This window comes from Magnolia sinica, chromosome 5, assembly GCF_029962835.1.
Source record: "Magnolia sinica isolate HGM2019 chromosome 5, MsV1, whole genome shotgun sequence".
Classification (NCBI taxonomy): domain Eukaryota; kingdom Viridiplantae; phylum Streptophyta; class Magnoliopsida; order Magnoliales; family Magnoliaceae; genus Magnolia; species Magnolia sinica.
The window spans coordinates 14591495-14663583 of NC_080577.1; the positions used below are offsets into that span (position 1 = coordinate 14591495).

Consider the following 72089-nt stretch of genomic DNA (forward strand, 5'->3'; position numbering starts at 1 on the left):
AGTTGGTCCCATTTCTGAAACCTAGCATCCATAGGAACATTCTTAGGGTTTCTCTCATTGGATTGGTTTTAATTTTCAATGATTCCTTAGTCACTATAGGAGTGTTTGGATCGTAAGTTACTTAAGACAGCAACTTGTGCCTCAATAGCTTATCTTAGTTTCTACTTATTAAGTGGATAAATATGTTTGGTAAACGACATACTTATCCACTCCTCTCTTTCATCTTTCCTAACACCTTTTTTTTAGCAACTTATGAAAAGTAAAAAAGCTAAAAAAATAACTGTAGTGATTAAGTAATTTTAAGGAAAAAGGTTACGTATAACTAATTATAAACTAAACTTATATGAAATAAGTTATTTATCTACCACTGTAAGTAGAAAAAGTAATTTATTTGGTGGTATCTAGGCAAGCCCTAAGGGACAATTTTATTGAGGTTTTGTTGAAACCCTAAGAGTAACTCATTCTCATTTTTAAGTGAGGTTTCCACGTGCTCTCAATCGCCTTGTGTCATCTAGACACTTAAACAATTTATATGAACTACATATCATGTTTAGAACACATTTAATGGGATAATCATGTTAATCAAATGATTCAATCCATGCATGATTTGGCTGTTTTCTTAAGCCATAGATGGGATGGTTAGTAATGACAAACAAAAGTGATCCTTAGCAATCATAGTAATTCATAATAAACCTCATAAATACATGGATCAAATTATTCATTAGGCATTTATGTGAGTTTGGAAGGTAAAAAATCCATTTAAATAGATATCTTTTTATTATCTTAAACACAATTTTTTTTTAAAATTTCAATTATAAAATTAAATTTAAGGTTCTATTGTCTTATTTTATTTAACATGACATACATATCTCATATTATATATTAAACTAATTTATTTAGTCAAAATTTTCATCCAATCAATATACTCATTGCCAACCAGACTCTTTGGATTCCACAATCTTTCAATTTCAGACTACAAAACAAGACTGAAAAATCAAAATAACTGGAATGCAGTGAAAATCAAAATTTCCACAGTATTCCAGAACCACATTGCCAACTGCACCGTAATGTCCAAAGTCAAACTACTTGCTAGAAAGGAGCCTCTTGCGGTTTCACACCGTCTTAAAGTGGTGGTGACCCTTCGTCCGAAAATAGTGTCATAGTTGCATGGCCATGCGTACCTACCACATGTGGATGGAGCATGAACCAAAGATTACACTGATGGGATCATAGCAACCGTTGGATTTCGCACTTGGAATTTGGACCACTCACTATTTTACTTGTGACCATCCCTTTGATGAGCATCATGTGAATGATTATTATTTCTTGATCTGGTTTCAGATCCACGATCCATCCACAGTGTGTCCCTCAATTTCGATGGTCTTGATATGCATGCACGTGTGCCACATGAGGATGAGTTAAATACATGAGATCATGCATTTGAGCTGTGCACAATCCACGAGGGGCTCACGAAGTAAATGTTTCACCTGTCATGCAATGGGAACGGATTAGCTACTCCCCCGGACACCAGCCAATGGCTGGTGGTCGGTGCTGTGTGGGCCCCACCATGATGTATGTGTTTCATCCATGCCGTCCATCTATTTTTACAGATAATTTTACAGTATGAGACCAAAAATGAGATATATCCAGATCTCAAGTGGACCACATTACAGGAAACAGTGTTGAAAGAGTGTCGACCATTAAAAACATTTTGGTGGACATAAAAGTTTTGGATCAAGCTGATTTTTGTTTTTTACCTTCATCTGGGCCTGTATGACCAAATCAACAGATTGGATGTCAAATAAACAGTACATTGGACCTTAGGAGGATTTTAATTGTGGATATCCAATCACTATTGTTTTCATGTGGTGTGTACCACCTGAGATTTATATCCCTCTAAGTTTTGATATAAATAACTAAAATGATATTTAAAAATGGATGAACGGAATGGATGAAACACATACATCATGGTAGGGCCCACAGAGCACCGACCACCAGCCACGGCGCTGGTGGCAGGGGGAGTAGCCAATCCGTTTCCTCATGCAATGTGCTACGTGGATGATTTGGATTTGGTGGGGACTAAAGTTGTAAACACCCAAGTATATATATACTTTATATGGACAGCATGGCACACGTGTGGAAGATCCAGTACGTTCATCTGGTAGGACGTACACTAAACGTCCCCTGAACCAAAATTCAAGGTGGCCCACAGGCTCCACGTGTACGTTGAATATCGACCACTGTGGTTTTTCTTTTTTCAACTGTCCATTTTCGTCATATAGACGACTCAGACAACTGCGCCAGGCTGTCTTACTCGCAACCCACCTGATGAATAGCGGACGCGGCTACTGTGATGTATGGATTTTATCCGTACGGTCCATTCATTTTTCTATACAATTTTAGGTTATCAGACCAAAAATCATATAGATCCAACGCTAAAGTGGACCACACAATAGGCATTAAACATTTACCATTGAAAATTTCTTAGGGGCCACGGAAGTTTTGGATCAAACTGATATTTTTGTTTTACCTTCATTCAAGTCTATATGACGTTTCGAACATGTTGGATGGAAAATAAACATTACAGTGGGCCCTACGTTGTAATCAACGTTGAGCGTCATTAGCACCTCTGCCTCCTATGGTGTGGTTCATTTACGCCTTTGATCTGCCTAGAATTTCGTCTCCCAGTGTAAAATGATATGGAGAAATAGATGGACGGTGTAGATAAATTACATACATCATGGTGGGCCCTCAGAGCCCGATCCTGTCCCGAGCTCGGACAGGCGAGGTTATTACCCAATCCGCGTCCATGAATAGCCGGCATCTCGCACGTGTGTCCTTTTAAGGTAAGATTAAAAGCCGCATGGCCATCTCACGCGAGCATCATTACGATTTAGGAAATAATCTCTGCTCTGGATGGAGGAGATTGACAGACTGGGCCACGTGCGAGAGATAAGAGCCATTAATGATGTGGCCCCCACTTACGATGGCCAAAAAGAAGACCGTCCACCTATCAGGCGAAGACAGAAATCAGAGAGAGATCCATAGTCAACACAACCAATATAATCGTGTTGTCCCACACGGAGAGTGGACCATGGATCTGATTTATGCGGCAAGGCAAGGCAAGGCAAACGGCTACATTCTCTCGCACGTGTACCACCGATCACCTCTTCTATGCCTCCTCGCGCTGATCGAATCGACGTGTTAATTCGGATTTCTGGTCCGAACTTAAACAAGAGTTCATCTTCCCTCTGTCGCGACTCTTGTTGCACTGTGCGTCGCTACCCACTGGGAACAACATGCCGAGATGATCTGATGATCTAAACCGTTAATATTCTCGTCATAACTACCTAAGTAAGGTGCTAACCCATAATAATGCTGCAGTGATGACCAACTGAAAATAGTATTTTCATTTTACTAACTTAATCTACTTGCATTCACTGTCACGATTATCCGATCATCTTAAGTTTCTTAAGATGGCCCGTACAGTATAGAAGCAAAAATGGACAGTTCCGGACATCGGACAATTGGCGTGTGGGACCGGTGAGCGGAGAGATACACGGAGCGGATCCTTCGTCGCGACAGAGGAAAGACGAACTCCTTAAACAGCAACAGTAAAAAATTCCAGCCTCAATAGAGAGAGATAACCGCAAAGAGAGAGAAAGTAAAATCCCCAATGTCAAAGAGAGAGGGATTTGCAGAGAGAGAAGAAAGACAGCAAAAGGTCTCGATTCTCCGCATTCAGAAACCCTAGAATTCGTCCACACCAGAAGGGTGGAGAAAGACGCAAACATCCTCCTTTGATTTCCTACCCCTACTCTCACATAAAAATCCTCTCTTTCAGCAACATTTTAGACATTTCTCTTACTAGATTCCGATCCACGGCTGCGATTTTCACGGCGGGTTTGCTTTCGACAGTCTGCACTCAAATTTGATATCGGGATTTTGGATTCGTAAGATTCGATCTTCCATTGTTTCCATAGGAGGGCAGATTGAGGGCGCTTCTGTAATTTCTGTTTTTCTTCGTTTGTATTTGTTTATTCAAATTCAGATTGAGTTTATTTTAGTTCGATCCGAGGGTGATTATTTTTTCACATTCGAGGAGGGCTTTGATTCGTTTGCGATTTCTCTGGTTTTCCATTTGGCAGTGTTTGTTGTGTAATTTCTCCTTTAGAAGTTGAATTGAGGGTAGATTTTCAGATTTATTCGCATCTGCATTCATTGAATTGGACGGATTACGAATCGGTACTGGTTTGGATTGTGGCCCGTTTGGTTTCTGGTATCGAGTTGTTAGAGAGAATTTTCTGGGATTGTGGATGAGAGGGTGTTTGGGGAGAGGAGGGAGATGAGAGGGAGAGGTTTGGTTTGGGAGGGACTACGATGACTGGAGGGTCATTGGGTCTACGCAGTACAGGGAGTTATGGGTCATTGCAGCAACACCTGCAGAACAGTTTCGTGTTGCCGATTCAGACGACGCCCGTCACGGTTCGCAAGCCGTCGAAGATGCTCCTTCCTGGGGGGTCGAGGGAGAAAGAGAGGCTCTTCCCTTGGATCTTCAAGATGGCCTGCAGGAGGCGGGTCGGGATGCTCCTCTTGGTGGTTGTTTCCGTCGGGGTTTTCATGTCCCTCATGTCTGCCGTTAGTAAAGGTTCGATTTTGTTATACTCCCTTGCAGCCACTTATTTTTTCTTTTCAATTTTTTATTTTTATTTTATTTTTTATAGTGTGAATTCCTTTGATAGTGGGGCATGCCTTTGAATGTTACTGAGCACTGGATGATGCTCGCAGTGGATCACACTGAGCCCCAAGAGCAGCCTGATCTGATGATTGTACCCATCTGATTAAAAGGACCGCAAAATGGATGGTAACGGTCTTACATCAAAAGGTCAGGGCCCATCATCTAGATTCCATTGCTTTGGCATGGATAATGGGAGCCACTTTGAAGTGTCATGGAGCATTGTATAAGCGGTCATTGCAGGTCACACACTAGGCTGAAGATGTCTGATCTCTGCCTGAAAGGGGATGATATTGGGCCTTGGTCATCACAGCTAAGACCTGTGGGCTAGTGTGAAGCTTTATCACTATAGCATTCCCCTCGAAAACCATATAAAAGCAGTTCACATAACTTTAAACATTGACAGACAAGAAACACAAAATGCTAGTTTGGTTGTCCGAGTTCCAAATTGAGGCAGTGGATGATCTTGGATCCATGCTTAAATAGTTCTAATGGGGACATGAAGTGGGTCTGGCTGCTATCTCCATGCTTTAAATATGAAATGTTTGTATTAGCAGACTTCCTTTAAATATCAGGAGGAGCCCTGGGCAAAAAGAAGTGGAGGACTATTCTCTTGGCAGTAATCTGGGCTATTTGAGCAGAACGTAACAATTGCTGCTTCAGGAATGTATCAGCTTCTGCTGTGGGGGTGTTTTCTAGAGTCTTAGTCTTCTTTAGAGATTGGGTGCCGTAGTTGCTGTTTTGGGTTAGGTTTTTGGGCTTTGGCTGCTTTATAGCAGCTCCTTTATTTTTGCTTTCTCACTGCGTTTACCTTTTTTCTCTTTGTTTTCATTGTTTCCATGCCTTGTTTTTCCTCTTCCCTTCAATAAAGGTCATCTTTCAAAAAAAAAAAGAAGAAAGAAGTAGAAGCAGATTTTCTTTGATCCATGCTTAAATAGTTCTAATGGGGATATGAAGTGGGGCTGGCTGCTGTCTCAATGAATCTGAGTGAATTGTTTTTATTAATTTTGAAGTTCTTAATATCTGTTACAATTCTACATTGGTTCATTTAAACAAGTAACCTGGTTGATAACTGTGCATTTTCAGATGAAGATGTACCAGAGGGCCCTGATGCAGACCAAAGATCTTCTCAGCGTTTCACCATTGTGTCCAACAACAACAACATCTCAAGTCAGTACGATTCCCCACTAATATCCGCAGAACAAGATAGTAAGAGGGAAAATAATTCTTCTTTACTGAAGATGCGGTCATTAATTATTGAAAATAAAACCTTGCCTCGTCCTCTTCTCATTCGTGCTGGTGCCCTTCCTCCTCCTCCTCCTCCACCTCCACCTCCACCTCCACCTCCTCCTCCTCCTCCACCTCCACCTCCACCTCCACCTCCTCCTCCTCCTCCTCCTCCTCCTGCCATTCATGCTGGGGCCCTTCCTCCGCCTCGTCCTCCTGCCATTCATGCAGGGGCCCTTCCTCCTGGACATCCTTGTGAAAATTTCGCACTCCCACCTCCACCGGCAGATAGAAAACGGACTGGCCCACGTCGTAAGTTTGAGTCCCACTACAATGCTCAGATTTCGATGTTGAAATTATTGTAGAAGTTGTTATGTTGAAGCTGAATTTTGTTGCTTCTTGTTTTTTCTCTTTCAGCTTGTCCTGTCTGTTACCTTCCTGTTGAGCAGGCCATGGCCCGTATGCCGACTACTCCATCAGTTTCTCCTATACTTGAGAATTTAACATACATTACAGAAGAAACTCCAATTAGTCCTCCACCATTTGGAGGCTCTCCTTTTGGTGGATATCCATCTCTGCAACAGAGGAACGATTCTTTTGATATAAAAGTGTCCATGAGTGTACACTGTGGGTATGGTTTATATCTCCTTATTAAATGTTTTATGAATTTTTTTAAGTGGTCAAGTTTTTCTACTAAAAAATGATATTGTTTAATTGTTTTTTCATCCATATCTTTGATTGTGTTTATAAGTGCGTTGTTAAGTAGGAAAAAAAAAAGAAAAAGAAAAGAAAAGAGAGAAGATTTTGCTTTTAGCTATGAATGTTGGGATTTCTTTCAACTGATTGATTACTCATGTTGTGTTTTAACTGACACATTTTGTCATTAGATTCGTTAAAGGAAATAGACCTGGTCACCAGACTGGATTCGATATTAATGATGTTGATATTCTTGAAATGGAGCAATGCCGTGGAATAGTTGTTGCATCAGCTATATTTGGTACTGATATGAGCATTAGAAGTCTTCTTCTTTATTTATTTATTTTATGCTTGTTAATATGTGTTCCTTGTCTGGTTTGGTTGTCTTCAAGCGAGTGTAAATTTTCTTCTTTCCTCATGAATATGTCATTTACCAGGAAACTATGACATAATACAACAGCCAAGAAATATTAGTGAGGCTGCAAAGAGAAATGCTTGCTTTTATATGTTTGTGGATGAAGAGACAGAAGCATATATAAAGAATTCTAGTGCACTTGACAGCACTAACAGGGTGGGACTATGGAGAGTTGTTGTCGTTCACAACCTTCCTTATGCTGATCCAAGACGTACTGGAAAGGTGAGTTCTTTTGTGTACTCGTTTTATTTCTTTTAGACTCCAGATTAGATTGTGGTCTAGAAGCAGTCCAGTTGCGTACAAAGCATGCAATTGCTGAATATAGTTAATGACTAAATCTTTATAGCATGACTGTATGCAGCAGCAATGTATTTAGTAATCACGCAAGATTGAATAATCATATTGGATGTTGCACAATGTGGTACTAGATTGGCTGGTTATTTATAACCGCTGTAGAAAAGGTGGGTGCAATAAATGGGAAAGTAATAGAATCTTTCAAATAAAAAAAAAAAAAAAGAAGGAAAGTTTTTTGGTTTGTTTGTTTGTACTTATTGCCTCTAAAGAGTAATGGTGCTTCAAATGATTTCTAACACTAGAATGATATAGCTCAAGCATAAACTGAATTGTCCCTGTTCTTATCAGTGGCGTCATCCTCTTGCGACGTGTCTTAGGAAGTCTTTGTTTGGACAGTTTTTTCGTTTTCTGCTCTCATGTAGATCATTGGGCTTACCATGATCCTGAACCTATTTATTTATTTCATTACCATATTTCAACCATATAACGATCTAATCCAAAATTAAGGAGAATTGTTTAGTGAGATTACACGGTCATGTCTCAAGAAAAATGGGTTTTGATTGGTTTCTGATGGATCTCTGTACGTTAATTATCATTGAGGTCAATTTGCATCTCATACAAAATATTTTGTTTGCTTTGAAGCATGAAACTTTTTCACCCTTGACCTACTTTTGTTCTTAAAAAGCAAGCAATGGATACTATTCTTTCAGTAGTGTTGGGAATTGGATCCCATCTATGTTTCTTGATGTGGATTTTGTTGAAGGGCAAGATAGAAGCATGATGACGGAGCCTCTAAGTTTCGGTACTCCATTCAAATTCTGTTGCTGATCCTCTTGCCAAAGATGGCATTTTGGGGCCACCTTTTGTAATAGGCAACAATTTTCCAATGTCTTAATGGATGACTCCCCTTCTTTTTGCTTATAGTAAAACCTTTAGGGTACTCCATGAAATGAAAGTGAGTCTAGAGCATTGTTCTGAGTATTGGTGATATTATCGGTGTTGCCAGCTTGACAATACTGATAACATTGATAGTATTAGAAATTCCAGGTATCGGTGATTATATTGCTAAGTATCGCGTATGTGTCGATATTGCCAATGTATTGCCAATGATTTCGACTTTGTAAATTCTAAGTTTTACTTGTATTGCCGATGTGTTGGCACTATCTTGAATCTTGATAATATTACCAATGTATCAATATCACCAACTCTTTAATAAAAAAAGATCTATTTCAATTTTATTATTATTATTTTTAAATTTTTTTTTATGGGTGGATGGTTGTATGATGAAATGCATGTTTGTATGTATGCATGCATGGATAGATGGATGGGTCGTGGATGTATGGATGGATTGATGGTTGGTTAGATGGATGGATGGTTGGATGTTACATGCATTTAGGCCCCTGTTTCATTAGAAATTCCACCATTTTCCCCATGTTTCACCAATGTTTCCCTTAGTCAGCAATACATTTCCGGGTATCAGTAAATATCGGTGATATCTTGATCCTCAAAACCCTTACTCCTCTTTCTCTCCTACTTATTCTTCTGAAAATCAGTTGCTTCTTTGTTATGTCTACTTCTAGCTCTTTTGCACCGATGGGGAAGGAACTACATGATTATTACCTCACTTTGAACGGGATCGTGGAAATCGGATAGAAAGATTAGGCATAGGCTGAACAAAATCAGCTTAAGGAATTCTGAAACTGCTTGGCCTTCAAAAGTGGATTCAGGTCAATACATATTTCTGTATCCTCAGCCAACATACATTTATTAACGATACCAATACTACTCACACTGGTCTAGGGTCAAGGTAGTACCTTTTTTGTTAACGAATTTTGGGATATTGCCTCTAGGCAAAATAGTTGTCAAACAGGCAAGTGATGTAGCTAATGTTTTTGGTTCGAGCCTGTAACTCATTTGTAGTTGGGGTGTGTTTCAACATTGAAATCTTGGGTTGATGATGCAGGACATGAAAATTAAATATGACATGCAAGATTTCAGGCTTAAGATCACGTTAGTTCAGAAACAATTACACAAATTCTATATCCCACATGAAAGTCCAAACATTCAATTAAGGGGAATCTATGCGGGTCCAGGCCTACACATGATAGGGCTGGATCAATAAAAATTATGAACCAAACGATACTCAAAGATAAGAAATAATCATCCACATATGCATAGTAATCAGTCCCTAATCCAAGGGATTCAGAAATTCCAATTTGGGGAACCCTAGGGTAAGAAAATGGGTATAAAATTGGAGATTTGAGTAATTTAAGGTTAGGTTTAGGGATTTTATTAATCTTCAATGTAATCAAAAGAACTACAAGGGGTGCCTATTTATAGAAAAACCCTATACCCCAAAACTCGCGCCATGTGCGCAACCTATTACTTGGCGATGAAGTAAATTAAAATAAAAACCAAACAAAGAAATCTAAAGCGTTCATGATGTTGTAAACAATAACAATAAGCAAAACCTAAAATATGAAATCAATCTGACTAGTGGGCCACGATCATGAGATCCCATGATGGGCTTTTCTTGACTAACGGGCCAATTCTTTTGAATTAAAACTTCGTCTTCTAGCTAGGAGGCCCTCCCTGAATGCCGTCATCGATCTAGATCGACGATGGGGCCCTTCTTCTGGGGTACGAGCGTAGGGCAGGTGGTGTGCGTGTACGTGTGGACGGTGTGTGTGGGATGTCCCCATCAGTTGAGCCCGATTTACCTAAAAAATGTAGCCGATGTTTTGGCTAAAAAGGGTGTTACTCTTTACTCGTTGTTGAACATTAGAATTTCATGTTGAAAATCCTCAAAGCCTCATCAAGAACAAAAAGATTGTGTGGAGCAAAGGACAAAAGCTTGTTTCATTTTGATTTCTAGCAAGAATACAAACTGTGTGAGACCGTGGCCTATCAATCCTTTAGGCTTTTGAGTTTTGAAGTTGCATGCTTTGTGTGCTTGTTTGGTGTTGCATTATCCAGACATCAACTGTTCGTAAAATCCCTTTTGGCAACACTCATGGTTGTCCCAATATGCAATGTGGGGCCTGACTGTATTGTCATGTAATTCATCTCTGTTCATGTATCCGTGTGTATTTAGCTATTTTATGTAGATGATTGACTAATCATGTATCTGTACCTAACACTCAATGGTTGAGCAAGGGAGTGTGGGGCCCGACTGTGTTGGCATGTAAGTCATACCATTATTATTATTATTATTATTATTATTTGAAGGGTAACAATTTTTTTTTTTTTTTTTTAACTAAGATCGCGCAAAAAACTACAAGCAAAGCAGAAAAGGTAAATCACAATCTTCTAAGGAATTTATACAAGAGACCCATTCCACTACAAAAAGCTTTGCATTCGAGAAAACCTCCGCCTCCTGAGAAGAACTATCGTGAATACACCTCCCATTTCTTTCCCCCCAAATTGCCCACCAGTATATTTCTTTCCCCCCAAATCACCCACCAGTATTCTAATATATAGCCAATCTGTGGGTGCCTTGCTATTTTGTGCAGCTGGCTACTTGAGCATGACCCTTCACGTGTGTGGACTGTGGGTGCTTCGTGTTCATAGGTTTTGTTTGCTGGTAGCTGTCCTTCCATGACCCTACTTTTAGGCTTGTTAAAGGCTACCCTGATATGCGTATACTCAAAATAATTGATCCAGTTTAATTGGATATTGATCTAGATTGCAGGCTCGACTAATAATCAGTTTACAGAACCTGATTTTGGACTTGATTATGGATCCCATGGGTGTGGTCCACATGCTCACATGTGTGAGGCCCACAAACCGGTGGGTCCATGTAACAGATGGATTAGTGTCAGTTGTTTCTTTATTCTTATTGCTTTTAAGTAAGAGGGGAGATGATATAATTACCCTCATTTAGAACCACAATAGGGAAGACAATTTAATTAAGGGAAATTTAGTAATTTGTTATTAGTTTAATTGGATATTGATCTAAATTTCAGGCTTGACTAATAATCAGTTTACAGAACCTGATTTTGGACTTGATTATGGATCCCATGTGCGAGGCCCACAAACCAGTGGGTCGATGTAACAGATGGATTAGTGTCAGTTGTTTCTTTAGTCTTATTGCTTTTAAATAAGAGGGGAGATGATATAATTACCCTTACTTAGAACCAATAGGGAAGACAATTTAGTTAAGGGAAATTTAGTAATTTGTTGTTAGGAATTTAGCGTTTTTGTTAAGCTATTTATAGCCCCACTTGGAAGTGTGATTATATTATGGACTGAAAAGTTTCTATTCTTCTCTTCTTTGAGAATATTTTATTCCTCATGCATGTGTTGCTTTAGATTGGCATGTGTTTCCATTTAGTCCTGGCATAAATGTCTTTATATTCCATTCATATCGGAGGTTTTGCCTTCGTCAATTTGGTATCTGAGTATGTTAGCTCTTGGGATTGGGCTTCCTCTCTCTTTCTTTCTTTTCTTACTTTTTTCTTCTCCTTCTCTCGATACCCTAGCTGTCCCATCCTTGAAAACCAAAAACCTAGCCACGACACAATCCCTATCCCGAAACAACCCCCTTAATCAAACTGATATCTTAGCCATGCAAATCTTAGAACCCTAGATAGAAGTTTAGATGCACCCCTAGCTCATTAGATGATGCAGGACAATTAACCACTTGCTCTAAAAGCTCGAACTATTAGAGCATGGCGAATTAATCCATTTATCTCATATCCCAGGCCCCACATCTCATGAGTTAGGATCTTGGCCGAACCCTCCTCGTGGGCCCCAAATCACATGGGTACCGCCTCACACGGGCCGCCTACTCCGAGTGTGTCCCCGCATCCCACAGGCTACCCTACTGGAGCCCGGTGTAAAATGCCCATTAATCACCCCCGGTGAGGAGTCTCGAACATGAGACCTCCCCCGTGGGCCTCGCCCACCCCGAGTGTGCCCTTGCATCCCACAGGTGACCCCACTCGAGCCTAGTGTGAAAATGCCCCTGCATTATTAGTTCTCCATCGTACAACTTCCTATGGATCTTAAGGTTGAAATATAACCAAACATTTGGATCTTGGCTGTTCAAACATTTAGATCTGCTCCCCATCAAACCCAAACCCAAACCTAAAACCCAACCATTCGCTCTATCCATTATCAAATTTGCACATTATGAGACAATTTGGAAATGATGGTAAACACCTTCACCTTTTAAAATCTTTTATCATCTTTTTGTTGTATTTCAACGTAATTCACTGAATCATGTTTGATTTGTGTTTATTTAGGTTCCATTTGATTGACTTTCAACAAGTCAAGCTGACAGACAACATTCTTATCAAAGAATAGTTTGATGCACCGTTATATGTGTCTAAAAAAAAATTTGACTGATATGGGCCAGCACGGTCTGATACAGGTTGATACTTATTCACGCTGCTCGTATTGAACCGTTTTTCAGCAGACCCATTATGCCTTCCAAAACTAATATTTAGATCCATCTTAACGTCTACTTTTTTGACATTCTAAGGTCCTATAATTCAGGTTGCTACATTGAAACACTAAAATGGTAAGCTTTTGTCCTCGTTTCGCATGCTTGGGCCTACGATGTTCGGTTGAGCTGAATGAGTTGGTGGGGGATCCGCTACGGACACACATTCAGTATGCGAGCTAGAAATTGTTTGGATCCACCATCCAAGGTACGGAGCATTCCGAGCCACGTTTTTGTTCTGATTCCACTACTAACAGTTGGTGGTATGCTGTTGGCTGTATCATCAGAACATCACTACAGGTGGCCCTAAGCCATTGAGATACTGCACAACTCGCTAAGATCATCTTGGATGACTAGGTTAAGTTCTTCTGTGTACCTTTCCACTGATCGATCATCTTGGTGAAGCATGTGCAACCATTGATCCATGATTTGCACATAATCGAACAACAGAAAAGTTTCACGTAGCCTCTTTTTCATTTTATTCCAACTAGTGATCAGGCTCACCTCTTCGTTCGTGCATAACTTTCATTTGTTCCCACCAAAGCAGGTGCTCAAATCTTAAGCCTGATGGTGACTGGCTTGACGTTCTTATCACTAGGCATGCCTTCTTAGTCAAAAAAATGTTCGGCCATGCTTAGCTGGTCAATGAATTCCTCAATTTTTAAGCCTCCATAGGATTTTGGTATCTCCACCTTGACATTAAAATTGTACGCTGATCCGTAGACTAGGCACTGATCTTTTGTTCGTTGCTCCAGAATTACATCACTATTGTGAAATGGGTTCACCCCCTCATCCTGGGAATAGAAATGCCTCAATGGGTTAACATATGTCAGAGACTTGAGACATCGTACTTTTCGTGAAGCCTTGTAGGAGTAGTTGAGGCACCATTAAATAACGGTCCATGCCTTTTCAACCGCTTTCCCAATTACTCAATCTCCTTAACAGACCCCAATCTTGAAAGAGCCTTAACCTTGGGCATCCAAACCGAAGGTTTTGATATGCTACCAGGATCTGAAAATGTGGCAGTCGTTTATAGGGTCTATTATAAACTGATGAAATCAGTTCAACCCATTATTGCCTGTGGTGACATCGCTGAAGGAGTTACAACCTTGTTTCTCACCAACATGGGTAACAAAGTTAATATTCCTAGAATGCTTCAAAATTGGCATGATATCCTCCACTCCAGAAGATGTGTCATACCCGGTGCTCAGCAACCTCTTCCTCCTCCACAGGAAGAAGCTGAAATAGATCAAATCCAAGAAAATGATGATGGATCTGTTGTCTTAACCTTTAGACAACCTCAAAAGCGTCCAACGCCACCCATCAAATTTCAAGAACCTCGGCCTTCCATTCCAACCCCTAAACCTTCGGGAATATCTTATCCCGTTTATCCATCTCAAGAAGATGACACTAGATCTAATAATAGATATTATAATATCTCTGAGCGAGACATGAACATCTGTATGATAAGAGCTAAAGAACCTTTCAAAATTAACAAAGAGTTGTTAAGAAAATATTTTAACTCTCATCTGCTAAAGGAATTATTTCTACAACATTTTTCTCAAGAAGAAAAGTATCTTATTAGAACAGAATGGTTTTCTGATATGAATATTCACAAGAATAATATTTTCTTCTTTGAATGGCTCACTACTGATCATCCATCACTTTCAGTCATCACTGCTAACTTCTTCTTACAACCACTCTAGTCGAGGAATGCCACGTAGGGTTTTTACTGCAAGCCTTTTCACTCTAAAGAAAAAGAAAATTACAAGTCTCCCAAGCTTGCTTAAAACAAGAAGAAGAGGAGCTTATTTAGGGAATGGGAAGATCAAACGAGGGACCCTCATGAGGGTTATCTTCTTCTGGTTCTGCAGGCACGTCAGGGAGGCTGAGAGAACCGTCTTCAAAAGAGATACACATTGCTGAAAGATGGCGGTTAATGGTTTCATTAGGAATTGGGACTCCTTTAGCAAACTCTTTTAGGAGTTTAATGTTTATTTGCTAAAAATGGCTTTGTCTCGAGGGAGCTCTTTTTCTTTAAATGAAGCCGCTTTTGGAGAGAAGATGAATTTATCCCACCATCTAATGGAGATGGCTCTTCCGATGGAGGGCGAAAGGTTTGCGCAGATTTCATAATGCCAATTTATAATCCAAGGGACTCCATGATGCAAGATGATGGAACTATCCTAGGATGCAACATGAGAAATCAATTACACATTAATTTCAGCAATCAACATGTAAAATCATCCTCATAATAGATTCAAAAATTCAGATTTATAACATGAAGATCCTTAGGTTTTCATATACACGGTGTACGAAAATATAAAATAGTTCAAGTGTAGTCCACTTGAAAGTAGGGACTTCCAATCTAGCGTAGGCATGTTCCACACTCAAGGGAATGACTAGTAGGTTTTATGATTAGGGTTAGGAAAAGGAAAATCTGAAATATGGAGAATTAAGGTTCATGTGAATTGGGGATTTTGGAATTAGGGTTTTTAGAAATTGAAAAAAATAGGAAATTGAAAATCTAGGGTTTAGAAGGTTGTAATGGAAGGGAAAAAAGGAAGACAAGAGAAGAAGAATAATACCTTTTGAAGAAAAGAGAGGAAGGATGTAAGACGAAAAATACCTTTCGAAGAAGAGGAAGATGAATGATGTATCTTAGAATCCACCACCAAACATGCTTCTACCCTTCCACAATTTAATTGGAAGGGAGGGTTTTTTTTTTTTTTCAAAAAAGCCTTAGAAAATAAAGAGGAAAATTCCTTCACACAAGAGAGCTTCTCTCTTTTTTCTTTCTTCTCAATAACACCATTAGGGTTGGAACTCCACCCACCTTGTGCTTTTATAATTAAAAATTCAGAATTAAAAATTTAGCGTAATTACAACTATGCCACTCACTTAAGCAAAGTGACCCATCATCCAAAATAAGAAAACTAAAACATATATTATCAATCTTAATCATCAAATAACTCTTAAAAATAACAAAAAATGTAAAGAAAACAAAATTAGAGTCTAAGGGGACCAGATCTAAAAGATTTGGTTGCCAGATGGCGTGATCGATAAGATCAAACGGTCGGATCAACACGAAATAGAAACCTTATGACTAAAATGATCTCCCAAGAAGCCCACATGCATCATCACAAGGTGGGGTCTTCTTGATGCACGTCCAATGCATGCGGGAGCTTCAAAATGGGGCCCCATCTGAAATTCATCTCCCATCCACAAAGAAAGTTGCGCTGATGTGGGTGGTCGTCTCCGTCTCTGGTACACCCGAGTAGGTCTTCTGATGTCCCTATCACTCCATGAGTGTAGCAAAGCCTCATCATAGAGAACTCAGTTCCATTTCAATTTTGGAGTATTAGAACTGAAGAAAATGTTTTTCAATTGAAGTGGATAAGATATAATTTGCTGCACCGAATGATTTCCACCATTTATGATAGAACCAACAAGGAATTTGATACGGGTTCTGATGAGCAAACCAGAGAAACCAAGAATGTTTCATTTAGGAATTTTGAATGAGGAAAATGGACCATGCTTCTTGATAGTCCCAAAAAGAGTATCTAAAAGAGGAACTGTTTGAGGTTCTAATGGTTTTTAGGTGTGGCCATGGTTTTTCCCATTCAGAAGAAGAAAGAATGTGGACAATCGAGCATCTCCCCACTCCTAGGCAAGCACCATTGATGAATTTCTATTCCCAGGATGAGGAAGTGAACCCATTTCACAATAGTGATGTAATTCTGGAGCAACAAACAGAAGATCAGTTTGCATGTCCTCTGACTGCACATGTTTGCATGTAATACTGCAGCTCCTAGTCCTTGATGTCCCTGCTACCATGTTTTCTTTCCTTAGTCATGTTGCTACATGACTGACCTGTGCTTGAGTTTGTAGTTTGCAGTTTTTTACTTTTCAGAATTCAGTATAGCAAGGGGTAGACTTTTGGTGTGGCTCCCCTTCACTTGCTGAATCCTTTCCATCCCTTTTTGTGGTCGCTCGGGACCCAAATATTGTGGTTAGTAAATGTTTTGCTTAGGATCATGGAGGGCGTTTTTGGCTTCCACCCTTATGTAGAAACCATTCAGATTCTGAAGCCCAGGAGTTTACACTTCTTCATCTTCGTCTGCAGTTTTTTATGCTCGACGATTTGTTGTGGTAGTCGGTAGTGAGCTCAGGAGCGTTTTCTGTCCTGTCTCTTTATAGATCTTTGGCGGCCCCTGCTGCTTCTGGTGCAGTATCTCACGTGGGCCCTCTGTGGTCTTACATAGTCCCCCCAAAAGTAGCAGCATTTGAATGTCTGGTCGGCCGGAATAGAATTTTGACGAAAGACAATTTGGGAAAGCGAGGCTTTTCTCTCCCGAATGTGCGTTGTCTTCTATGCCTCGGGGCTGAGGATTCAGTGGATCATCTGTTTATCCACTACCCTTTCGTCTCGGATATTTGGTGGAGTGTCTTGCAGTTGGCTGGAGTGCAATGGACCGTGCGTTATTCTGTTGATAACCTTTATTGCTGCTGGCATGCAGAATCAGGAGGAACCATTGGAAAGAGAAAATGGCGTGTCCTTCTAGCAATCTTATGGGCGGTGTGGGCAGAGAGAAATAATTTTTGTTTCAGGAATATTAGTGCTTCTAAGGCTGGGTTTTTTTTTGGAGGGTTTTAGTTTTGTTCAGGGATTGGGCCCCTTGTTTCCTTTTTCTGTTTTTACTTCTTTCTTTTTTCTCTATTTTTGGCGCTGTTCTTTTAATAAAATTCTCATCTTTCAAAAAAAAGAAGAAGACTTTCTCGGTTTGTTGGGTAGGCTCATTTATTTATTTATTTTTTTTCAATTCGCCTGATTCACAGTTTGTGTCCAGCTTGTTCGATAAATCAGTATGATGCTTTAGTTTGACATAGTTTGATCCAATTTGAATGGCCAGTGGTCCAAATTCAGTGAGTGAATGCCCATTAGTTGGAGGTCAATCTGACTCTTGGACGATGATCTATCTATAGTGGTCCCATAATTTGGACAGTTAACTTGAGTTAGTATATGCCACGGGTACCATTTCCATCATGATCATCCCAAGTACAGATTATACACTCTTTTCTTTACATCACATTCTGCCTGACTGTACAGTTTTTGAGCTCATGTGCTGCAACTGCTGCCTATGTACAAAATTTCAAGTGCATTTGCTTACCATATACTCTGCGACAGGATTTTAAAAAAAATCTACCATAGCCTGCAAATTTTAGTGCATGTGCTGCATTTGTACATATTTTTTGGCATATGTGCTGCCGCGTACTTGTCTACAGGATGAAACTCAATATGTTGGCTCGATATAAGTCGTAATTACTGGCGAATGGATAGTTTAGGATATTGATTCACCCTTGATTGGGGAGGGACCTGTGTGTGCGCGATCTCTGTGCGATTTCATGCACCGGAGAAGGCGAGGCAATGCAATCATACATGGGAGCCTGGCCAGAGAATTAGCAGCCATGGAGTACAAGCATCTAGGCCTCCAAGATGCTATTGATTATGTGATAAAGGAATGGTTGGATAAAGGGAAAGCTGATCTGATTGCTGTGTCCATCCAGGGATAGCAAGGTGGGTTGTGGGTTCAACACCACTGGGGGATGTTTAGGGGTTGTGCTACTCAGGATGGGTTTATGGAAGTGGGCATTTGGGAGTAGTTTGAATTCCTCCAAATATAGTGTAGCTTGTTCAAACAAAACTAAGGATTAGGATATGGCTGACTTTGACTAGCTAATATTAGTCATCATGGAGAAGGATATCATCTATTTCAGATAATTTATTTGTTGGGTTTCAGGTGGCTTATGGAAACTCATATGTTGGATGGTTTCTGATCTTAATTGGCAGGTTCCGAAGCTTCTACTACATAGGATTTTCCCAAATGCTCGGTATTCTATATGGATTGATGGAAAGCTTGAGCTTGTTGTGGATCCATATCAAATTTTGGAAAGGTACATTTTGTGAGAAGTTATCTTCTGCCATTAATTTCTGTAGATCTCGTGAATTCTCATTTGTGTCAATTGTCCATTATTCCAGTGGTGTGAAGTTAAGGTAACACATCTCAGTTTGGTATATTCGACAATCGACATAGATGATCTGCTGTGATTTGGTTTTTTCCATTATTATTCTGTTGTGATAGCTGCATCATTTTAATGTGCCTGATCATGAACCCAACACTGCCATGCATTCAACATGCACTTGTTCCAATTCATCCTCACCATCATCATAGCCTTGTCACAGCTATTTGGAGTCTGTGAACTCATGTCAATTCATAAACTGCTTTTTTGTATTGTTAGTGTGTGGATACTGTAAATTGTTGCATCTATTTTTCAGATTCTTGTGGCGGAAGGGCTCCACCTTCGCAATCTCCAGGCATTACAGACGCTTTGATGTTTTTGATGAAGCAGAGGCTAATAAAGCCGCTGGAAAGTATGAAAATGCCTCCATTGATTACCAATTAGAGTTCTATAAGAGGGAGGGCTTGACACATTATTCTTCGGCTAAGCTTCCAATTACGAGTGGTAAGTGCAGGGCCCTCTTCTCTCTCTCTCTCTCTTTTGTTTTCCCTCATCTGTTTCATCACAATTTAAATTGAGTGGCTATGATTCGTGGGTGTTGCAGATGTTCCTGAAGGTTGCGTGATCATTAGGGAACATATCCCCATCACCAACCTCTTCACCTGCCTCTGGTTCAATGAAGTTGATCGTTTTACTTCTAGGGACCAAATCAGTTTCTCCACTGTTAGAGACAAAATAATGTCGAAGGTGGATTGGAGTGTCAACATGTTTCTTGACTGTGAAAGGCGCAACTTTGTTGTTCAGGTACTCATCTTAGTAGTCTTAGGCCATTTTTGGTAGATGCCTAAAAATGTGTTCATCTCATTTTATTTAACGGTATAATTATCGTTAGTATGAACTCATTTTAGGTGTCTACGAACAGAATTTCTGTGGTTGTTGTCATTCTTTTGTAGAGGAAATGCCAATTTATTGACAAGTGAAAAGAAGGGCTCTAATCCATCTAGTTAAAAGAATGGTTATTGTCATTTCTATGGACGGAATTTCATCCTGAACAGTCAGTGAATACTCTTTTCATGTCACATTTTTTTGGTTGTTTATTTGGATTTCTAACTCCTAAGGGCATGTTTGGGTGCATCACTGTATTTGAATTCTAGTAGTTAAGCCGAGAAGAAATGACCAGGTTGTAGCTTAGCTTCATGATGAGAAAGTCACCCTCAAATCTCAGTTACATTACTTACGAAGTCTGATTTGAAAGTAAAAGAACAGCAATTTGGGACCTAGTCTCTCAATGAAAATACTGTGCAATATTGTCATGGTCATATCCATTTTGTTGTCTTATTGTTTCAATTCAATTACACATGCTACTGGGCCCCATCTCTCTGTTTCGATATTGTTGTATGTTTAGTTTTTTACTTGATCTCACAGGCAAAACACCATTTCGATCTTCATTGATTGGCATCCAGCATTCTTTTTAATATGTATGAGACATTCACGATTGGCATTATGCAGGCATACCATAGGGACATGTTAGAGCAAAGGAGACCGGTTGCTGCTGCTATACATCCTCCTCCACTGGCTTGGCCAAATGAAGCAACCAAAAGATCACCGCCAGAGCTTGTTCTTGATACGGTTGCAAGAACGCCGCCGATGAGGAAAACTCCTGGGAGGCGTGGAAGAGAGAAGAGACCAAGGCGTCACCGCATGAGATCTGCTATTGATAGGGATACCAATTCATTCTAAAATTTTGGAACATTTTTTTTTTTTAAAAATTGCTGTTTCAAAATATTATTATTCATTTGCATGAGCAGGAGGATTTGGGGGCAGCTGAGAGTGTTGTAGGGTATGATTTAGAGAGGAGGGAGAAGGACAAAAGCTCTTCTTTTTTTCTTTTTCTTTTTCTTTTTCATTTTTTATGGGACTGTTGATATCTATTCTTTTTGGGTTGTAAGTGTAAATATTTATTTAAAAAATAAATAGCATGAGTTGCTGCCCTTCCCACAAGCAGTGTCTTTTGTAATTTTAGGAGAGCTCTTGATTGTGTATTTTGATTATTTGCTTTCCTACATGAGTGGTAGGGTTTCAACTTTGGAGGGTTGGGTCAGGTTGCGGGTCAACCTGAACCCGATCCGACCTTAGGAGGACTGCCCTGCAACCTTACCCAACCGGATTCAACCCGAGGTGGCCAACCCAAATTCCTCTCTATACCCAACCCGACCTGATCCACCTAACCTGACCTGAGTTTGTTGGTTGACTTGAACCCAAGATGCAGCTCTAATGAGTGGTAGCTCCATGGTCATTTTTAGAGATGGATATTCGCATTTATTTCAGAATTTGAAATGAAATTTTAAATTGTTGATAATCAAGTTGGTGTATCTGAGTATTATAGGTCTCTATATCATGCGAAAAGGACAGATCATCAAAAGTCATTTGGACCCGTGGGCCACCAGTGGTGGAAAATGATTGATAGGACCTGCCAATTTATTTCATGGATCCCCATTGAAAATGGATTGGTCCCACTATATCCACCAGCAGTGTCCAGCGACCAATAATTGTTTGAGGAATTATAGGATCCTCACATCATTCATCATGTGGCCCTGACCGTGGGGCCCACCTCAATGTGTTGTATATCCATTCTGTCCATCGTTTTGCCAGCTCATCTTAGGGCATGGTCCCAAAAATATAAGGCAGATCCAAATCTCATGTTGATCTCATGTCGACCATGCAGTAGGAATTGAATCCCACCATTAAATACTTCCTCGGGACTACAAAAGTTTTAGATCAAGCTGCTAAATGTGATTTCCCTTCATCCAGGTCTGTGTGACCTTATCCACAGGTTGGATTATCAAATAAACATTACATTTGTACCTAGGTAGTTTTTAATGGTGGGCATTCAATCACTGCTGTCTTCCTGTGGTGTATTCCACCTGAGAGTTGAATCTGCTTCATTTTTAGGACCATGCCCTAAAATGAGCTGGCAAAACGGATGTATGGTGAGGATATACAGCATATACATAGATGTGGGCCCCACGGTCAATGCATCACCCACTAAGCTGTTACCCCTGCCTCACCTAATCCGCACCCCTGCCACGGATGGGCCATGCCCTGAAATTCTCGATAAGATGATCATAGCCTTTCGATATGTAGCCTTCAGATATCATGGAGGTTCTGTGTCGGTGTAGTATTGGTGACAGTGCAAATCATCATACCTTTTGGGTCCACAAACGATCAGGCTTTCAGGGCAACACGATATTCAGGTGGGCCACTCGTATACATATAGTTGTACCATTGGTGAATTTCTCTTAATCGCTGCAGCATTACCTGATAATCATAACAACCTGATCTTTGTTACAAACATTTACCTAGGGAGGATGCCAGGACCAGTGGCTCTGATTTTCCACACGCCGGCTTACCTATTTGTGCCGCCATTGTTTACCATCTGAGCTTTCCTTACACCCTGATCTTCCTTTCCTTATACCCTTTAGAGAAGAAGTGATGGGGCTCTAGCTCATTTCGGTGTTGGATTGACGACCCAACCTGTTAATATAGGGTAGAGGGGTGAGGAGTTTGAAACTCATCAAAATTCCTCTCCCCACGAATTAGAAATCCCAGGTCTTTTGAAACATTGTGTGCATATCACAATTGTAAGTTGTAACACTCTACCCCTTACATGAATTTCAAAATGTATCACAACTTAGTGGGGCTCACCGGTACACCTGTTCACACTATTCAAGCTTTAGGCAAATTCTTACACTTACACGCTCCTGATTTATTAGAGGAGATTGCATTAGGATTAACTAGAATTGTGATGCAGGGAAGGACGTTCAAATTGCGCTTCCGTCTGAGTAGTCAACTTGATCGCATCATTTATCATCAAGACGGACTGCATCTGGACCCGATCCTAGATCGTCATACGTAATCCACCGTTGAATCGGGCGACTTGTTGCGATTCAGTCTCGACTAAATCGTTATGTGCCGCCAAGCGGTAAAATTCTTCTACGTATTCTCTCACCAATCGACTACCCTGTCGATAATTTAGGTGTTGTTGGAATAATACCTGATCATAATCGCTAGGGTGGAATCAGACACGTAGTAGCTGTTTTATCCACTACCATGTGCGGATTGGTGCTTTCATCTGTCTGGTTCGTGCGAGTTGCAGTTATTCCCACCAAGTTGAAGCTCCTCCTTTCAACTTGTAACTCGCAAGCTTGACCTTCTTTGCTTCGGGGATATCCATATAGTCAAAAAATCGCTCAACTTTAAAAAGCCAATCGAGGAAATCCTCAATGTGTAGTTGGTCATTGAAGTTAAGAATATCAACTTGCATCTTGAATTCTCGATTTGTTTGATCTACTCGATCGCCGCCTTGTCTGAGTTGTTGGAAGATTATGTCGTCGATCTCCTCCTCACTGGAGCCCCCTTTCTCAGGAATGACCCTTAAATGCACTTCCGGTACTATCATGCGATCAAAGCGATTACGAGTTTCAGCAATTGGCCGTGGAGGATTATCATCAGGAACACGGAGTTGCCCTAGGGTTTTCCCCAAGAGATCCGCTATGCGGTTGATGGAAGCCTGCAACCCTTGCATGGCTTGCCGACTCTCTTGTTGCGCTGCTTCAAAAGCTGCCGCCATTAAAGTTAAATTCCTTGGAGCACTACCCATGAGATTGTTGCTCGACCTGTCATTAGAAGCCATCTATCCGAGAAAAAACCTCGCTCTGATATCAAATTGACGCAGGGAAAGACGTGAGGTCGAGCACCATCTTCCTCAAGAGGATAAGTATTCCGAATCCACGGAACTTCTCTGGACTCCTCACAGAGACTTCTCGAATCCACGAGGAAAGAAAGCAAAAAATAGAAATAAATTCTAATAAATTCGAAATTGATTAATGAATGAATAAAAAACGAGTTCAGAACCCTTTAAATAGGGATACCAAGCATTGGAAAAGAAATCAGAATCAAACTACAACTAAAACTCCTAGAATTTGTGACTTACTATAAATAGTAAACTTACTATTTATAGGCGGTCATAATGTCTACTAGTGCCCAAGGTTTTCAGCCAAAAATAGTAAGTATCCTATTTGGCTTCACCAAACCGTTCTCCTAATTTTTCTAAGCTCTTTTCACATTGGATGCAACTCCTAAAGCCCAACGGATGAAGAGTTATAATCAAACTAAAACTTACTATTTATAGTAAAAATGAAATTAAAATAGGAAAACAACCATCGATCTGACGGTATTTCACAAATCCGGCTTGGGCAACCCGACATAGTAGGGTTGGTTGGCTAAAATAGCTCGTTCTACTTCGAAATCATATATTTTACATCAGATAACTCATTACGGATTGCGGGATATGCCCGATTTAAGGTCCGATGGTCTGAATCACTTATGTCGTCGACCGGGCCTTTCTGATCCATCTTGGCATGTAACTGTCCGTGACCCGCTCTACATCAAATTGCAAAATGAAATAGCCACCAATAGAACTAATAATCATTGAAAGGAAAGAAGCTGTTCTTATGGTCTTCTTTGTTTTCTTTTTATTTTTCCTTCTGTCCTTCCTTACCTTTCAAGGCATATACAGTTGGTTATGCCGACACACTCTCTCTCTCTCTCATGGAGTGGGACATACAAAATCAACTGATTACCTTTTCGGAAATCTTCATATATAATAATCTTGTATTTATTTAACTAATACTGACAAACAAAACCAAGTGTATGACGTTGGGGCTAATTGGCTACCATCTCCTTTATTAATTTAAAACCTATTATAATACTCTCACCAGTTTTTGGTTTGTACAGTTGGAGCCCATGTGTGAGTGATTGAAGCCGTTAATGTAGTCCAAACTCAAATCGTTCAATCTGAACCATCGATTAAGTTCAGAACACATTTTCTGGGCTTGCATGAAAAAAATATCACACTAATCCATGCCATTGATGGGATGGCTAAGATTGCAAAAGAAAAGTGAATATTTAGAAACATAATCAATGCATGATGGTCCCAAACTAATAGATGGATCAAATTGCTGATTGAAACTTATTTTGTGTAAATGATCTTAACTGTCCGTGTTTAAGTGCAGTGATCAAATGGCCGATATTTGTCAGATCAGTGTGATCTTTTCATGGTAGACCATGAAATTTGTGGCAGACCTGATGAACAGTCTAGATCGATGGATCGAGTGGTCAGAATGTCCTAATGCAACTAGGAGCACTATAAAATATAGTGCTTTGAGATCACTGGAGTATTTCTCAATCGTAAAGAACTTTGTGGGCGGAAAATAGATGCCAAAGAAAGAAAGAAAGCAACCATTCAGTTGTAGAAAGGCCAAAGATTTGACGGCTAGGATCTTCTTATCAATTAAAATTTTGGTGTTTGGAGCATCCATGATGAGTCCATCATATCAACAGTTCAGGTCACTGAGCCATGGGCCCAACTTGTACAAACTTCAAAAACCAGATAAATGTATTCTTCACCAGAGAAATGTATGATACCAATAGTTAGGAAATGCCAACAGGGGTGCCTGTAGACCTACTCTCTGTGGACCCCACCGTAATGTATTCATTATATCCACTCTGTTCACCCATTTTGTCAACTCATCATAGGGCATGAACCCAAATACAAGGCAGATCCAAAACTCAAGTAGATCACACCACATGAAATACCAACCATCAAAAACTTTTTAGGGGCAGATAAGTTTTCAATAAAGCTGATATTTGTATTTTCCCTTTCATCTAGGGTCGACTCATCTTATGAAGAGGTTGGATGGAAGATAAACATCACATTGGGCTTTAGGAAGGTTTCAACGGTGGGCATCATCTTCCCTACTATTTTGAGTGGTGTGGTCCACTTGAGACTTGGATCTAATCTAGTGTTTGGGAAATGAAGTGACAAAATACATCGACAGTGTAAATATATCCACGGAGCTTTGGGCCGTAAGGATATTTCTGGAGAGGCCTTTTATGTAGTTTGCACATCTTTTTAAATAGTTAATTTACTAAGCATTAAAACCCTTGACCTCCATGTTGAAACATATTCTGTCTATCACTAAGTCATGTATGGAACCCAAAGGAAATGCAGTGGCAGATGTTTCTGGCTTTGCTTAGAAGCTATTGCACTGATGTTGACGTCCACTCCTTCCTATTGATGATGTTGTTGTTTTTTAGTCATTGGGAACTCTGATACTATTTGTCTAACTTTAATTTTAAAAAATAAATGAAACCTGTTTCAAATTTACTAGAATCGGTCGAGTCTCCCCATTGACTCGTCCGAGTCTTGACTCATTGGTGGACCAAAGCCGGGCGAGTTTTTACTCTTTGAACCATGTGTGTCATTGGATCCTTACACATGCTGACAGACTCTCAAGAGTTTTAACACAGAAGTCACGGGTTCCAATACCCACTGCAGTGAGAGAGCATAAGAACAAACATATCATGTGTGTAACTAAGCGTGCATTGTATATAACACTAACGGGAAAGGTGTAGGGTAAGGTGTACACGCCACCATCTCATGATGGGGATGGGGGAGCCGATTAGGTGAGTCTCCGGACTCACCCAAGATGGTGCGGCCCGTATTGTGGAGCCCACCTTGATGTATGTATTCTTTATCAATGCCGTCCATCTGTTTTTTTAGATAATTTTATGGCATTATAAAAAAAAAATTGAAGGAAAGCTAATTATCAGGTAGACCATATCATAGGAAATAGTGGTGATTGAACTCCCTGCCATTAAAAACTCACTAGGGAGTACCTTAACGTTTCCGTAGTGTTTATTTTCAATCCAATCCGTTGATAAGGTCACATATAATTAGATCACCACTGTTTTCTATGGCTTTTTTTTTTTTTTTTTTGAATAATGCCATAAAATGATCTGGAAAAACGGATGGACGGCGTGGATACATAATACATACATCCAGGTGGGCCCCATGGTAAGGGCCGCACCATCTTGGGTAATTCAATTGTCTCACTTCATCCTCTCCTCTCATGATGATTGCCAGATGATGCCTCTACATATCCGTTGAAATGGTGGGGCCCACCCAAAACTACCTTTTGATTGTACGATTAAACTTTGGAGAATAGCGTGATATATATTGAACGTTGGGTGGTTAGATCTCTCGTATAATCAAAGGGCTTTTAAATTTTCTTTTGGCAGTTAATCAAATGAAAATGATTAGCCATCAGGTACTTCCCTCAGGACCGGAAGCTTTGCCTTGCACACGTTTTCCACCATCATGAAACATGTGTAGGACATCATCAGGGCCATGAAAGGGTGGGCCCTTCAAAATTAGCTCAATCTAATTACTGGGGGGCGTCTGGCCCACCTGACGAGTCTATCAGCATGATTTCACGACATTTGATCTTCATGATGGAAAATTACCTCTAGTTTGGATTTCCTAATTCATATAGGTGGGCCACACTCAGCTCCTGTTTTACCTAGTAGAGATGGCCTGATGTGCTGCTCCATTCCCTCACACGTGTTCCTCACTTCCACGTGTGAGACAAGTACAGTCAGCATTTCTTGCACAACACTTGCCTTCTAAGAATTCAAAGGCCACCTCGTTTTCAGCTGGTTGTGGCACTTATAGGTGAATAATTAAAGGAGGTTTGTTAAGTCCACACGCGTGTCCAATACAGGTCATGTTCATGCCACACGTGTACCATCATGGAAAGAAAATCTGAGATCCAATTCATCCATCAGAAGGAAACCAGTGTACTTAGAGCCTAGTTCAAAAATTAGGTTGTTCCACGGCCATATCGGGCTGTGAAGAACTTAGCTGCGTTTTCTAACCCATTTACCTGTTTTCAGTATTGGGGCCCACCTTAGCTATGTGTTTGTGCAATTCAATCAAACACAAGGTGACAGAGGGCTTGTATTCGTTGTGTGGCGATTACGAGGCGTTGGTGTATTAGAGTCGCACTCAACTCGATGTTTGATTGAGCGCTAGTCACCTGTGCTAGAATGCTTAAGTAAGAATAGATTTGAAAAATCAATTGTTGAGCCAACTACCTGTTGTAATCAACAATGTCAGAACATTTACAATTAATAAAATATCAAAATATCAAAATAAACTAATCCAATTGTACGAAACTCATCACAATCAATAAAATATTAAAATAAACTTAAAAATATAAACAAATGAAAGATAAATATCTGATCCGTCTATAAGAATGGATTTATCGAGGGGGATGGTTAGCAAAATGTGATAAAAAAGATGATCGCCTAAGTAAAAGTTCAGTTGATCAGGATCGAGTAACTTAGGGTTGTGGATGTTTAATCTAATTTTACGGTATTATAGTGGTAGCGTGGGACAAAAACGATCTATGGTAAGATTAGGCTATGTTATGTTAAAATGAACATGAAGATACAAAAAGATATATTGATTGTGTTTGGCGTGGGCCTTGAGTTTTTCATCGCGTGTTCCTTTTATAGATTTTTGAGCTGACAAAAACCCTCATTGGATTTCTTTGCTGATCGAGGATCTTTCATTTTTACCGCATACATTTTGAATAGAGAAGCCTATGTATATATGGCGTTGTGGGTTTTCAGATCTTTACTTTTACATAAATGGTCTCACATCAGGACCTCCAGGACCATGCATCTAGATTTGGGTTCAATAAGATAAACCTTTACCACTGATCTTGAACCTCAAATCGATTATGATCATGCATTTGAATGATCCAATCAAATCAACTCTTGTAGTGCCCTCTTGATCGTGGAACTAGTGGGACTGGATCCATCGATTCAAACTCTCCCTTTAATTTCAATTATGTAAGACTAGGGACACAATCCACTTGGTGTCCATCCTTCCATGATTTGGGTCCGAGATTTACAACCGATTCACTTGGATGTTGATCCTATATTCAAATATTCAGAATCTTAATGATTACCGCAAAACTTCATAATGTCTTTGGAAAAATTTCTCATTTTAAAGCGACTATGAGAAACAATCTTACTAAAAAAATCATAACTAAATTTATGATAAGATTACTACCCTAGTGAGTTTTTATAAACTTGCTAGGCATACTGTCTTATTAAGTGGCTCACTAACATGACCATGTGTCACACAACGTTTTATTCTCTTTCTTTCACCAAAAAGTATGTGGAAAGTATAGTGACAGCACATTAATAACAAAATGTATATTATCGAAAATAGGTTCAACCAAAAATATTTTAGAGTGCGAATATGGCTCCGGTTGGTATCGAACCTGTAGTGTTTATATATGGTAACTTCTTATTGATCCACGAGAGTGCAGAGAAAACTGTGTAAAACCAGATATATTTTGTTGGGAAAACATCTAAAATGTAGCCAACCTTACGGATGGATTGGACCTGGGACCTACATGCCGTTCTAGCATGTGTATACATGAGCTGTTACACACGTGAATGCCGTTAGCAAGCGGGAGCTAAAGAGTCCACGTGGCTTTGATTGAGGGCCCACGTACGTCGCAGTTACCATGAGGGGCCTGGTTAATATCACTGAGGGGTGGTGGCCATGTCAAACATCCGGGCCATCCATCAGGTAGTGTTACGAAAATAGCATTAGTCGGCTCAAACGCCATATCGGATTTGCATGTGATGAAATGGATGTCCGCTAAAAAAGTCCCAATTGTCTACATTTGTGGCTTTGATAAGTGTTCATAGTCCTCATTATTTAAAGAATGGCCTAGATGAATCACAGGTGTGCCATCGGATGGTGGAACTAGGCCCCACGTGGTATTGTGGGGGGGGGGGGGGGGGGGTGGTGAACAAGGCAGCGAGCTGGTTGGATGTTTCACACGTGTGACATGTTCCAAACGGGGCAGCGGATTAGGTGAGACCCGGGCCTCACCCAAGACGGTGCGGCCCTTAGCGTGGGGCCCACCTGAATGTATCTATTCTCTATCCACACCGTCCATCCTTTTTCCCGGATCATTTTAGTACATGATCCAAAAAATGCAGCAGATCCAATTAAAGTATGGCCCACCTAAGATCTGGTTTTTTTTAAATCACACCATAAAATGATTTGGAAAATTGGATGGACGGAATGGATATAAAATAGATATATTGCTGTGAACCCAAGTTAAGGGCCACACCATCTTGGGTGAGGCCGGGGTCTCACCCATTCCGCTCCTAATCCGCTCCCTCGGAATGTAGGAGGAGAGTGGAGAATATGATGTCGTCCATTCACTTGCAGCCCAAGGTACTGTGCGACTCAAATTTTTATCCCTTCGGGAATTGCTGTTTGATAACTGATCCTCCCAGTCCTATTCTGGAATCCATGTATTCCTTAGAGATGTGGATTGGACCCCCACATCGGCTAGGTAGCTGGTGGAAAAGTTCAGTGTGCTCCATCATGAACTATATATGGATTTTTAATTTTTATTTTATGTCGACTCTATAAAAATCTTCCAGATAGATTTAAAATTATTTGATTCTTTAAATTTTATTTTTTATTATTTTTTATTTTTTCTTGTAGTTGATTCTATTGGAATATTTGGTTGAATTAAATAGATTATTAAAAAATCGAGCTGAAAAAGAAAATAAAATTTGAAAAAGAAGACTTATTGAATTGAGTCGAGGCGTGACGTGAGTCACTCGGCTTGAAATTTAATGTACTCCCCTTGGACAACGTCCTAGGTGCAACAGGTTTCCAGAGCAATCGACCTCTAGGATACAACGACTATGACTCAGTCACAGCGGTGCATTCATTGTACGCAGTCTCGAACCATTTACAGTTTAACTTGAAAGTGTTGAGTTAACTCAGCGACGAACTTGGCAACCAAAACTTATAATTCAAAAGAAAGAGAGACTTTTCACAATAAAAGAAAAGATTTTTTCCTTTTGAAAAGGTTTTGTTGAACAGTTATATTTCTTTGATTTAAAATGAAAAGGCACAAGTACGAGTACACTTTCACAAATAAAGTTCCGCGAATACCTATACACACACACCCCCACGCAAGTACACTCGCACCCGCACCCACACTCACGCCTAACTCATCCCGTCGCGGATGAACTTGGCTCGACTCGGCGTGCGCGTGTGTGGTCAATAGTATAGATTAGAGCTATTGGCATAGCCCCCCACAGGACCAAATTCATATGCCCCCTGAATGAGGCTCAAGCCCTATGGCAAAAATCATATCTTATATACAAGAAGATTTTCTTTGGTAAATCTGATGTGGGACAAAACCCACAACTCAAAACATCAGAAATATCAAATGTGGAGAGAAATCAAAATATTTGAAATTCCAATTTTAAAATAAATTTTGAAACAAAATACAACAGATTCTACCATAGAAATCTTCGTGATACATTGAATATTAAGTTTGAGAACTTTAAGATCCCTCTAATGAAGACAATCAGACTAATATTAGAGAACTTCAAGGGTTGATCCCAGACATGAACTTAACTATGGTCGCTCATTTAGTGACCCATCTCTATCACTTCCGATTGAGGTGATGGATGGTCCCGATAGTTTAGAATGTCGGAAGAATTTAACACCCGACACTGATTTGTTATTGAACCAGATCAGATCTAGTTCTCTCTTTCTCTTGGTTCTGATCAGACTATGACTATAAGATCATGTCCTTAACTTTTCTTATTTTTTTTATTCCGATTGATGTATAGTTTGAAAAATGATCCGGTTGATGTGCCTGTCTCTCCTAACTTGAATTCGAATCAAAGCCGAATTTACTTGGATATTAGTTCAATCTTCTTAATATTCAGAACCATTTCAAATACCATAGACTCTTCGAATACTTATAGAAATACCTTTCATTTTGAAATGATCACTAGATGACTACATTGAGTGTATCACATCCAAATACGATGAAATTCATTTTCTCATTGCGCCTTTTATATTGTATTGTTTATGTTACTTCATTAATTATCACAATAAATATAACTATATGACATATATATGTTATTTAGAGCTGGGCAATAGACCAAGTTGGATCGGATTGGGTCTAACTCGAATCGGTCTGAAAATTATATGGCCTGACCCGAACTCGATCCGATCTGGGACCGAGTCTAGGTCATCTGACTCGATCCAATCCGAACCACTGCTTGCCTGATCTGATCCGAGTCCGACTCGGTCAGGGAAACCGAGTCAGATCGGATTGGTTATGGTTCAAATCGGTCCTGATTTTATTTTTTATTTTTTGAAAAATTATAAATAAAAATGGTGGGCCACCGTTCCAAAATAGTCCAAAATACAGGCTAAAATTAAAAAAATGTAAATAAATAAAAATGAAACCTATGTATGTAACATCCCGTACCTTTCAGTAGTGTCGGGTGTTACCATGTCACCTAACATAGTATAAATACTGACTTAACTTTTGTGAACATTCACCCACATCAGTCCCAAGTCTAATCATGGTAAGCAATCTCCATCGATTGGTCAAGCTATCCACCCATTACTCTTCAAGATGAATTATCAATCCATCAGACCCACTGTTCATCGGGGTTTACATCGGTCTATCCTTTGAAAATACGCATCAGATTATTTGGCTTCATATTCAACTCACATATCTCACTTAAACATTCTTAAAATCCCTAGGGTTATTGATAGCTAAATACGGGTCAATCTAACCGTTGGATCATTTAAACGGTTAAGAAGTCAAGATTGGTCATTAGATGTTCTTGTGTTGTGGCCCACTAAATAGTTAAAATACTTTAAGAATTAAGTACACGACTCATAGATGTTGATCTACTACAAGAACAACTCTGTTTAAAAGTAGACTCTACAAATTTAAAATAATAATAATAATAATAATAATGGTAATGATAATGATAATGAGACTTTAATAATGATAAGTAATATAATGAATGGGAATTGGGACATCTAAACCCTAATCCAACAGTTAATTCCTAGCTAAGTGGACCCTTGGATTTTTTAACCATTGATATGAAAATTAAGAATAATCTGGCCATCAGAACGGCAAAAATATAACTAAATAACCGAAATCTAGATTTATGGCCCATTTAACTACTAGATCTATTGGAAAACTAGCATAATGACCTATCAGGAGTAGTAAAACAAAATGAACGGAGTAGATCCCATCATGAACACCAGTGTGGACCCCACCTTGGCTGCATGTACATAGAGTGCACGTGCACTCGCGCAACACTGAAATCGGTCAGTTCGGTCAAATAGAGCTGACCCGATTTCAAAACGAAAAAGGAGGACTTTCCTCTCCTTTCTCCTCTATTCCCGCCAGCGACAAACGGGATTCGTCCGTTTGAATGTGGGCCCACCATCTGAGATCGGATCATTGATCCGAACCGTCCATCATGCTCAGGGCCGAATTCTGACTAAAACCCATAGTTCGCACATGTGGGTACAATATCGAGCCCATGATCAGTTGTGTGAGTGAAATTTCCAAAATAGAAATCAGTTTCGGTTTGCCTTGCTGGCAATCCACGTGCTTCCATCCCTATCCATCCTAACTGTCCATTCAGAGCAATCTTGGCTCTCTAAACAACCCTCGGTTTAGGGTTTTCGTAGCTAATGAAAAAGCGGAAAGAATCCCGCCATTTCAAGTGTTGATGCAATCCCAGCCACATACACTCACTTTCAAAAATCATTGAAGCCTCTCGAGCGTTGGATTTAGGGCTTCTCAAAGCCTCTCATACAACCGTATGAGATCTCGCACAAAATCTCGTTATTTCGAGATAAACCGAGCCGAGAGAAAGAATCTCGCAAACTGTTGCGGTTTTGTGAATCCTTGTTCATTCGGTGGGTCCCATAAGGTCTTTACGACCCATTTGAACCACCCAAAGGCATCAGATCTTAGGATCAACTGACCCTTACGAAAATGCTATGATCAGTTGATCATCTTCTCCAAAATAGCTGTGGAACCCATCTTCTTTAATAAGGACCCTTACATCAATCCTAACTGATCAATGCGTGGCCCACCCTGCCAGAAACATCTTTGGAAAAATGGTCTACATCCATGCAAGCTTGTTCCATTTCCATGGCCATAAAACGCTATAGATTAAGTTAGCTAAAACCGGAACTAATTGGATGATTAAGGGCCGATGTTTCTAGGCTTCTATAAAGCTATAAATAGCATCTTTCCTTTTAGGGCAACATATTCAAAAAGAGAGAAAAGAGAAAGATAGATAGATAGAGAGAGAGAGAGAGAGGGCGCCACTGCACTGATTCGGCTAAATCGAGCCTCGAGTCCTGGTTGAGTCAAGATTCTCCCCTGTCTAAGGAGAGTAGAAAGAAGAAGAAGAAGAAGAAGAAGAAGAAGAAGAAGAAGAAGAAGAGAGAGAGAGAGAGAGAGAGAGAGAGAGAGAGCAGGGCGTGCTGCTGTCGAATCAGGCTTGGGTTTGGTCGGGCGGTTGCCAAAAATTTCAGAGAGAGGGAGAGGCTGCCGCATCAACTAGACTCAGCGAGTCGTGGAGCCGAGTTGGGCCTAACTCAAGTCCAAATCCTATGAATCCAACAGAGAGAGACAGGAGAAAGGAGGATAGAAAGAAAGGAAGAAGGAAGAAGATGGAAGGAGAGATGGGTGTCTGGTTGTCGGGCCTAACTTAGCAGAACCGAGTCAAATTTACTCGACTCGAGACGAGCTGGTTTGAGCAGGAACAGGCTCTTTGAAGTCCAGGGAGAGTGAGAGCATACAAAGAAAGAAAACAAAGAAGAAGGGAGAGAAAGGAAATGGCAAGGGGAGGAAGCAGTCGGACTGAGTCGACTCACCGAGTTTTCGAGTGAGTCGGGTTGTGTTTGGCTGAGTCCAGTTAACTGTTGGATGTTCTGCCAGGGAGAAATAGAGAACTCGGGAAAGGGAAGAAAGGAAGTAGAGAAAGGGAAAGAAAGAAGAAGAAAGAGAGGGTGGGAGAGTTGCGGGTTGACTCGGTTGAGTTTATCGAGTCCGGGGCTGAGTTGTCAACTCGGTGAGGTAACTCTTTGCTTTCATACTTTTTTGAGATAAATTTAGGGCCAGATTAGATTTATTATCTGTTTTTAATATTTTTATTGTAGAAAAAAATCATTTATCCTTATATTGGAGTCCACCTCTTTCAATCAACAAGTGGTCGTCCTGTGAAGGTGAGTTAACCATATATCCGCTGATTCGAACATCAATTATAGTTTAAACGGAATTATTAAGCCGTCTTTGAATTGAATGTAGGATGTCCAAATTCTCAATGCAAATCTGGCCTAAAATCTAATTTGAGTGCATTTTTGGGGTCATCTCAAATTAGATGGGCTAGAATGGGCATTTAGTGATCCTTAGTAATTTCTAATCAAGCAAGGAATGGATTTACATCTTAAGCTGAGGATCATCCTTCAAGCTTTTCTATATCTTGATAGTTAGCATAACTTGTTTATTTCATCTCTTGTCTAATATAATACTAAGTGAAATTGATGATAAATGCTAGTTTCTATTAGAGTAATTCTTTATAATGACTGATGGTTAGATTTATATTCAAATATGAACATGTGATAGGTCTCAAATATTCCACTTTATATGTGTAATTACTTTGACAATGTGCTGACTTGTTTTGCCACTTGCAGTTATTTAATGGTGTTTGTGGAAGTCCATGAAATAGTGGCCTTTTTGCCAAATAGATTAAATGAATTTTTTTTGTCATTGACTTACCATCTTGTGGATTGTTTGTGCCTTTCTGGCTTTTTGGTGACAATCCCTTTCTATCGCATCCTTGAATGGACTGATTGCCTTATATGGCTTTAATTAACTACTTGCCCTTTTGCGGCTTTAATGGATTATTTTATATAACCTTGTGATGGTAAGTTCCACTTGTTAGACTACGATTGGCCACTAGTTGGGTAGGTTACCTTTAAACATTTTATTTGTTAGCCTCATGAACCAGAGATGATGGAATGAGATATTATGCCCGAGCTGTCGTTCTATGCTGGGTGACAAACCCCCCATAGTGACCTTTGACTTTATTAAAATGATTGTTTGAAATTAGAATAATAATAGTTGGGCTAATTATGCATTTTCATGGCATGTGGTCTTTTCCGAGTGGCTAGTTCTCCTTGGACGTACTTTTGAGTATTTTTCCAGGTGGCTAGTTCTCCTTGGGCGATCTCGTTGCATGGTCTTTTCTAGGTAGCTAGTTATCTTTGGGTGTACCTTTGAGTACTTTTCTGGGTGACTAGTTCTCCTTGGGCGACCTCGTTACATAGTCTTTTCCGGGTGGCTAGTTCTCTTTGGGCGTACCTTTGTGTACTTTTCTCGGTGGCTAGTTCTCCTTGAGCATACCTTTGAGTATTTTTCCAGATGACTAATTCTCCTTGGGTGACTTTTTACCAGCTGGATGTGCATCCCTAGATCTGTGAGCATGTGCATACATCCATGCATTTAAACAAGATTACCTTTTGTAATTTATTTAATGAATGCGTATTTGATGAACTTTATCTGATTTCCATGATAATAATTGTGTAATATTTATTATGCATTCTCTGATAATGATGCTTAATTATCTTGATGATACGATAAATCTTGGGGGTTATACCTCACTGGATAGCCATTAATGTTATCGAACTGTATTCAGTGTATGGGAGACGTAGATGATGCGTATCTGGTGTTCATGTGGAATGGGAGGAGCCAGATGATATTGTGACTCTCCATTCCTGATTGCATTTGTATTTAAATTTATATTTTGTTGTAAAAGTTAAGACATTGGTTTGTATAAATTTATGGGCAGCTACTTGAATATTTGATTTTGTATATTTGGACTCCCTCTTATACTTGATTTGCTCATAATCTGCCTATGTTACTAACTCTAATTTTAAAAAAAAGTACGTGATAATTGAGCCACCGTTAAAGGTTAATGCTCGGGTTTTTGGAAAACGAGTAGTGTACTCGGGTTTTGGGAACCGGGGTGTTACAACGTACCTACCTGATGAATGGAGATGATGAACGGTGATGATGAGTGGGCCGGGTTGCTGAGTGGCCAGATCAAGATGGCTAGGTGCAGCGCTCGTTTGGGTAGAGACAAATGAAAGTAGCCGGATTGAGATGACTGCTCGTACGGATAGAGAAAGAGAGAGGGAAAGATTTTAGGAAGGGATTTTAGGGATTTTGGAGATTTGAGGGAGGGATTTCAGGGTTTTGGGGATTTAGGGTTCGGCTGTTTAGGTGTGGTTGTTGCTGAGTAGGGTAAAAGTAAAAGGGATTAAAAAATAAAACTATATATATACTTATGGTAAAAATAGTAAAAATATTTAAAAATATATATGCTTGATAATAGATCTGGTTCGAGTCGAGTCGGATTAGATCGGTCCGGATTGACCACGGTTCGAACTCGACTCGATAAACAATTAGATCTGATTGATCCTACTCGAACCGTACTGATCCAAGCCTTCAGATCGATTTGGATAGATCGGATCCATCGGATAAGTCGGATCTACCAGATCAGGTCGGTTTCTGCCCAACTCTACTGTTAATTAGCTTTTCTAATAGCAGGTACAAGAGTCAGTGCCCCACACTACGAAGGTCAGCTGGCACAAAATCCAAGGTGGCCCACTCATCACTTGGCATAAATAGATATAGACCAGCCTAATTTCTGTGCCTGATACCGCATGTGTGTCGTACACAGGTGTTGCCGTAGCGACAAATCTCGTTCTCGGGAATTTCTGGACCCCATAATTCTCAGGAAATTTTAACTTTCAAGTTTTGTCATAATATTAATTTAAATTAATTAATCAATTAAATTTATATCTATTTATATAACAAATTCATCAATATTTCTACTATTATTTGAGTTAATATCTTGACTGTTATTGCAATTTTATCGCTACAAAAGCACTGTATTAAAATATTTTGAGATTTAGAAAATATCATGATAATGCTGTCCAGCAAATTTCTCGCAATGTCATTACGACATTTTAAGAATATCTGCGATATTTATCACCCTAGCGGATTAGATACTCACAGGTTGAGTAGCGAGTCGGCTCCTGAAGTGACGTCACCAAATTATGTAGGCCCCACTATAATGTATATGTTGTATCCACACCATCTATCCATTTTGAGATATCATTTTAGGGCATGATTTAAAGAATGATGCAGATAAAAATGTTGCAAAAATATTGATTTTAATAAAAATATTTTAATAATATAATATAAAAAGTTGTTTTTTGAAAAACACTTTTCTACGGGTTTTTGGAATAGTCCCACATGGAAAAGAGAAGAGAAAAACCTGTGGTTCATATGAATGAAGTGGAGTATTATAATATTTACTTACCTAGTCCGTGGACTATGGACCTTACGTGTTCCAGTGCGTAGCACTGGAACACCCGCGCGAGTGCTCGCGCTCGGGCTCGGGCTCGGGCACGGGCACGGTCTCGGGCTCGGTCACAGGCACGGGCTCGATGCGAGGGCATGGGCATGTGAGGCAGTGTGGTTGTAGAGGCGCTAGTGGCGCACTTTGCACTTCGCACGTCCGCAGAGGGTCGCTCCTTCGTGACCTTGAGCGAACCGGAGCGAGACGTGTGCGAGTCGCGGTGCGACTAAGTGGCTATGGCGGGTGGCTGGTTAGTAGAGAGACTAAAGGACTGAGAGAGAAATCTCTTAGTATAAATAGAGGGACTGAAAAGAGCTGTTGCAGCAGAAACTGTAACAGCTGAGCCATTAGTGTAGGGTCCAGCTGTAACTGCTGCATGGCTAGCCCAACAGCTAGAAAACGGCTAGCTGTTGTCTCACAACAGTCAGCATGCAGCAACTTGATGGTCCATGCACAACAGTCAAAAAACGGCCATAAAACGGCTAGTTTTCCAACAGCTAGAAATGGCTTAATGGAATTTAAGTCTCTGGACCATAACCCCCTAGCCATCCTAGCCTATAAAAGGAGGACCTGGATGGGTTTCCAATCCATCTCAACTCACTCCAGCAAACCCATACGAACTGAGACAGCCAGCCCCTCTCCACTCAAATATTCTAGTGTTTTCCAGCAACATAGCAAGGCTTAAACCTTAGCTTGAAGAACAGACCAGCGGTGTGGTCTAGAACGGTTCAACTGAACCAGTAGCTGAAGATTTGAACTGACCAGTGCAGAAGTTTTTCTCTTCTTTCTTATTCTTTTGGGATTTTTCCTTTATATTGTAATACTGCCAGAAAGCGTGTAATTGAGTTCCATTTGGTGGGCCTTCGTGTTTGCTGAACGCAGACTCACACCAGGCTCGTCGTATCCTAGAAGTTATTTGCCTATAACCTACCAACATACTCAATTCACTTGAGTAGGGGCAAATAACGCTTTAAGGACAGCGTTTCAGACATGCTTCAGCCTGTCCTGATTTCTGATTAATTTTACTTTTTTCGGTTTCCATATTATACAGAAGTACATTAATCTGTATAATTTTCAACAATATTAAAGCGTTATTTACTGATGGAAGCCGACAGTGTTTCATCCATCAAGTTGATGAATCAGGACTTGATACGTCTTGATCGGTTCGATGGAACCAATTTTACAAGATGGCAAGACAAGCTGAAATTTCTCCTGACGGCGCTGAAGATCTATTACATATTAGATCCAAATTTGCAAGCACTACCTGAAGCATCTGACAACGACACACCTGAACAAGTAGCTGCTCGCATCAAAAGAGCCGAAGACGAACTCTTGTGTCGAGGACACATTCTGAACGCTCTCTCCGACCGCCTGTACGATCTGTACCAACAGACGTCATCAACAAAGGAGATCTGGGCCGCTTTGGAATTCAAATACAAGGCTGAAGAAGAAGGCACCAACAAGTTTCTCATCGCCAGGTATTTTGACTTCAGCATGGTAGATAATAAACCGCTGCTGCCCCAAATCCAAGAATTGCAGCTAATAGTAAACAAAATCAAAGCGATAAAAATCGATCTTCCTGAATCATTCCAAGTCGGGGCTATAATCGCCAAATTGCCACCGATGTGAAAAGACTATAGAAAGAAGTTGCTGCATAAAATCGAGGACTATACATTGAAACAAATCCAGAAACACCTCAAGATTGAGGAAGAATCCCGTAACCGCGATAGAAAAAATGATAACGGGAATACCTCGTCCAAGGTACATGCTGTAGAAAACACTAATAACAAACATCCCGAGAAGGACGATTCCCTGAAACCTAATAAAGGGAAATTCAAGAAGAACACCCAAAAGAAGAACGGAAAGTTCAAGGGCCCATGCCATGTCTGTGGAAAAATCGGGCACTATGCTCGAGTATGCCGCTATCGCAAATCCAAAAAGAAGGCAAGTGCAGTAGAAGAAGGAGATATTGTGGCTATGATCACTGAGGTGAATACCATCCAAGGCAAAGTTCCAGGTTGGTGGTATGATACTGCCGCTACTGTATATGTGTGCTACGATAAATCAGCCTTCAAAACCTATGAGGAATTGACCGATGGTCAAGAAGTCCAAATGGATAATGAAGTCCGATCGAAGGTCGTCGGCAAAGGAACTGTCAAATTGATATTAACCTCTGGAAAGAAAGTGATTCTAACTAATGTACTGCACGTCCCAGACATGAGCCGAAACTTGGTTTCTGGGGATCTTTTGGGAAAACTAGGCATACGGGTGGTGTATGAGTCAGGTAAACTAATTCTGTCCAAAAATGGAAATTTTGTCGGAAAGGGATATGCTTGTAACGGAATGGTTAAGTTTTCTTTGAATGAAAGTAGCACTTCTGCGTATATGGTTGAATCCGCTGGACTGTGGCATGATAGACTAGCTCATATAGGGTATAGTACGTTGAAGTTCATGGCTAAGAATGGTTTAATTTCATACACAGATAATGAAACCGAAAAATGTGAAGTGTGCATAAGATCCAAAATGACAAAGAAACCTTTTCCAAGTGTTAAAAGATCGTCTCTAATATTGGATCTTGTGCACAGTGACATCTGTGAGTTAAACGGCATTTTTACTCGTGGAGGTAAACGGTACTTCATAACCTTTATAGATGATTGCTCTAGGTATGTGTATGTGTACCTATTAAAAAGTAAAGATGAAGCATTAAGCATGTTTAAAATATATAAAGCAGAAGTGGAGAATCAACTGAATAAGAAAATAAAAATTCTCCGTAGTGATAGAGGAGGAGAATACTTCTCCAATGAATTCGATAACTTCTGTGAAGAACATGGACTGATACATCAATGTACAGCGCCATATACACCTCAACAAAACGGAATAGCTGAAAGAAAGAATAAAACATTAGTAGAAATGGTCAACTCAATGCTGATAAGAGCAAAGTTGCCACTAAGTCTATGGGGAGAGGCACTGCTTGCAGCATGCCATATAATAAACAGAATTCCGTCTAAAAAATATAAAATATCTCCATATGAAACATGGAGAGGTAGAAAACCTAACCTAGAATATCTAAAAGTGTAGGGGTGTCTTGCATATTGCAGAACCCCTGATCCAAAAAGAACTAAGTTAGGACCAAGAGCTATTAAGTGCGCCTTCGTAGGGTATGCACAAAATAGTAAAGCTTATAGACTTCTAGACATAGAGTCTAATACAATAATAGAATCAAGAGATGTTGAGTTCTTTGAGAACTCACTATCCTTGGAATCAAAGGATAATGAAATCCAAACTCCTAATAGAGAACCAGATAGCACAGCTCCACAGATAGTGGAAGCTCCTATTGAGCCTCGTAGGAGTCAAAGAACAAGAATAGAGAAGAGTCTTGGAGATGACTATATAGACTCACAACGTGTCATTTTCCATCTTGTAGAAGGAGATAGAAAAAATGTTATAAGAAAAATACCTATAGTAATGACTATAGAAGATGATCCAAAAACATATAAAGAGGCCATATCCTCTAGAGACTCAGCTTTCTGGAAAGAAGCTATAAATGATGAAATGGAATCCATACTATCAAATCAAACATGAGAACTAGTTAACTTACCTCCAGGTTTTAGACCCATAGGTTGTAAATGGGTATTTAGAAAGAAATATCACACAGATGGAACTATCCCAACCTTTAAAGCTCGACTAGTAGCTAAGGGTTTTAGACAAAAAGAAGGGATAGATTACTTTGACACCTACTCTCCTATAGCTAGGATAACATCCATTAGGATATTATTTGCGTTAGCTTCAATACATCATCTTCACATCCACCAAATGGATGTAAAGACTACATTCCTGTATGGTGACATCAACGAGGAGGTATACATGGATCAACCTGAAGGATTCGTTCTACCAGGAAATGAAAACAAAGTATGTAGATTAGTCAAATCATTGTATGGATTAAAACAAGCACCAAAACAGTGGCATGAGAAGTTTGATTCCAAGATACTTTCTCATGGTTTCAAGCATAATGTAGCTGACAAATGCATATATTCTAAAGTAGATGGTAGTGGTATCATTATTATTTGTCTGTATGTTGATGACATGTTAATAATTAGTAATAAAATAGAAGGTGTGACTGAAACAAAGAAGTTTCTATCTTCCGTATTCAAAATGAAGGATCTTGGACAAGTTAATACAATTCTAGGTATCAAAGTTAAAAAATATTGTGGGGGTTATGCCACATTAGCTAGAGCCTATAACGGGACTTATAATGGTAAGTCTAGACATATTAGTCTTCGACATGATTATGTCAGACAATTGATTCGAGATGGAATCATTGCTATTTCTTATGTGAAATCAAGCAATAACCTGACAGATCCTTTCACTAAATCTCTACCGAGAAAGGTAGTAAAGGCTATATCTAGAGGGATGGGGTTGAAACTCTTCAACCAAAGTTCCACCAGTGATGGTAACCCAACCTAAAGTCAGAAAATCTCTGATTTTAAGTTTAATGGATAAGAACAAGTCATTGATATGTGGAAAGTTTTTTAACACTAAAATTATAAAACCTCATCCATAATAGATAAGTGCTGAGCGTTACGATAGAGGGTTGAGTCTTAGAACTCTTAATGAAATCTAGTCTATAAGGACAAGTATCTTATAGTAACGGAGATACTGGAAGAATTTTACCTATATGAACGTAGAGATGGTGCCGTCTCTCATGAGAGTTAGGAGTTTTTCTCTCGGGATCGTTCATGAATTAGGATAAGCACATGGCCATTAATTGTGTTGAGCAAGATTATGGGAACTCTAATAAATACATAGCAAATATGTGTGTGGTATTTTCAATTCTGTTATCTAGGAATAACTGGTTCAAAGCTGCGGCTACCAGTCATTTCGATAGAGTTTTGAAATACTTACACTAAGGAAAGATTAAAATCGAAAGATATCTTTCTTTATGCATATAAGCAAATTATTCTGGCAGTATTGTTTAACCGAGAAAATATTTTAATAAAAAATCAAGTGGGGGATTGTTGCAAAAATATTGATTTTAATAAAAATATTTTAATAATAAAATATAATATAATATAAAAAGTTATTTTTTGAAAAACACTTTTCTACGGGTTTTTGGAATAGTCCCACATGGAAAAGAGAAGAGAAAAACCTGTGGTTTATATGAAGGAAGTGGAGTATTATAATATTTACTTACCTAGTTCGTGGATTATGGACCTTGCGTGTTCCAGCGCGTAGCACTGGAACACCCGCGCGCGGGCTCGGGCTCGGTGCGAGGGCGTGGGCATGTGAGGCAGTGTGGCCGTAGAGGCGCTAGTGGCGCACTTTGCACTTCGTAGGGTCGCTCCTTCTCGACCTTGAGCAAACCGGAGCGAGACGTGTGTGAGTCGCGGTGCGACTAAGTGGCTATGGCGGGTGGCTGGTTAGTAGAGATACTAAAGGACTGAGAGAGAAATCTCTCAGTATAAATAGAGGGACTGAAAAGAGCTGTTGCAGCAGAAACTGTAACAGCTGAGCCATTAGTGCAGGGTCCAGCTGTAACTGCTACATGGCTAGCCCAACAGCTAGAAAACGGCTAGCTGTTGTCTCACAACAGTCAGCATGCAGCAACTTGATGGTCCATGCACAACAGTCAAAAAACGGCCATAAAACGGCTAGTTTTCCAACAGCTAGAAATGACTTAATAGAATTTAAGTCTCTGGACCATAACCCCCTATCCATCCTAGCCTATAAAAGGAGGACCTGAATGGGTTTCCAATCCATCTCAACTCACTCCAGCAAACTCATATGAACTGAGACAGCCAGCCCCTCTCCACTCAAATATTCTAGTGTTTTTCAGCAACATAGCAAGGCTTAAACCTTAGCTTGAAGAACAGACCAGCGGTGTGGTCTAGAACGGTTCAACTGAACCAGTAGCTGAAGATTTAAACTGACCAGTGCAGAAGTTTTTCTCTTCTTTCTTATTCTTTTGGGATTTTTCCTTTATATTGTAATACTGCCAGAAAGCGTGTAATTGAGTTCCATTTGGTGGGACTTCGTGTTTGCTGAACGCAGACCCACACCAGGCTCGTCGTATCCTAGAAGCTATTTGCCTGTAACCTACCAGCATACTCAATTCACTTGAGTAGGGGCAAATAACGCTTTAAGGATAGCGTTTAAGACGTGCTTCAGCCTGTCCTGATTTCTGATTAATTTTGCTCTTTTCGGTTTCCATATTATACAGAAGTACATTAATCTGTATAATTTCCAACAACAAATCTATAGTGGATCCCACCACAGAAAATAGTGGGGAGAGTAAATCCCACTGTTGAAACTATCCTAAGGCCCACCATAATGTTTATTTGAAATCCAACCTGTTCAAAAGTTAAAAGAATACATGAAAGAAGGGAAACCACGAACATCAACTTGATCTAAAACTATTGAAGTTTTTAGTGATGGGTATCACTGTCGCCACTGTTTTCTGTGCTTAGGTCCACTGGAGCTTTGGATTTAACTTATTCTTATATATTACCCTAAAAGTTTCTCGCTAAATGGGTGGTAGGTGTGGATACAAAACATGCCTCATGGTGAGGCCACGAGACTTAGTGACGTCACTTCAGTAGCGAATCTCGCTGTCAGTAGCTAATCCGCGCCCAATGGCCCTGGCAAAGCATCAGAGATGGCTTCCCACGTGATCACCACGTGGGGACCAACAAACGCCCTTCATCGGGGGAAGTGGATGGACGCGGATTTCCTGGGGAAGCCTTTGGTAGGTAGTTCTTGCGCTGGGACTTATGTGGGCCTACCTTGATGTTTTTGAGAAATCTACTACGTCCATACGTTTTGTGAGACCAGTTTAGGACAGGCCAAAAATGAGCCGGGTCCAATACTCAAGTGGGCCGCAAAAGTGAGAATTTAATGTCCACAGTTGAAATATTTGTGGGGCCAAAAAAGTTTTGAATTAGGCTAATATTTGTGTTTTCTGTTTATCCAAGTAGTAATGATGTTATGAAAGGAATGGATGGCATGCATTCAAACATCACCGTCGACCCTAGGGAGATTTCAACGGTAGAAATTTTCTTAACCACCTTTTCCTTTAGTACGGACATCTTGAGTATTGGATCCGGCTCGATTTTCGCCTTAGCTCCTAAAATGATCTCAAAAAACGGATGTACGTGATGGATCTCTCATAAACATCACAGTGAGCCCCACCTAAGTTCCCAGCGCAGGAACTTCCGCGTCCGGAGTGGATTAGCTGTTACCCGGGTAACACCTGATTGCTAAGGGTGTTACTCTGACATTGTGGGGCCCACCTGAGTAATTTTTTTTTCATATCCACACCGTTCATCCGACTTTCCAGATTATTCTAAGGATGTATTCTAAAAATTAATATCATCCAATGTGAGGCAGACCATACCATTGGAAATAGTGGTGAATAACGGTTAAAAAAAATTTGTTGGCCACAAAAGATTTGGATCAAGCTCATCTTTGTATTTTCAATTCATCCTTGTCTTAATGACATTATCAACGGGTAAATAAAAATTAGGTAAATATTACGGTGGGCCTTAGGAAGTTTTTAATGGTAGGACATTCAATCACCACTGTTTCCTGTGGTGTGGTCCATCTCAGATTTAGATTTACTTAATTTTTTGTACCACGTTCTAAAATGGGATGAAAAAACGGATGGACGACGTGGATGCATAGAACATCATCAAGGTGGGCCCCACGATAAGGGTGCCACTCACAAAGGTATTGCTCGGATAACACCTAATCCACTTCCTTTTTCGGTACCCGTGCTCGAGGCTGGTTAATATCTCCCGAGTTGGAAGTTTCTGTAGAGAGTCTCCGCCCTCCGAACGTGATTTTACAATTTGGATGGAGAGTATATTTAAAAATTGTACTGATTAGCAGTTATACCCACCCATTTGGTATCTTTAAATGGGTGGTTAAACGTGAAGAGATAAACCTTGGTACCTGCCACACTGAGAAAATGATAAAAATTACTTGAAACTTGCATACTTGGTATAAGTAATTTTAATAGTGATAAATATCCAATGGTCTAAATTTAGCAAAACTAGTCTAATTTAGATTGTTCCACAAATTGGCTATTTAATAGATATTTAAAATTGAGTTTGGTAGAATTTTTTTTTTTTTTTTCTTTTTATTAGTATTTTAAATATTTTGTATTCTATTCAAATGCATAGCTAGTACCGATATATTTCATATATAATTGCTTTGATGAGTATTTTTAATTTTGATTTTTTTTTTTTGTTGTTAAAATTATATTAAATCAATGTTAAAAGGAGTTTTTATTTCAACATCGATTGGTTCTTCATATTCTTCACGTTATTATTATTTTTTTTCTTGAAATTTTTTATCAACCAATTGTCAATTGAGATTAATTTCTAAGTATTTAAGAGTATTTGATGAAATGATCATTACATATATTTTAATTTCAAAATTTGAATATAAGTGGTGCCATTTGAAAAAAATTTTAAATTCTCACAAATTGCATGCAATATTACACTCTAAACATAAAATCAAACATGTGTGATGGCTGATGTGCTAATTTGTTAAGTCCTTATCATTTTTTTTTTAGAAAATAAAAACAATTTTAAATTAAAATTAATAAAAAAATTATTAATTTTCTTTTCAAAAATTTCCTTCAACCAGTCGTATATTGAGACTAAAATTAAAATATTCAAGGGTGTTTGATTTAATAAACATCACATACACTTTAAATGTTATGCATTCCATTTGAATATAGTTGCATAAGTTTAGTCGGTCATCACGTGGCTTATAACCTTGTATAAAGAAAACATATTCTGTGTACTTCTTTTTTAATATATTATGGTTTAAAAGCGTATATTAAGGTTTTTTTTAACAATTCTTGAAATTTTATTAAAAAATACAACAATTTTTCTAATATTTTTTCTATGTTTTCTAAAAAGTACAATAAATTATCTGATACAAATAATATATCCTGTTTGATAACCGATACTCATCTATATCCTAAAAATGTAATACATAATGCGATTTCAATATTTCAAACACTGCTTTTCACCAACAAGCAACATTTTTTCTTGAATGGGTTATAGTTTGGCGAACACTTTTCATACTAAATAAAGTTTTTAAAGTTTAAAATTAGTTCTAAATTAGGTTGCGGGATAAAAAAATAAAATAAAAGGTTATTTTTTCAAAAGAAAAAAGAAAAATAGAAAGATGATGGAGCAGGGACATCAAGGTTGGGCATCGACTGATGGACACTCACACCAAAGGTGGGCCCCCACATGATGGACAACCCACATCGAAGGTAGGTACTGCGCACGTGATGGACAGTCAACATCAGTGTGGATCCTTAGTGATGGATGGTAGACATCAAAGGTGAGCCCCGCATGATGGACAACACACATCAAAGGTATGCACCATAATGGATATTGAACATAAAGTGGCCCATGTTGGCCAACAATATATATCCAAGGTAGGCCCCATATGACAGAAAATCCACATCCAAGGTGATGATGGATAGCCCGCATTGATGGTGGGCTCTGCAAGATGGATAACCCACATCAAAGGTGGGCCCCCCATGATAGAGGATCGATATTGAAGGTGGGCCCCAGATGATGGATGACATACATTGAGTTTGGGATTTACACGATGGATGGTGGACATTAAAGGTGGGGTACTGAATGATGAATAACATACATCGAAGGTGGGCTGTACATGATGAATGAATGATGGATGACATACATTGATGGTGGGTCACACATGATGGATGCCCCATGGTGAAGGTGAGCCACATATGATGGACAACACACATTGACAATGGGCCCTACATGATGGATGATGGACATTAAAGGCGACCTCGCTATGGTCACTAGATTTGTGCAAGGGGTGCAGGTCGCACTCAAGTGCGAGCTTTTACTAGAAAGCATAGATAATCTGATTGAAATGTAGAGTATAATATCTTACTAGAGTTTTCAGTAGCCAGTTATTCCGATTCTACAGTTGGCTAGACCTTTTAGAAATGTTAAAAGAAAGAGTCTAAAGACTCTCTGTCATAAAATGACTCATTGATCTAAATTGAAAACTCAGGTAAGGGGCCATAGTTACAAAGAGGGAATGTGTTAGGTACCCTCTCTGCCTGTATAGACATATGGTCTCTACTTCACGGGATTAACCGAACCTTTGAGGATTAAGTTTATCTCTTATATAATGCAGATGCAAAAGTGTGTGAGTGTTGTGTTAATGCACCATCCCTACTAAGCAGTAGCCCAAGTTAGATAAATCTACCCTGACTCACTCACTTGGCAAAGCAGAAATATGACTGGTCAACTCGAGCTTTTAATGGGTAGGATTTGATGACTCGACAAGCCTCATAACTTATGCTCGAGTTAATTGGGTGGAATGCAATGTGTGAGATGCTATGCTAATGATGAGTAAAGGATTTGAGAAGGGATGAGTGTTGCCTAATGCTCAATATGATTTGGATGAAGCTAACAAATGTAAACAATTGCTTCACAAGGGTCGGATTGAATGGTTTGAATCAAAGTTTTTAGTTGCTCAGGTGGTTAGAGGATGTACTGGACTGGGCTGACATGAGCTAGACTCATTTCCTTCTACTCTCCCCTCTCCTTAGTGGAGGGATTGAAGCTCTCTTAGAGTAATTCCTAAATGCTTAGAAATCTAAAGGATTGAGGGATGATTTGAAACGAAATGGGAATGAGCTATTTATAGCCTCTTAACTAAATTTTTTTAGTAATTGTTGGAAAGCTGAGGGTAAAAAGACTTTAATGGTATGAATTTTATATTGTTATTTGGCAATATCTCAATAGTTAGATGGGGTGGTAAGATGGTAATTTTTGCTCCAAGAGAGGACAATAGAGATATTTCACATTTTCACATTATTGCAGCTTGGTTCGAAGAAACTCTGCATGCTTTGTACCCTCTCCTACTGAGGCATAAGAGCTGCCACGTGGTAGGTGGCACCTTGGGTGCCACTGGCTATGTGGCCTACTCCCTGCTTTGGCAAGGAGGCTACCAACAAGGGGTGCAACTTCATGGTCCCTGATATTGGTTTATCTTGAGAGGAGTTTGGTTTGATTGGATAAGTCCACTGAGTTGAGTTGATCGGGTTTGACTGGGTGAGTTGGCCAAGTTTGATTAACTGAGTTGACTAGGTTTGGATGAGTTGGCTAGGTTTGATTAGTTGAGTTTACCTAGAATGGGGTGTTTATACTCACATGATGGACAACACACATCAATGTTGGCCCCACATGAGCAATGAACATTAAAGGTGGGTATGGCATGATTCACAGTCAACATGAAGGTAAGCTCTACAAGATGGACTATGGATACAAAAGGTGGGCACCATATATGATGAATGGTTGACATTGAAGGTGAGTCTCACATAATGGATGATCCAGATCAACTGTACACCTAGCATGATGGACGACTCACATTCAAGGTAGGGCCCGCGTGATGGATGATCCTTGCCTCATATGATGGACGATCTCTATCAAGGTCTCACATGATGGATGACCCACATCCAAGGTGGTTCACATTGATGGATGGCTAATGTAGTCCGTGCATGGATAAAAGAGGTGATCATAGTCTTATTCTTAAAAATATTTATTCAATTAACAAGGAGAGAAAAATATCTAAATGATATATGAAATTTATATTATTAATAAAAAGTTTATTTATAAAATAATTTCATATGACTTATATAAGCTTTAAAACTCTTAATTCATAACTTTTTCGAAATAGTAAACTTTTTTAGAATAGAAAATTATTAAAAATAATAAACAATTTGTAAACTAACTTAAACTCTATCACATGACTCAAACAAGCACTTTAAAGCACAATTAAATTTCTTCGAACTCTAAAACACCTTTAAAATAAAAATAAATAATAATAATAAATTTTAACTTAAAACTCTAAATTAACTTTTAAAATGGTTTTATTTTAGAAATTTATTCATCGGTTAATGGCTGTAATATTAGTAAACATGTAAAACTCACTTGATAGATTTCTAATGACATTATACGTGTAAAATGAATAACTAATCTGAAAGTTATAGCCTTTTGAAGTTATAATACATGTTAGGGTTCTTGGATTGAACTTTCAAGCTCAATTTTTTATTTGTTATTTTTAAATCCTAGGCATTTATGCAATTATCCTTAACTTTTTCCTACATCATACCCCTCCACAAAAAAATTAAACTTTTTCCTACATCAAATAATTCCACTTAAAAAATTAAACCTGTCCTTGAGTTTAGAATGGTAGTAGCCTATCATGATGACCTGCTTTTTCGATGCATCTATTGTTTTTCTGCAGCAGCTGATGCTAAAGACCCAATGTTGGATTAGAATTTTATATTTACTGTTGAACCTTAGAAAACAAAGCATCACTTTCCTTTTCTTTGCAATCCTTTACGAATGGGGTATAGACCTCTACTTCTTTTTTTGTAATGGATTTATGATTGGTTGCTCTCGATTAATGTCAATTGACCATGTTGTTACTGTTGTTACTATCAGCCTTTGATTTATACACATAAGTCATTTTGGAGAAAGTAGGAGGGTGACTATTTGGCTAGAGCTTAACAGGATGATCATGAAACACTACGCCAAAATCGCTAATTTGCGACGGACCAAATCCGTCGTAAAACCAAATAAACGACGGACTTCGTCCGTCGCTTGGTCCGTCGCTGTTTACTGAGTCGTTTTTTTCTTTCGACGGATAGAATCCGTCGTTTAATCTGCGACGGATAAGGTCCGTCGCCTTCTAGCGACGGATAAAATCCGTCGTAAAAAATAAAAAATCCGTCGGTAAAATTCAAAAAATTAGTTGTCACTAAAAACATTAGCGACGGATAAGGTCCGTCGCTAATTTGAGTAACCGACGGACCTCAAAGCCGTCGTTGATTTTCAAAGGTCAGAAATTAGCGACGGATAAGATCCGTCGCTAATATGAGTAAGCGACGGACCACGAATCCGTCATTATTTTCAATGTTAGGAAATTAGCGACGGATTTGGTCCGTCGCTAAAATATCTATGAATAAAAAAAAATATCAATAAATTATTATTATTATTTTTAAAATCTTGCACCTGATAGTCATTCAAAAAATAATTCACACTATTGTTTGATAAGAATCCTATTCACAAAATTGGTAACAACTCAATTCAATAAAAGAGGAAATGTCTCAAGTGTCCCACTCCAACAAAAATTGACTTTAACCCTCCTAACTAAACACTTACCCACCAAACTAGGACCCATACAAAAGAAATTACCCGGAACTTCAACTGTTGGCTATGCCTTGCCTTGAATTGGTTACTTGGTATCTTCTCTTGTTCAACCTTCTTTTGAGCCCTTCCTACATATATTACAAACAACCAGTTTCAATCCAAGAAAAGACTAGCTAACCCCTCATATATTACAAATAACCAGCTCAAATCCATAAAAAGTGAATAGTTTAATCAACTGAAACCAATTAACAAAATAAAAGATTAGAATTCATCCTAGCCATTAGAGGTTCAGGTAAGAGCATTTCTTAACTTCATAATATTCACTGGGAGAGCATAATACAGTTTGAAAAGATCTTTAGATGTTGGAATCAATACACAACAGCACAATGCAATCTGCATTTAATGCACTAGTGTCTAACAAAATGACCAAATGAAAACTGTAGGAACTACGAAATTCCTATTTCCCAACAAGATACACTTGCATAATCAGAAGATAGCAACAACTTGTCAGTGCTTGTAACTGCTTTCATTTATGAAACTGCATCTCTATTACCATTTCACTAAAAGAAAAAAAGGGGCTTTAGCCTTGGTTCAAAACTGTGGGTAACATGGTTAAAAACTGAGGCTAAAGCCTTTAGCCTCAGTTTTGCCTCAGTTATCCAAACCGAGGTTGAAACCCCCATGGCTAAAGGCTTTAGCCTCAGTTTTAGCAACCGAGGCTAAAATGACTTTTATAGCCTCGGTTCTTCAAGTGAGGCTAAAAGAACCTTTTTAGCTTCAGTTTTCTCAAAATGAGGCTAAATCAAAATTTTAGCCTCCATTGTTTCCAACTGAGACTAAATCCAAATTTTAGCCTCAATTGCCTTCAACCGAAGCTAAATCTATTTTTAACCTCGGCTCTCAACAACAGAGGCTAAAGCCTTTAAAGTACACAATCAAGACTTTCAAGAACATGATTGTGTCCAACTATTCTCAGTTAAAGAAAACAACTAAATTACCCAATGTGACCAGAGTCTTGATCAAGTAAACTCTACAAGTTCGTTGAGTAACACTGCCAATCTGCCATTAATCACATCACTTATCCACGCAGTCTTAATAGTACTATAAGTGCAACCCTCTAGAAATTATGCCTTACTAATCCAGGGTTTAAGAAAGTACCACCAATGAGTCGAGGAATCCCATGACCAATTTACTCTCAGCAATTGGTATCTTTTCAGCATCCTCAGTTGTGGTTACATTGTGAATACCAGGTCCTGTTTTCTTCTTAATCCAAGTAACAATAGCATTCCTGTGTATTAAATTCAGAGAGCATTGGCACCAAATCATGTCAGCGAATTCACTGAAGATAGCATAAGAAAGGCTTGAATAGTGGGTGAAGTTACCAACTCCTAAGACAAACAGGAGGGTACCCATTTAACAACTGGGTGGGCCATTTAACAGGATCTACTGCTGACCTAAAGTATATTAGCTAATCAATGATGGTACATAAGACACTAATAAAGATTTCCATTTAGGTATCACCAAGTATCTAGAAATCAAATATTCAAATCCTATTGCTATGATTAGCTTGATCAATTAGAAAAAGATGTCAGACCAAAGATGTTAAAAGAATTAGTAGAAGACATGGAAATATGAAAAGATAACACTCACATTTTTCCAGCAATGGTCGAAGAATATGAAAGATGTACATCCCAGCTCTGCTAAGACCAACAAGATCACCAATATAGAATACTGGTAGGTTTAAGGAAACCATTTACTATTAAGAAACAAAATGAGTGATGTCAGGAAATTCCTTGTGGGCTTTTATTAGGGCCAAGAGTGATGTAATTGACTGGACAATGGTGTCACCTGCTTCGAGCGACTCAAAAATCAAATTTTGATTTATAATAGTACCTGATAAATCCACTTAAAAAATTGAAAGAACGACCACTGATCAGACGTCTGTGACAAGGTGTGACAAGCTGGGAATTTAAGTAGCAAAGCAAGAAATATGCGTATGCCAACATAAACTCCCAACACAAGAATATAAATCCAAAAATAGAAAGAATCTGAGTTCCGGTTATCTTTTCCTCCAGAACCTTCCTGCAATGCAGTTTGGGAAGCATGTATGAGTACAAGGATATAAAAAACTATTGTACAGCAATAGCAAAAAGGGACCATGGGTCTGCCACAACAATATGAAAATGTAAATTTCAAACATAATACTACACTCACATGTAGATATATGTTACAAATACTGAACTGAGTCCAAACCAAAAGAATCTAATAAACAACCTTGAGATCACCGTGCCTCTAGCTGTTGAATAAGCCCCAACTGTGAGCAGGACATCCAAGCAGCCTACAAATTCAGAATGGAATTTGATGTGAGAAAGACAGAAAAAGAAGTAGCAAAGAAAATATCCAAATGTGAGAGTTATTTTACTTAACCCCCATCTGCTTTGAGGCCCATCATATAAACGGTTTGGATCATTGAAATGTGACACGAGATCCAGCTGCTGCAGTCCCTACTTATAAAACCCCAATAACAAGTGCCTACTGAAATTCGAGGTAGAACTCTTCGCTATAAATACTGGGAAATTTCATCAGTTTCTGTCATTTCCTGTAAATTAAACAGAATGATTGTAAATCAATCTACTTTGCATCCAAACGCAACAACAATGTAATAATTCATCAACCAAATTTACAAGTCTGGTTTACAAACAAAATCCAAGGGCAACTCGAAAGCAATTGCAATACATAATTCCAAAGATAAAAGTATTAGTTAAAAGAGCAAATACTTGAACTTTCGGTTTACAACAAATACCAACAGAAGGGAAGCAAACATGTACCTGGACTTGCCAATCTTCATTCCTTGCACAACCATAAACTCGCATCATCTAGGTGCTTAGAGCACAGACACCTGCTGTGGTATTTAAGTTCTACGAATTATCATGAAAAGGTTCATAGCACTTATTCTCTTAAAAGAGTTACAATCTAATCAGCCACAAGATCTTCCTTCTACTATTAGAAGTCTCTCATAACCCATGAAGTATCAACTCACCATTTTACCGGATGCAAATATTAAAGCTGTTGTTTTCGGCTCCCTTATCCGCATTATGACTGCAGCAAAACGCTGTTGGAAAAAACAACTTGAGAAGGAAAATTAGTCATTATTGACAAAAGATACAATGCAATGAGGATTCATATAGGCTGAATTTGTGTCTGCCCTCAATCAAAGTGGGAATCAACTTGTGAACAGTTGGGGCATAAAAATAAAAAATAAAAAAATAAAAAAGTGGGCCCGAGAAAGTTTCAACTCCCTGTTGTTTTTAATGATGTGGCCCACTTTAATTTTGGATGTACCTTATGTTTGAGCTTGTCCTTAAAATGTGACATGTATTTAGTAAATCTGGCAAATCATTCAAAGTTGGCATTCCTGACATGGTCAGATTAATTGGGCCATATGTTACTATTAAAATATTGAATCGAATAACTTTCAAACATGTTATATAACATTGACTTTGATAACCGTGCATGACCAAAATCACTGCCAAATCAAATTTCTGGACACAAGAAAAAGGTGAATACCAGTTTTTGGGCCATAGCTTGTAGATCGATCCTTGCAATCAGCTTTATGGTGAGGCCGCAGCAGTGTAATTCGGCTGTGCTAGTTTCTACAAGCAATGTGGTGGATCCCAGTAAGACTATTTAAATTTGAACATACAAAATATTCTCTCCGTAATTAAAGAAGATTGAAATGGAGAGATTGGTGTTGGAATCGATGGTGTATTTGGTGGTGGTGGTGGTGTTGTTGTTGGCAGTGGCATTGCCTTCCACAGGCTTTCTTGAACGTTGACGACCTCTATGCATGTGGCGCTCACAGTACTTTTGATCCGACACCACATCCTTAGAGAATCACCATTTCTTTCCATCTGTTCTTCTGCACCTTCCTGGCTCTGGTTCCATGCTATTTCTATAGTCAAAGCACATATTTCTGCAACCAAGCCCTGAAATAGGAGAAGGAAAAAAAAAAATCATTCAAAGACAAAGATGACAAATGAAAAATAAATATTACTCTTCAAATAAGGGATAAACATGCCATCCTCCCTTGTTTCAGATTACAACTCTGATTACAGCCCTGTAGACGATGTACCATTCATTATACAAAAACTGCAAACCTTGCACTCTAGCTGCTTTCCTTTTCATTTTCCTTGTCCTTACCAAACTATGGAAGAAATATAGAACACCCAAAAGATGAACTCTCAAGCACATACATAAAGCACTAACAAATCAAAGCAGTTAGTTTAAAAGAAAAAAAATAAAAATAAAGTGAAAGGAAGTCCAAAGAACAGTTTTAGGGTGGATTTTCTATATTGCATACATCGAACTCCAAAAGGAAAAAAGCTACGGAGCCAAGAGGTGCAATGGGATCATGGAGATCAGTTTCTACATTCGCTACAATTGTGGTCATTAAGAGAATCTTAAAAAAACATATTATACCTGTAAACTAGTACTCGAAGCTTAGGTACATGATTTTACCTACTTCCATGCTATGCAATGGCTAGGCACATTCCATAGGTACTCCAGAACTTCGAAGTTCAGCAATGACACCCATTTTCTCCTTGAAAAAGCACTCCATGTTATCCATCTACAAAAAGAAAATCACAAGAATTCCAGTTCTGAATAAGAATACAAAGGCAATGCACAACAAGCATTAAGATGACATGCAAGTCCTGCACTCATCAGAACAAATAGATCCCCATGGACTACTTTTAAGATGCAACAGTGGAGTCAGTACAACAGACTGCTACCACACTGTCACAAGAGTTGCACCAATACTCGATGCCAGCTGCTGCTAAATACTATCAAATATTACGTGTAGCACAACTGCAAACAGAGAAACAACCATAAATTGTAAAAGATACAACTCCAATTCTAGTAGATGTTGAAATTAAACTACCAATCCTTAGCAGTCTGCCCAAGTACACAAAAGAATTCCTGTTCTAAATATGATTCGCAAAACAAGTTACAAAAAAGACAACCCCATATAGTGTGGAGAAGGCTATGTTGATGATCATATTACTAACATATTTTGTTAAATTATAATTTTAGTTATTATTTTAATATAAATTATTTGGATATGGCTGGCCATTTTTGAGACAGATCTAATACCCACGTTGCATGATATTGGACACAGGTAGCCATGTCTAACTGCACAAAATCTAAATTGAAGCAATGACATGTTCAGGTGAGGGAGCAGTTGGGTTTTTAAAAAAAAGCGTAGAACATTTTCAAAAGCAATTTTAATCATGTGCTTAGGGATCTACTTCCCATCTAGATGAAATCAAATTTCCACAAGGCAAAAGAAGATGAAAAGAAAATTTTCAAGTTATAAGAAACATCACAAGTAACTTACAAATATCACACCAATAGATAGTTCAGCCCAAATACATTCATCATCCATTCACCAATATATATATATATATATATATATATATATATATATATATATATATATCATAAGTTTTTTTATTTTCATTTACATTCACAAATACATTCATCATCCAACTATTAACAACATTTACAAAAAATAAAATATATCCAACCAACTCTTAATAATAATTTGCAACTTAACCTGCTAAGAACCGTCATGCACTGCAATGTCTTACGGCAGAGCGGGTTCTGAGGAGTTACAAGTTGACCCTGACAATAGCATATAAATGAAGCGATAAAGATATAAATGATTCAAGATTAATTAAAGGTTTCGAGAACTTACATCCACCTCACTCTTGTTGCCAAGTAGTCCTGACGAAAATGCATCCACACTACGAGAAGGGGAAAAAAAAATTGTGGCTGCAGCCGCTGCACCGATACGGTCTAGTATGAACGGCTACCTACGTACCCAATGTTGGAAGATTGGGATCAAGAAACTACGTAGTTCTTACTATTTGGCATATTTCTTTCGATATCGTCGTGAGATTTTCAAAATCTCAACAATATCTCTCCTTGACTAAAAGTAACCAATTATAGCTTCAAACTAAAATTCAACCCTTAAAATAATTGAATTTTGGGAGAAGAAAAGGAAGAGATGGATTAGAGAAATCTGTTGTAATACAATTCGAGGGAGGGATGAAATAGGAAAGTAGAATATACCTCAGTGGAGGTGAAACAGAATACAGGACCTTCCGTTTAAAGGTGATGGTCGATGGACGATGACGCTCCAACGGCGCAGGGAGGATTTCTCGATGGGTTCGGGCATGTTCGCCATGAACATCACATAAGAAATGGCCTGGATCTCATGAATGGCTGCCCTGCTGTAGCAGGTGTTGAGAGGCCCCCTCTCCATCTCACTCGAGAGTCTAGAGATAGTGTTCCTGACTGCTATCTCCAACGTGCGTTGTGCATTCCAATTACTAGTGCTTACTAAGTGAAATCTGATTAATAGCCAGAGTAATCTATCTTCAATTCATTACAAAGCTCTAAATGTTTTGGGATGAAAACTCGAAAATATATCTAGACTGGATAGGGCCCGTACCTGTTTGGACTCAAAGCCCCAACAAGTGATTGGATGAATTAGAAGAATAGTTTTCTTAAAGAACAAAAGATATATTCAAATTCTAATGCAGCAGCAATAAACCAGACTAACAATGGTATACATGCATTAAGTCTACTGAAGAATGCATGCCACTACATCTATTGATTTTGTAGAAAATCTGAATCAGGGACCTAAATTCCTACAGACTGTCACCTCCAATTTGATACAAATCACAAAACTATGTCGTGTGAGTCTCGAGAGGACTGGTCTTGTGACTATTTGAACCAGGTGGCCTAAAAAATACACATTTTTGTTTCAGGAATTTTATCAAACATGTGACATGCTTGTTGCTCATTGGAATTCCATCAAACACATTTGCATAGATCTTGCACACATGTTCCAGGATGGAACATGTTGCATAGACAGGCTGCCTTACACGTGTGGGCTTAGCAAAGCTCCCACACCATTAAGTGATTTGGGCAGACAATACCATCATCCAAGATTCAGCTCAACAACATGCACACAATATTTTAATGAAATTGCATCATTGCCACTATCAGCACCACCCAATGACCAAGAACATGGATATCCATGTTCTAGCATGAACAAGCATACAGTATGAACCTACAAATGCAGGTATACATGACCAACCGATTCAAGCAGATTGAAGAGAAGTTCATGCAAAGATATTTCACATTCCAGTTATATCATCTCCATCTTCAACAACACCTGCATATACAAGAAATTATATACAATATCAAGTTTCAAAAATAAAAAAACCACAAAAAAATAAATAAATAAATAAATAATCAAGAAGAACATTTAAAACAAAAAACAAAAACAAACAAACGCAGATCGAAAAAGGACACCGAAGGGAGATGATTCTAATAATATGAAAAGGCGAAGAAATGGCTAAAATCAAAAAATCTAAAGAAAAAACAGACGGACGGTTCTGATTCAATTGGACCCAGATAACAGCAAATCTGGAAACAAATCCACCCAAACCACCCATTTACATAAACGGAAACTCAAAATCGGTTAAAAACCGCCAAACCCAACGCCGATTTTTTGCATCAATGCCTTAAATCCCTCGAAAAACTTGAAGAAGGAGAATAAATCCAATTCCAGCTATCAAAACCGGTTTCCTCGAGCAATATCGGATCGGGAAGAAAAAAATAACTGAAAGGATCATCGATCATAAAACATGAAACTGGAGAGAGATCGGAAACGAGATTTCATACTGTATAATGGAAATCACAGTGGGCGACGGAGCTCCTATCTGGACAGAGTCCGTCCTTGCAGGGCCGCGTCCATCTTAAATGGTGGGGGCCACTCATCTACCGTCTGCATGTGCATGTGTAGCTAGCAATCACTCATCATATACTCATCCAAAACCACATTTCCAAAGCCACAAGACATCAGAGAGAGACATCCACAAGCCCCGATTGTTTCAATGGTGGACAGGCATTAATTCAACAGAAAGTGGTGTGGAGAAAGAAAAACTCACCTATTTGAAGATGATGCTCAATGGAAGATGACGCTCCAACGGCCTTGGGAGGATTTCTCGATGGAAGATGAGATGGAAGAGGAAAAGAGGGAAAGAAGGAAAAGAGGAGCGGGCGACGGATGGGTTTCCTGTTGAAAATAAGATAAAACTTTCAATCTATATACTGTGAGTTTACCATAATTTATAACACAAGCTCTATTAATGGTCGTACATGCATGGGACCATTTTCTGCATGGTTAAGATTTTTTACATAACAAAATTATAAATATTTACTATTTGCACTTAGAATGATTATTTTGATGGTCTGGATACTCTGTATCTCATCCATTATTGTTATGGACGAGTCACCACTATTTTATATAAAATACAAGACTTACAATGCAAAATTGGATTCAAAACGGTAAGTTAACTTTTGGACCTGGCATCGCTCTATGGGCCCACCATGATAGATTTATTTCATCCACGCCGTCCATCCATTTCATGACATCATTTTGTATAATATTCCTGTAAAGAATATTGAAATAAATCTTAGGTGGACCACACAATCAGAAAACATTATTGATTGGACGTACATGGGTGAGCTTTGGATTTAAATCTTGGGTGGACCACACAACCTTTGGATTTAACTCGTTCTTTGGATATTGCCTTAAAATGATCTCTCCAAATGGATGGAAGGTGTGGATACAAAACGTACATGATGGTGGGGCCTACGGAGTTTGCTGACGTCACTTCAGTAGCTACTCTCCAGACCCAGATTTCCTGTGAAAGGCTTTCGCAGGAACTTCCTGTGCAAGAATGCTGGGTGGGGCCCATCGAGATATTTTGGAGAAATACACTCCGTTCATCTGTTTTAAGAGATCATTTTAGGACACGTGACTAAAAATTAGGTGGATCCAAAACTCAAGTGAGCCACAAGAGAGGAAACAATGGGGATTCAGTGAGCACCGTTGAAACATTCTTATGGACATGAAAATTTTGTATCAGGATATTTTTTCGGTTCTTTCACTTTATCCTATTGAGAGTGACCTTATAAACGGTTTAGATGGCCCATAGACATCAGAATGGAGCCTAAGAAGGTTTCAACGGTACAAATTTCTTTTCCCAATTTTCTCTCTTGCGTGACTCAATTGAGTTGTGGATCTAACTCATTTTTTTCAGATGCCCTACAATGAGCTATAAAAATGTATGAACAGGGTGGATTGATCAAAAACATTACAGTGGGCCCCACCCAGCATCCTTGCACAGGAACTTGCTGCGAAAATTTTGGCAGGAAATCTGCATCCCTAGTCTCCCCGGAACTGGCCCCTTGGCTGTGGTCGGTGCTCTGTGGGACCCACCATAATGTATGTATTTCATCCATTACCTTCATCCATTTTTAAATATCATTTTAGGAATTTATTCCAAAAATGAGAGGTATATAAATCTCAGGTGGACCACACCACATGAAAACAATAGTGATTGGATATCCATCATTAAAACCTCCTAAGGCCCACTGTACTGTTTATTTGACATCCAATCTGTTTATTAGGTCATGTAGGCCTAGATGAAGGGGGAAAGCAAAAATCATCTGGATCCAAAACTTTTATGGGCCCTAAAACGTTTTTAATGGTTGACGCTCATTAAACACTGTTTCCTGTAATATGGTCCATTTCAGATTGGGATATGTCTCATTTTTTGGTCTCATGCCGTAAGATGATCTTTAAAAATAGATGGACAGCATGGATGAAACACATACATCATGGTGGGGCGCACAGAGCACCGACCACCAGCCATTGGCGGGTGCCAAGGGGAGTAGCCAATCCGTTCCCCTTATTTGTAGCGTGGTCCATTTAATCTTTGGATATGATTCATTTTTTGGATAATTCTCTAAAATGATCTCGAAAAATGGATGAACGATGTGGATTGATTCCAAATTTTCAATAAATCCAAAACTCAAGTGGAACATGCCACATGAAACAGTGTGGAAAAATGATTTCCACGTTGATACCTTCCTTGGGCCCACAGTAATGTTTATTTGCCATCCAACCTGTTCATAATATCAAAAATATATGAATGAAAATAAAACACAAACATCAACTTGATCCAAAACTTCTATGGCCTCGAAGAATTTTTCAATGGTAGAGGTTCAATCACACTATTTCCCATGATTTGGTCCACTTGAGATTTAGATATGCTTCCTTTTTGTTCTTTACACCTCAAAATATCTATTAACATGGATGAACAGAGTGGATAAAATAAATAAATAATGGTGGACCCCACAGAGTTTACTCTGGTAAGGGTAATGAGTAACTCACCTAAATATAGTAAAGAGGGAAACATTCATAATCATATATTGGGCCTGCCTAAATGTGATTCACATATCCAACCCACTCATTATGTGTGTCCCACTTGGATGAGGGGTCAGACCAAGTTTCAGCCGCATCCAAAACTCATGTGGGCCCCACCAAGTGCTTTTATATTTTTTAGGATGTCTTCACATGGTTTTAGATGGTATGGCCCACCTGAGTTTCATATACGGATGATTTTTGAGATGTCTCATAACCTAAAGGGGACACATCAAATGCATGGTGTTGATGTTCGACACACATCATGATGGGGCCCACAAAACTTACTAACATCAATTTTTAGGTTCTCATGATGTTACTAAGTTGGGTCATAATTTTGACTAGAATATTTGGCCTATTTTATATGTTTAGTCCATTCACTCTGCTTTACTGATCAATACCCACAATTTGACTAGTTACTCGCCTCGATCAAGCTACATATGAGGAAGATATTGGGCATACAAGATTGATCAACAATTTGAGTGAAATTTGATTTTAACGTTTAAAGGTTCAATTAGTGGATGTACCTAATAATTTATTAACAAACATTTTTTATTTCACAGGTAAATTTCAATTTCTATTTAAAAATAATATTTTTTTTTTCAAAATGTATATTTTTTTACTCTTAATTTTTCTTTGAAAACTTTTAACAAAATATCATTTTTATTATAAAATATTTCAAAAAAAATTAAAATATAAATTATGAATTTTTATTTTCAAAATCTCAAAAAATTTCGCAAATTTTAATTTTTTTTTCCGAAAAATTCCAAAATGCTGATTTTTTTCCTTTAAAAGCATCATTTTGTTTTCAACTTTTCAATTTTCTTTTATAAAATGATATATATATATATATATTTCAAAATCTCATTGTTTTTATAAAATATTATGGTGGGGCCCACATTGTGAAAATTTTCACATTTTAAAATTTTTTTATTTTCTTTTTTAGGATATTATTTTTTTCTCAAAATCAAATGTTTTTTTTTTTTTTTTTTTTTTAAAATTTATCAACTTTATTTAAAATTCTTTTTTCCCACAAAATAGATTTTTATTAAATCACTATTTTTATTTTTTCAAAATCTAATTTTTTTTTCTCAAACATTGTTAAATTTTTTAAACTTCTCAATATTCTTTTTCATGTGATATTACAAATCATTTAAATATTAATTTTAAATTAAAAAATAAAAATAAAAATTTCACTCATTTAATATAAAAAGAAAATAAATTTTCTTTTTGTACTCAATCAATTGTTAAAAAGTAATCTTAGATACAAATATGTACAATTTTAGAAATAGATTTTTATTAAATCACTATTTTTATTTTTTCAAAATCTAATTTTTTTTCTCAAACATTGTTAAATTTTTTAAACTTCTCAATATTCTTTTTCATGTGATACATTTAAATATTAATTTTAAATTAAAAAATAAAAATAAAAATTTCACTCATTTAATATAAAAAGAAAATAAATTTTCTTTTCGCACTCAATCAATTGTTAAAAAGTAATCTTAGATACAAATATGTACAATTAAACCACTGAAATTCTATTAAAAAATAATTATTAGACTACAAAAAATTTATTTTTTATATATACTCCTATAAAAATGAAAAAAATTAATGTTGAGGCAAAAGTCCTTTTACGACGGACATGATTCGTCGCAAAAGTCCTTTTACGACGGACCATGATCCGTCGCAAAAGCAACTGAAAAGCGCGCCATCTGGTGTTTTGGGCGGGAATTTACGGCTGTTACAAAATCAAATTTTGCGACGAATTTTGTCCGTCGCCTGCTAACGACGGACCAATATCCGTCGTAAATACGTCGTAAATCAGATTTTAGCGACGGATGTTCGTCCGTCGCTAAATTCAGCGACGTTCAGACCACGGATTTTCGACAAACACGGGCTTAGCGACGGACTTTTTCCATTAGCGACGGATTAAATCCGTCGTTAAACCAAGAGATTTTAGCGACGGACGAAGTCCGTCGCAAAAATACGTCGTAAATTGCCCATTTTGGCGTAGTGAAAGTACTAATCTCCTTAGCCATTGAGTAATCCATATTCGCCGATCCATCTCTTTTTTATTTTTTATTTTTTTCTATTGGAACAGTACTCATCAATTAGGACCTCTTATAGATTATTGATCAATCCCTTGGTTGGTCCATCTATGGATCTATTAAGGAATCATGGATTCCTCTTGGTGTTGAGGCACATCTTGATGAACATCAATAATAGTTAAGCATAGGTCCATTCCCCATATTTGTCCTTAAGAAATACTCTTTGGTATGCGTAGATCCACTCTTCTTCTTAATTCATGCATGGGATTTTTATCTCTCTCTCTCTCTCTCTCTCTCTCTCTCTCTCTCTCTCTCTTTAGCTAGAAGCATTTGGCTTCCTGAGTTAACCTATATATTAGCTAAAAAGGCATGGATATTGTACTCGTTGAACTAAGAAGTCGCTTACCGTGAGCTTCTTTGGCAATTATAGGTGGTCCATTGCCACGAATATGCTTGTAATCAATGGCCTCAATCAAACTATTAATCCTTGTTGGTTTCTCTAGATTCAAATGATCAAATTCCTGATAAAAGGTTATGGACTTCCCATTCATTAATGTTTGATTTCTCAAAGCACCGTCTGTAAGATTTTTGCCACCTAATCCATTATAGAAAGCCATGATCCAAGAAAAGACTTTACCATGCGTGATACTAAATAACACAGTAGTTGCATGGTTAAAAAAGAAGAAGAGATCATCATATTATCTAAGAAATAATCCTTAAATTCATAGGGAAAGATAAATCTTTAAAAAGGAAAAATAAAAATAATATTATTGATGAAAAATCTATTTACAAAACTTTTTCATAAGATTTATATATATTTTTTAAACCCTAAACTCCTAACTTTTTTCGAAATAGTAAACTGTCCTAACACAATATAATTAATAAAAATAGTAAACAACTTCTACATTAACTCAGACTCTTTCATATGATTTTTTCAACTCTTTTGTATGACTTGAACAAGTACTTTAAACACAACTAAGTTTCTTTAAACCTTAAAATACTTTAAGAATAGAAAAAATCATAACTTACTAAAAAGTGTATATTTTAATTTAAAATTAACTTCTAAAATAACTTCATTTTTAAAAAAAATGTTCATAAGCATTCATGTAAAACTCATTAATAACTTTCCAGCAAACATATTATATGCACAAAATGAATAACCAATGTATAAAATCATGACCATCTGAAATTATAATGTGCGCTAAACCCTTGGATCAAACTTTCTACCTAAATATCTTTTGATCCTAGCCATTCATGTGATTAACTTTATCCTAATCAATGGTCCACATCGAAGGTAGGCCCCTCACAATAACAGTTCACATTGAAGATGAGCCTCACACAATGGATAATTCACATCAAAGGTGGGCTCCACATGATAGACAGGGGACATGGAAGGTTTTTTTTTTTTCAATATCCCAAACATCCCTAGCATTTTTCGCATCGTGTTGTCATATCCTTTCAATATTCAAATTCTCCACTCTAACGAACTAGCTGTCAGTGCAAAAATGTCCACAGCTTATCTCATTATAGGCAGTATGGATTTTTGCACCATTATACGTGGACAATTATCCAACGGACAAATCATTTCAATCCCTAGGGTGGGCCCATGCTCAGAGAAGAAACCAGTACACATGAATGGTCCCAAATACAAGTGGGCCTGTCCTGTTCAAAATATGTTTGATACTCTGGAGTTGTTTCATGCTCAAGGTACTGATTTGGAAAATCTGATACAGACTCTGACCTCAGACATTTTCATGCCCCACGTATTAACGCAAATGAAACCGTCCAAATTGCAGGATCCATTGTAGATATGCTGTAACCCCAAAATCAGATCATTCGAAATTTCCCAATCTCTGATTTGTGGACACCCGTCTGATTAATTAGGATCATTGTCTAATTTTCGTTCTCAACAGTCGCCAATAAATGTCCACAAATCTGCTAGTTAGGTAATTGAATTGCTGTACCTTTTGGTTTATAATCAATCGATGTTGACATAGCTGATTTGGGAAGGTTTCATTTTAGTTACTTCAACGCCACGTGTACAATTTCGTAGCGCCTGTGTATCAACCATCATACACTTTCAGAGTAGCTCATTGGACCGGAAAAGCACGGTGGACCACCCACTTACTGCCGAGTAAAGACACGACATGCCACTTGCAAGTCAGATTCAACACATGGTAGCAGCCCATGATTAGTATCCTCGACGCTGGATATGTACTGTGTACGCGTTTTGATTTCTAAAGGTGGGACCCATTGTGGAGTGATCCAGATCATTGATAGGTTGGATCCCACTACGATGGACCATGCCATGAAAATATCTTTGTAGGACAATCCCATTCTCACAACTTGTGGCCTGGGAATAGACGGTGATAGACGGTCCTTATTCACCCATATTCAAGAGAAAAGAAAGACCACGGTTGTGCTATGATGTCCAACGGTCTGGATCAGTGACCCACTTATAAAACTACCACATGGAAAACGGACGCGGATTTCCTGCAAACGGTTTCCGCAGGAAGTTCCTGCGCAAGTATGCTGGGTGGGGGCCACGAGATGTTTGTGATAAATCCACCCCGTCCATCCGTTTTGAGAGCTAATTTGAGGAGATGTGACCAAAACTGAGTTGGATCCAAAACTCAAGTGGGTCACACGAGAGGGAAAATTGGGGAAAGAAATTCCTAGTATTGAAACCTTCCTGGGCTCCACCTTGATGTTTATGTGCCATCCAAACCGTTTATAAGGTCATTACAACTGGGATGAAGTGAAAAAACCAAAAAAATTATCTAAATTTTATTTATTTATTTATTTATTATTATTATTATTATTATTATTATTATGGCCACAAGAATGTTTCAACAACAATTCACAATGAATCCCCACTGTTTCCTCTAGTGTGACCCACTTAAGTTTTGGATACACATCATTTTTGGTTGCATGTCCTAAACTGATCTCTCAAGAAGGATGAACGAGGTGGATTTCTCACAAACATATTATTGGGACCCACCCAGCATCCTTGGGCAGGAAGGCTTTGGCAGGAAATCCGCGTCCATGGACAAGTAGACATTGCAATGACCACAAAGGAAGTTACTTGATACTCCGGTCGCGCGTTGGCTCTGATACACAGTCACTTAGAAATAGTAAAATCAGGTTAGTTGGAAATTCTACCTCTGATTTGTGGACACTTGTTCTTGAAAATAATACATTTGATAATTTTCATTTCTAACCGTCCAATAAATATCCAGCAATCTAATAATCTAATAACCAAATAAAAGTATATTTTCATGATACATCTGATCTGATTTCCATGATCTGAACAGTTTAATTTGAATTATTCGTATGCAACGTAAGCAATTTTTTTGAATAATTTCTAATTGCCAGCGTACGTCTATCACACTCTTTCAATTGTCGTAGTGCAGTATCTGCATCCTTCAGTGACAACTAAGCTATTACAGAAGCATCTGAAAGAGGCACGAGCTCTCCACGTGAAAGGATGTTGACAACCGTATGCAATCGAATTGTACGTGGGGCCCGTGGACCGTTCATCCAAATTTTATTATTGATCTGTGGGTCCCTCAATTCATGGATGGATCATGCTCCAAAATATTCTCGATGAAACAATGCTTCACAAAATCCATGAAGTTTGCCCATTACACCATTGCCCAAAAGTCTCACTGATCCTAACCATCCAATCTGTCACCTAATATTCTATTATTATTAATTGTCCAAATTTAATTTTCTATTATAATTTCGCAATTAAGAGACGGTATTGATGCCATTTTGGATGGTGTTCCATCAAAGAGGTGGGAAACCATTTGAATGGTCTGGATTGAAGAGCACATGCATGGGTTGGACAATGGAATGGGGTACCTTAGCACTTGGGTGTATACAATTTTTCCAGAGAAGGGTGAGTAGGTTTCAATATGGACCGTCCATATTAAATAGGCTACAGCTCTTCATTAGATCATAGCTGCAAAATCACACTAATCTGATTGCCCGGCATTTTTTGCTCAGTGCCTAATCTTGTTGCCCCAAACAAGGAATTGGCCTCAGATGCTGGAATTGGTGATCAATGCAAATATCTAAATGACCTTAAATTTCAAGCAAGAATTCATCCTTTTAATTTTATTAAATTTAGAAAATAGAAAGGTAATCAATAAAATTCTAGAAACACATTACATTTTTTGTTTTTTGGTTTTTTTATTGTTTGTGATTTTCTACTTCATCTCTTTATTATTACCACAACTTTAGCTTTTTAAAAAAAAATAAAAAATTAAAAGAAAACCCCACGAAGGTTGCCAAGATTTCATAAAATTCAAGTTCTTAAGTGAAGAGATGCATGCATCAAAAGATGCTTCAAGTTCCTTTGTCCCTTTTTACAACCTTTTTCAATTTCTCAATCGGTGACATAGCGTAACTTAAAGTACAGATTCTACTATGAAATCATTATATATGCAATTTCTTTACTTGTTTCTTGTTGAACTTTTATAAAATAATTAATGGCTATTAAAATTTCTTCCTCTAATTGTTATAAACTTTTAAATTTTTTTATTTCTAATGTATTTCTCAACATCTCTTTAATATCTTTCTCTTCTGTGTTATATACAACTGATCATGACTTGTTATTAAGGACTTCGTTTTTCATGTGCATATTAGAGAATAATTCATTTCTTTATCTATATTTTTTCTTTTGTTAGATTTATTTATTTATTATATTATTCTATAATGAGGTCATTCTTTGAATATAAATTCAAGACCTTATATTCAAAGAAATACAAATATTTATTCAATATTTCTAATTATACTTCATACTTCAAATTTTTATCACTTGTTCACTAAAAAACCAATGGATTTAACTTAGGATTAAGTCATTCTGAAAATTTTCTCACCTGGAGTCGGTTCAATGGGTTTCAAACCATGGTCACAAATTTTTTTCTTAAAAGGAAATATTACATGCATCTCTTGTAATGCACATTATTGGTTAGCTTGTTACAATATGTGCTGATGTATTGTTTTGGGATGGTGAGGGATTATAACTGATGGGTTTGGCCAACAGTCAATGGTTTAATTTTTTTCCTAAATTTTTTCCTAATTTTTTGAAAGATTAAATTACCAGGAATTGAACCTTGGATCACTTAACACATACTATACTGTCTCTAACAAGTGGTCCAAACTATTTATTATATGATATACTATTTCATGTGTCTGCTAAAAAAATCAAGATTGGAAAATCATTTAGATCAATGGCCTACAAAACACCAGCTAAGAAGAAAGGCCATATTCAAAAGAAAAGTAGATGATCAAACGGTTGACATATTTCAATCCAAGAATTTCTTTTTCCTACTAGTTTTCGCCATACATAGCGAGGCCCATTAAATATTCTATTTGGGTCATTAAAACACACCCAAATCCAACTGCCATAGTCCTAACATGTCCAACAACAACCATATGGTAAGCAATAGTAGCAAACCCCTTAACCAATTCAACTAATAGAGGAAACAGATAGGATTTTCATGACACATGACCCACATCTTAATTCAACTAATAGAGAAAACAGAGGATTTTCTTACACATGATCCACATCTTTGCAGAGTATACTTGGGTAGTCTATTCAGACATTGGGTAGTTTAGACCATTAATTTGTTTTACCCCACTAATCTATTGGATGGACTCTGCCCAAAAGATCTCCCAAATAATGTCACTCAGCTAATAATCTTCTGTCTTTTCTGTTTTGTTTTTTGTTTTTGTTCAATTGAATGTAGGACTGTTGTTATATTTCTCTTCTGAATGGACCATCTGCATAGGTCACAAATTGAAAGGCTAAGATTTCCCCGTCAATGAGATTTAAGGGCATGATCAATGGATGCAAACAAACTAACGGTCATTATGAGAACTTCTTACCTTCTTGGCAAAAATCATGTGAAGGCCCTAATGGGAAGGTGATGATGGTGAGGAAGAATTTCAAAGCAGCTAAGGTGTACAGTCTTCTTCATCTCTTGTGAATGTGGGCCCACCTCACTAAAATACTATTAGGACCACTTACAAATCATTTTTTTAATGGGGACAACTTAAACAAATCTAGGTAGTATGATTTTGTCATTAGCATGGATGTAATTAATTCATGATCGGGGGCTTCTTACTTAAATGCCTGATGATTGTAAAACGAGACAAGACAACCGAGATGCTTTTCGGCCCCTCGGCGGGCATGCTTCAATGGATTCTTGATATGGTGAAAGTACCTAAGCTAGCAGCTTTGCCAACACCGGCTGTGGGAAGTGGATAAATTCTATGGGGCCACCAAGGATGTATGAGTATTATCCACGCCGTCCATTCATTTTTTCAGATCATTTTATGCGTTGAGCCTAAAATTAAAGAATATTCAAAGCTCAAGTGGAGCACACCACAGTAAAGAGTGAGAATAATGATTTAAACCGTTGAAACCTTCTTACGGCCTACAGTGATGTTTCTTTGTCATCTAACGTGTTTATAAAATCACACAGACATGGATGAAGGGAAAAAACAACTATCTGCCTGATCCAAAACTTCCATGGCCCCTAAGAATTTTTCAACAGTAGACATTCAATTCACACGGTTTCCTGTGGTGTGCTTCAGTTGAGCTTAAACATGCTTCCTTTTTAGGCCTTTTTATTAAAATGATCTGGTAAAACGGATGGACGGAGTGGATAAAAGGCATAAATTACTCTGGGCCCCACAGAGTTTTCTAAGTACGCACGCTTGTAGGACGCAATCCCTCTATTCACACGTGTGACATGTGTGTACGAGAGTTCTGAGCTGTTCATCAGGTGTGCCCTGGACCATATGCACCGTGTGGCTCGAATACCTGCAGGCTGGTAAGGTAATCAGGTGGGCCATGTGAATATATTGAACATGGACTATTGTTCAATCCTTTCTAACTGTCAAAATTACTCATACAAGCATGGCTCACCTAGTGACTGGACCGGCCTCTTATTTTGCCACAAAACAGTTCAGGATGTGAGATACCAGATGAACGACCGGGATCTTGCATGCACATGCAATGTTCGCATGTGCAAGGAGATTCAACCCCTATCATCTCAAAGAGGAATTATACTGTCTCTAGCATTCTTGGGTCACGCCTCCTTTCAAGTGGGCCCATGATATAATATTTGATCTACACCGTTGATCTGGTGCATCCACTGTTGTTTCTTGTTTTGTGGTGTATGGTTTGGACACATCAACAAAGTTGTAAGTGATGTATTCGTGTTTGTGTGTGTGGAAAAGGTACTATGCGCTCTACCTCACCATAAGCTCCCGTGAGATCGCCACCATGATGCGTGTCAACCATCAACACCGTGCATTTGATGGGTCCCCTCTAAATTATAGGATATTCCAAAAATCAGCCGTATACGGAACTCAAGTGGGCCATACCATCTAAAATCATGTGAAGACACCGTTAAAACATATAAAAGCACTTAGTGGGGCCCACTTGAGTTTTGAATGTTGCTGAAACTTGGTCTGAACCCTCATCCAAGTGGGACACACATAATGGATGGGCTGGATTTGCAAACCACATCTTGGTGGGCCCAAAAAATGATTATAAATGTTTTAATGGTGCACGGCTCCTCCCCACTTCTGTATATGGTGTGGCCCACACAAGTCACAGATTGACTTGATTTTTGACACCTAGGCCCACGATGGAATGGTGCATCTGACTGATGGGGTAGATGTTCGAAACGCGTCACGGTGGGGCCCACACAACTCCACCTCATGGGATGAACTCGTGAGGTGGAGCGCATAGTACCTTTTCCAAAAAGGTACCATGCGCTCGACCTCACAATAAGCTCCAGTGAGGTCTGAATATATATATATATATATATATATATATATATATATATATATATATATATATATATATATATATCTTAGGGACCTCGTATCAAGGCGGTTGATTTATTTAAATATAAGGGTGTAAAAATAAATAAATAAATAAATAAAACTATGATATCTGGTTGAGTTGATTGTTTTATTTTAAAGAAAAACAAAAACCAAGATGGTCATGGTTTGCTAAGCGTTAAACATGTATAAACTTTGATATTCTGGTAGAGTGTGGAGGTTCATACACTTGCACCTGGATATTGGCATAAATCCACTCAAATTAAACCGTATAAACTGTAGGATCCACGTTATATTGGCCATCACCTAAAATATATGGTGAACTAATGTCTTTGGTTTGTGGATAACCACTGGATGGTTAAATGAAAGTAGGCAATGGTCTGAATTCAATAAACATATATTCATTAATCAGAAGCTGTAATTATTCAATTTCTTCGATTTTACGGTTGTGACCCTATCTATAATTTCTCCCATGTTTTATGTGGTTTAGTTAGATCCATTGTATTCCATGTATACGATTTATGATTGCATGTGTATGAACCTTCACAA

At 38.4% G+C, this 72089-nt stretch overlaps 1 protein-coding gene and 1 long non-coding RNA gene across 3 annotated transcripts; one reads left to right on the forward strand and one right to left on the reverse strand.

Moving 5' to 3' along the window:
* Positions 1-3638: 3638 nt before the first annotated feature.
* Positions 3639-20835, forward strand: LOC131245519 (probable hexosyltransferase MUCI70). 2 transcript variants are annotated; one of them, XM_058245045.1, is made up of 10 exons: positions 3640-4648; positions 5822-6082; positions 6116-6274; positions 6380-6593; positions 6850-6959; positions 7096-7295; positions 18665-18768; positions 19151-19338; positions 19439-19638; positions 20344-20835. In XM_058245045.1, exons 1-10 carry the CDS (start codon positions 4381-4383, stop codon positions 20572-20574), a joined length of 1935 nt encoding a protein of 644 aa, XP_058101028.1. In that variant the 5' UTR covers positions 3640-4380; the 3' UTR covers positions 20575-20835. The 2 variants fall into 2 exon arrangements, with proteins under 2 accessions (XP_058101027.1, XP_058101028.1); XM_058245044.1 differs by having other exon boundaries at positions 3639-4648; positions 5822-6274.
* A 32432-nt stretch (positions 20836-53267) lies between these two features.
* On the reverse strand, positions 53268-55925 carry LOC131247228 (uncharacterized). The gene is made up of 7 exons (XR_009171576.1): positions 55800-55925; positions 54849-55267; positions 54624-54669; positions 54322-54393; positions 54110-54199; positions 53709-53880; positions 53268-53619 (listed from the first exon to the last, which is right to left on the reverse strand). It is a non-coding gene; the product is annotated as an uncharacterized LOC131247228 (long non-coding RNA).
* Between the last annotated feature and the right edge of the window lie 16164 nt (positions 55926-72089).

Coding starts and splice junctions, on each gene's coding strand:
- LOC131245519 (XM_058245044.1), top strand. CDS start 4,381: ATGACTGGAGGGTCATTGGGTCTACGCAGTACAGGGAGTTATGGGTCA. Junction 4,649..5,821: donor CATGTCTGCCGTTAGTAAAG/GTTCGATTTTGT, acceptor GTGCATTTTCAG/ATGAAGATGTACCAGAGGGC. Junction 7,296..18,664: donor ATCCAAGACGTACTGGAAAG/GTGAGTTCTTTT, acceptor CTTAATTGGCAG/GTTCCGAAGCTTCTACTACA.